A 69,661-nucleotide genomic window follows, 5' to 3' on the forward strand; every position below is an offset into this window, starting at 1 on the left:
ATAGTTTACTGATCCGGTTTTCCCTAATTTCAATAGTGAGGAGGATGTCCAATAAAAATACTATATTCTAGTATCTGACCAAAGGGAAGAATGAAAATAAATAGAGATAGAGGTCTCGGAAGTAGGGCCTATTAAAAGTACAGTGCCTTCTTGTTCTTGTTCTTCTGATCGATTGATTCAATTGGATTAAAGGGAAGAGAACACCAAAACTACTAGCGAAAAGCACTTTCACCTGGCTAGCACTTAGCAAGGTTAGTTTAGTTTGCTTGGAAGGGGAGCATTCCAAATGCATAACTCGAAATGACACTAAAGACTAAAGCTAGAACATCTATAGTGACAGACGAGGGCGAATCGTAACTAGAAGAAGGCCTCCGAACTGCTTCAAATCAAGAAATTGTGGGGAGCTTTTGGTCAAGTCTTGGAAGGGACTCCCATCCCAGAGTGTGAAAGCTCTCGGGAGAAGGGAATCGACAACACAACTGGAGCTGCCCTTTCTTTGGTTTAGTAAGAAGCTTCCTCAAGTATGTCGATTTGTAGTACGGTCAGTTCACTCGAATCCACTGACTTCATGCACGGGGACTCGACCATCAATCCTTTCTTGTGACGAGCTGTGACTGGGTGCTCTGAAACCTCCTTAAAAGGAGGGGCGGTGGGGTAAGGTAATTGAAGTAACTAGCCAGTATTAAGATTAGGCATAAGCATAATAAACTGATGCATCCGAAGACGGTGAATCTAGAATAGAGGCCGGGTGGGGAAGCAAAAGATGCAAGAGAGCCTTTTTCCGGGAAGGAAGGGACGGCCGAGAACGATGTCCTTTCTCGTGCCTAATGCCTAATGCCTAAGCGGGAGCGCCCCTCTGTCTGCTACTTTACACTACTCCTTGAACGTGTCCTCTCGGCTCTCCTCGAAACTATTCCGAAGTTTTGAATTCCATTTCTATGGATAGGTTCTAAGCATATGAGAGAAAGGCGGATGAAAGGCAGTGACCCTAAGTTCCGAATCTTGCCCTGAATAAGTAAGGTTTCGGGGAAGTTAGAAGCCTTTCGGGCTGAATAGGGGCGGTGAGAGGGTGTAGTGTAGTAAAGGAGGTGGGCTTAGAGCCAGCAAGCAAAGTAAGGCAAAGCTTTATCGCGAAGAGGGCAGATGAATGAATTGGTTCCAGGGTATGCCTTCCGAGGTATGCCGGGCAATAAGGGCAAGGAAGGCTGCGGGAAGAGTTTCAGGACTAGGCCAGAGGACTCCTGTCCATAAGGCTAGGAAGGCAGGAGCAAAAAGATTGAACTAGCCCACGCATCTGCTCCCCTCTCAATCCACCAATAACTCCCATCTCCCAGCATCTCATTCCCCCACCCCGTCGTCGAGAGCAGCCAGACCTTCTCAATAGAATCCATGTGCCATTGCCTGAATGTCAATCTGCCCCTCCTGTCCGAAAAGAAGCATATCCGAATAAAGGTACCAAGGTAACCCTTAGAGTCAAAGCATTTTTAGCTATTAAGGACTTACTAAAAAAGGCTCAAAAAAACAGGAATCAGTTGGAGGAAACTAAGGACCAGGTTCACATTATCAGTGAGCGCGGATAAGAACGTTTCCTGGAATTCCACATCCCATATTGACTCTACCATCCCTAACGTTGGCCACTAAGTCCAATCTGACCTATCTCAAATAAGATCTTTTAGGATCAATTGGTTAGGCATCCCTCTTCTTTGTTTGCATAAGGCCACTAGCCATCTAGTGTTCGCTATCCTTCATCTTTCGATTAGCGAGATGATCTTAAAAACTACAGGCCTGAAATTTGCCTTTCTTAAGACCCCGTTGAACATATTTTCAAAATGTTCCATCATTGGGTATAAGTAGAATCTTCATAGCCCAAAAAAAACACAGTCAAAGTCAAACGTTTGTCGGTGGCACAGGGTTGTGTTTGAAGAAATGGAGTTTCGTTGTTCGTCACATGAAACTCTGCACTTAGGGATCAGCCTCACAAATATGCTCTTCGAGCTTTGAAACCGTCTTCTTTGTGGACTCGGCTGTAGGCTATATATCCATGGCTTGTTGAGATCCCCTTCCTCCTTCCTTTCTCACTGGAAAAAGCAGTAGTTGTCAATCGACGACCAGTTATCAATCAATCTGATGAAGGTAACAATATCCTCCTTGAAATCCATATAATCATTCCCTGGAAAATCCACCAGATTCTCCCTCCTCTTATGGCTCAAAGGCTCAACCTGGCTAGTAAGTCGGCATAGGAGAGGAGCACTCATTCATCTTGTGGTGGGCTGGCTTACTACTCCCCGATATTAGCTCTCAGCAGTTAAGCAATTCCGAAATCAGTTTGTTGCCCTGCAAAGTCTTTGACCTTGGGTATATGAGTAGGAGACTTAGGACAGTAGCGTCGATAGGCAGTAGGGCAAGCTGCCGGATTGACAGACAGTTATTAGGACAGTGGGTAAGCTACTTAGGCTAGGGAATAGGTACACATAGGTCAGATACGCGGGCAAGTCTCAATAACCAAAGTAGGAGTTGATGAGTGACTTTCTTCTTCTCTATTCCTTCTTACTGGACTGGACGGATTCCTTTCTGTAAACTGAGTTAATGGAGTCAAGAAAGAAGCTAGTACAGTAGGCATTCTTATTCCGTAAAATAAGTCACTGGTAGGCAAGACTTTCTCTCGAGAGTCAGAGCTTCGAGACGACTTTCGCAGATGTTCAATCTTGCGAGGCGTATGAGCCAGATTTTTAGTACTCTCCCGACCTGTTAGAGGCCACCCTAATAAGCGGAGATTGCCGGGAAAACGTTGCTCAACAAGACAGTAACCAACTCGAAAAAGGAGACCCTGGCATAACAAGTGGTGATCTCTGTACTAGAATAGAAGCCCTGCTAATTGTGAAGAACCCACAGCCGGGAGCGTTAGCAACTGGATTTTACCACACTCCGTTATACCCTCCCTTGGGGGATGGCTTGGTGCTAATGTAGGACTTTCGGAGACCTTCCGCTTGCTGTTTTGGTCCAGCCTGAGTGGCCATAACTTCTACTGTGATTTAGTTTGGAGCGGTCTTGCTCTTGTTGTTCCGTTGTTGCGCGTCCTATTCTGATATTTAGGACCAAGAGGTACTGGATTCTCTTTCGGATAGGCCCTGAAAGGAGAAGAAAGGCTGAAATGCCAACGGACGTCTGTCTATTCTCTAATTCACCCGATCCCTATCCGCTTTCCAAAAAGGAAGAATGCATGAACCACGGCAGAGGAGAAAGGACGGATCACCTGCCGATCTTTTACAAAACTATGCCAGAAAGGATATAAAGATTGACCGGTACAAAAGCCATCTCCATCAATCTACGCTCATTAAGGAGAGGGTTCCTTAGAGAATAAAATGGGGAGCGAACGAAAAAGATGTGTGGCTGAGGTGTTGGGAGCCCCCAATAGAGAAGGACGATGCGGAAAGGGATGATGGGAAAGTGACAAGACTGGACTTCGACTCGTTTAAAAAGAGTTGTAGCCGTACGGAATTCCAATTGGAATGGACCCATCTCATGATACAAGTTACCCTGGATTTCTTTCTATTCCTATTTCGCTGGGCAATTCTAGTTTTTGTTATGATGATCTCATGGATAGTAGTATTGAGTTCTATAAACAGATTGATAGTAGGTTTTAAGATAGCTTAGCCCTTGCTATGATTCAATTTGTATTGGAGAAGAGGGGCGCCAACCCTATGGGGAATGTAGCTATGCTGTACTTCTTCCTACTAGCTACGGTGCAGCACCTGTTCCTAGCTACGATGCTGCTCCTGTCCGCCCCTTGATTTATCACCGCTTTGGTCTTTTATTGGTCATTGATTTATAGACGGGAGGATAAGTACCCTGGCTCGACCCCAGATATCGATTTAGCATTCCATTATCGGATCTCCGAAACGGGAAACAAGAAAAGTAATCGAAATCGTGTGCCAGCGGGACATACGAAATTCACACTTTTTGACTCTCAATCCACAGGTGGAGATACCAGGGGTGGGTTTTCATGGCCTATAGTCTCCCCTGCCGACGAAGCACGAACTACTTGTTGAAATCGCGGATCCAAATCTTGCATTTCTCCTTTACTCGTCAAAGGCCTCGTATTGTTATTCCCATGATTCATGTGGGCTATCTGCTCTTTATTGTAGGGTCCTACTCCCACCTATCCTTAAAAAACGATGTGAGTGGCTCATACTAATCAAATGTACAAGTAACTGACCCTTATCAAGCTTTCCACACATAGTGTTTTGATCTAAGATTGCAATTCTTCCATGTTTCCGCAGTAGCATACTGTTCCATGGAGCTAGGGTCCAAAATAGGAATCAACAAGTGTTTCCACGACTCTACCGCCCGGCCAATCCTGTTCCACTGAATCCCCTCCCTTTTTCATGGCCACATATCTTTATGGCTAAGGAGTGGGAAATCTTTCTCCTGTTACACAAATCAAATGTTTCATTTCATCCGGGAAAAGCCACCTCTTTCTCCACAAACAATGTCTTTGTCATTTGATCCAGTTTTTATCCGTTAGATAGGAACAGCTTTGCTAAATACTGAGAACTCTCGAATAGAATATGAGAAGGGAAAGATCCTTTACATAAGGAACTATTGATCATAGGCGTACACTCTGAAAAGAATTGAATGAAACTCTCTTGTTTCGTCAACTTTGATATCATTAGCTGTCTCTGTAGCTGGCTCTCATGTCTGGTGTTCCAAGTAAAAACTTTTCAACTAGCTGGGTCACCGCTGTTTTAAACCCTGACTTGGAATCAGAGCCATAAACGAGTGATTCGGTCGGACGGACGATTGAGTTCTTAAAGCTTGGATCGGCACTTCTTGTGTTGAAACAAACACGCTGTTGCTAGCGCCCTCAACGCTCTCTTCGATCCTTCGCAAACATAGCTCCTTCTACGGGAGATAACTTTCGATCACTTTCATCTCAATTCGTTTCATTGGCTGGTCGAGTGGATGATTAGACACAGGCGGAGTATTCAAGTTGTCCCTACTTCAAGTTGTCCCTACTAACTAACGGGTCTAATTATCGCTGGCTCACAGGCTCCTTCGAAGCAAACATTCGCTGCGCCCCTCGCATTCAAGCTCTTGCTTTGTCCTGCGGCCTGCCCTCTAAGCAAAAGCAAGATCTAGACAAGAGTGAAAAGCAGTCAGAATATTAATAATCTAAAAAGGCCTTCCTTGGTTGTGTAGCTAATCCCCCTCCTTGACAAGAACAGAATTTTTGCATCTTCAAACTGGTTATGGGTGATACCCTCATTCCCCATTAACTCACTAGAAAGCCCTTTGAATAAGCCTCAGGAACACCCATTCCTTTCGGATCAGGGGGTGGTTGTTTTAACTACTCGTTCGGGGAACATTAGACAAAGTTACTTATTTGAGAAAGTAAATGAACCTGAAATAGGACCTATGTGATAGTTTGCAGCATGAGCATGTAGATGCTGGAAAAGGACCTCTGTGATCGGTTGATCATTAGTCGTTTTTTTAAGGTAAGTAGGCGACGGTAGAAAGCATTTTTATTACTCCTGTTGAAGGAGGCAGTGGTCCAATTGGCTATTGAAGTCGGTGGATTCTGCCCAGAGTAATCTCTAAAATAGTGAAGCCAGTAGCAATGACTTCGTTTTCAAGCTACTGAAATGCACTTAAATGTTGAATTTGGATTAGCAAATTACACGAGCGATGCGGCGGCCATTAATATTTATCCCTTTAAATTCTTGTTTATATTCGTTGAACCAAGTTGGATCTGTGATACCAGGGTGGTGGCTTTAACAAATAAGCTCCAATTGATCCATTATTTGAGGTGGCCACCGGTGGTAGCCCTTAGGAAGTTCTTAACTGCGCTAATTCACCTCTTATTTCTCTTACAAACCCGCCTCCGTAGGGGCTTCAAGCGAGCGCGTTTCGATGTCAACGAAGGTACGCCCAATTAGGGATTGAATTCTCTTATAATTCAATCAAAAGAGCATAACGTCTTAGCTAAATGTCTGACATAGCGTCTGATCCCGGTGAATTGGGTTAGTTAACCGCACCCTTTGGTGAAGAAGGGGGTATTCCTAGGCACTAGTTATTTTCTTATGTGTGGACTTCGACCTTACAAAGTATGAGTCCGTGCCTTCCTAAGTTGGTCCTGAATTTCCAATGAAGTTTTGATTTTCTCGAGGGACGTAGCAAACTGTTTGGTTGGCTCCGAGCATTCTAAAAATAGAGTCCTGCCTGGACAATGTTGATAACGGGAAATCTCTAACCTCCGTGGTGGGTGTGAAGAAGGGTACAGCTAGAAAGCGAGAGAATATCTTTATGGATATGAGTCTGAGGCAGAAGTCTCTGAATGCGGGCCTGACGAACCTTTTGTACCAGGATCATCACGAGACTCTGTTTTTGTGGTAGATGACTCAATAGGCAGGGCCTAGAACCTCTAAAGAGGGTGTGACCGATCACCAGATCACGATCAAGAAGAGTCAAAGCTGTCTTACTAGCGCGAGCAATCATCCAACTATGGTGGTTTCTCAACCGGTGGGTACATTTCTGTTGCACATTGTGAGTTCATATTTTCTTTTCTAAGAAACAAAAGTTCGAGCAGATGCCGTTCTAGCAGGTACAAGAACTCCCGTTCGGTAGGCGTCTGCTTTAGCAATGTCTTTGATCCTCGATCAACAATTTGAGGAAGACGAGACAGAAGCCTTTGGATGAAACCAATGAATCTTCCGATCCGAAAGACTAAGGGGCTAGGCGCTCACCTACTATCTACACATTTCCTCTTTGGCGTTGGCTCCACCAGTTTTGACTGCGAGTCGCTTTAGTTATCTCAAATCTTTGGCAGGAAGGGGCCAAGCCAAATAGTGCTCTTTAGAAGCGTAATCCGTGCTTGAAACTCCTTCGCTAGGATCCAAAAACCTATGCTTCCGCTCTTCCTCACCAGGCAATGCTTACTCTTCTCGATCAAGATTTTGGAGACTTTGAAGCTCAAGGACACGACAGCGCTTGAAACAAATGCTTTGTTTTGGCACCTTCGTCTTCCTTTCTAACATTAGTAAATTCGAGCTAATGGGACCAGTTTTGAATTGCCTAGAGGGTGGAGAAGTCACATCATCTGAGGTTTGTTGTGGGTTCAATTATGACCCCGGTCTAGAAGACGGAGTGGTTGCACGTGTAAGTACATCATGTTACATATCTATTTTAAGCTAAGCTAAATGCCTAAACTAAACAATTTTCTATTAAGCGCGGCATCCTCTCTTCGGGGCGAGCCCTATCGATGATTTCATTCTGTACAATGTGAAACCTGAAATACCAACGGTAGTTTCCAAGTGCCATCTCTATTCGACTCCCATGCTTATTCTTGAACGCTTGAAGGGGAAGTCCGGGCTGGGTCAGCTAAAGGCGGAGCCGGGCGGGATATGGTATTAGCTCTCTATGTGCTATTAGCTTAAGCTTATCACTCCAGCTTATTACCCTAGGCAGAGGGGGGTAGGGGAGCATCACTAGAGAGTCTCCGTACCCGGTACAAGATCCTGGCTTATATAAATTCATTCAAGGTTATGGCTGAACTGGTCTCACCGCTTCCTTCCTCAATGCTAGCGGGACCCTTGCTTTCCATTGCCTTTCGAAGGGGACCGACCATATGCATACTTCTTTTTGTACAACTTTGCTCTGTTGGAGCCTTTGCAATAAGAAAGTGGATTAGGAGAGAGAGCTCGCAGACGATGTTCCCTTCCTTCTATATATCCATATATCTATCGCCCCCGGGCACTCCAGAGCCAGTGTGACATTCTATCCGAAATGCATGCATCTCACATTAGGTAGCCATCCATGACCCCGTGTGTGTTTCCCAATTGCTCATCCAAACCATCATTTCTTTCTTCCATCCCGGAACGGAGATCTGACCCAAGGAAGGAATTGCCTTCTTTCTCATGCCAACCAGATGGATGCGGCCCAGAGCTGAGTGAATTCCCTCTGGGTGAGCGCTATGGAGATAGGCCAGGATCAATGAAAATAACCGAGATCGATCGGTATCCATCGCTCAGAGAGCTGCTTTCTCCCCGATATCTGTATCTGCTTTCGGACGGCCAAACAAGCAAGAAGAAGGAAACTTCCATTTCGCATAGCTGCTAAAGTAGTAGTTTTTGTCAAATCATACTTCTGACCAATAGTATCAGTGGCTTTATGCGTCCGCAACCTAGTTTTGTATCTGCATAGTGAAGGAAAGAAAGAAGCATGTTAAGGTGACTTGAGGGAAAGACTGATCCTGATAGACAAGAATGGTATGGTTGGATTGCCAGTGAATAAGCAGCAAGGCTAAAGCAGGGATTGGATTTACTTCTTCTATTGTCAGTAGCATCATTTGCCTTCCACCCTCTCAAGAACTTCCTGAAGCCCTGAGACACTTGTTGCCAATAGTCTGGAATGGAACATTTGCAACAGTTCTTGTAGGCCATTTCTGTAACAGCATATCTCTAAACCCTTCTTGCGGATGGTTCAAAACGAAACTTAGTGGCAGCCCCTATCTTCCCCATTTTCTAGAAGTAAAGGACAATGATCTGACCCAGCTTGCAAGAGGGATAGTAAAACTTAGGAAATAAATCCTCATAAGTTGAAGAAACCAGAACTCTATCCAAAACTTCTCTCACTGGCCTGTCTTGTTTGTTAGTCCAGGCCACCAACCCTTCTCAGTTCCTGTAGTTCAGTTTCAGATATGAAAGCATTAAAAGCTTCCATCCTATTAATATGTATTCTGCCATTGTTTCATGAGCAAATCTGATCATGTCCCGCAAAGGTAGATCAACACTCTGCACAAAGTTAGTGAGCTCTGACAAAAACATAGCTCTTAAATTTGGTTGGACCATAAACATCCACCCAAGCACAATTATCACAAAGCCTCTATACTCAAACACCATGGAGAAATTGACCCTCCCCAATGAGGTCTGCATCCATGACATCCAGATTGACTCCAATAAGCATTCCACCTTTACTGCCACTGGCTGGCTTGCAAAACCACTTGAAAAGCTTTCTGCCACCAATTGCCATTAACTCTTTATCTGAGAACTGTTCTCTCTTAGTTTCTTGCACACAAACTATGTCCACCCACTCTATCACTTCAGAAGGTTGCCCCCTTCTACCTGGCCAGGCCCCTCACATTCAAGATTAGTGTCTTCATGGCGGTATCTGTTTTTTGTTATGCCTCCTCTTAGCTCTGCTCGTAGTGTTCTTGTCACCAACTGGTATACAAGTACTGTGATTATCTAACTCTTCAACAATCTGAGTAATATCCTCATTCTCTGAATCAGAGCTTAACTCGACACTGGAAGACTGCTCCTTCTCATGAGCAGCTAACTTCTTTTTCTGAGCAGCTTCATAAAGCAATGCTTGAGCAAGTTCTCTTGCTTTAATAGAATTTATAGACCTGTCAATTTCCTCCTGTGTACTGCCCAACACTAGACCACTATCTACAGCAGATTTTACTAGACTAGCAGAATCAATGGAATTGCAAATAGCATATCTGTTAGTAGAAGACATACCTGGTTCATCAAGATTCTTGCGTGAAGCCATCCTTTCTGCACGTTGCTGAATAGGCATGCCATCCTTCGGGATCCTATCCTAGCACTTGTCCTCGTTGCTTTAATTCTTGCGTTTGCACCTCATTGAACTTCTCTTGTTCTTTGGTCATTCCAGAAAAAACCTCCATACCTTAATAATAGGGGCTTGTGTATAAAGGAAAGCAGCAAACCGGTCAAAGGCGAAGCTGTTCTATCTCAACTCTCTGACTTGAAGGAAGATGTGGCGGATCTCAAGGCTGGCTCTATTCCAAGTACAAGTTCCGAGGTGAAATGCGTTGATGTGGCCAATCGATATACAGTATAGTTGAATGGTTCGACAAGTTCACATGCCGGAGCTACCTGTTCTCCGCGATTCAATTGGTTCTTCTGCCTTGCCTTCTTATCTATCGGTCCCAAGGTCAAAGAAATAGGTTCAGTGGTTCGACCTCCCAAAGGTTAAAGAAAGACATCGGTATTAAGACCACTCCCTCCGGATGATGATATGTCCCAACCATCTATAGCCCATGGTTCGTTACTCGGGAATTCGGAGAGGTCAGATGAGATAGATGGGTGTGTTCAAAATGGAATGATCCCCTTTTCTCATGTTTGCATTTTTGTTGTCCACAAACAAATAAAGAGTCCGAAAAGACGTACGCATAACAGACTCGGTACCTAGGTCAATGGGTTCAGTGGAGAATTGCGTTACTGTAATAGCGAAGGTATCTATGAAATGCAGTACCAAGGTCAATGAAATTGAAAGGCACCTCTGACAACAGAATCAAAAGGAATTTGCCTGACGAGACCATGAAGGCGCACTTCAACGGGTTTAACTTGAGTGCATGTTGCCTTAGGCGGTCGAATACGATTCTGAGATGTTGAAGATGTTCTTCATAGGATACCGCCTTTACAACGAGATCATCTACATAGCACTCGACAATCTTATGTATTATCTCATCGAAGATCTTAGTCATGGCGCGTTGATATGTAGCACCGGCGTTTTTGAGACCTTTGGGCATAACCTTGTAACAATATATGCCTATTGGAGTGCGAAAGGCTGTGCTTTATCAAGGCAAGCTTCTCTTTCTTTCGCCAATGAAGTTCATATAAGTGTATAGAAAGCCTTCTTTTCACAACCATGCACAAACCAAAGTGCTGCTGAAACGTGAAATCCATGCACCAACAAGTTCCAGTTCATAAGCAATGAAAAAGCAGAGTATATGGGAGGATAGTGGCTAAACTGTTCACTTGAGGAGAGTGGGAAGTGACTAGTCCGATAGGAGAAGAGCGGAAGTGCGATCTTTCGATCCAATCTACGTCGACTAAAATCCATGTCTCATGGCACGAGGGCCATTGCGAGTTGATGTTGTTGCTTTACCGTCACAGTCTGTCCTCAAGAGAGGCATCCATTCCTGGCCAGACAAAGTTCCTATTAGTTCTCTTATAGGAAGCTAGTATACCTGAATGGCCTCCGGTAGCTGTCCCATGCAGTTCTTGCGCTATCCTGGCTCTTGCATTTCCAGCGGTCCCCACATAAAGCCTCCCTTTTTTCCTTAATACCCCTTCCTCCTCTTCCCAACCATCTTGTCCTCCTCTCGCTTCACTAATGCTCTTCTTAACTTCTGCAGCTAATTTTTATCCTTCGTAGCTTTGTTTCACTTCTCCTATCCAATCCGGCAACAACTTGCTCACAAGGGTGCAACCACTGAATTTGTAACGACACAATGATTTGAAAAACAATCAAAAGATATGTAAAGAACACAGACAGTAAAGGTAGAAGATCATTTCCGGGTAGATAGGAGAGCTATTAAAATCCACAAACATGAATCAGAGTTTCGACTGGGTTCTCCAGATTTAACCAAAAGAAGACTTTTCTACAAATAAGAGAATTTCTCATTTTTTGGTTTATACCGAGCCAAAACATAGAATTTCCATTGAAGAAGGAAGTAAGGATGCTAGCCGGAGAATCAAGAAATAAATACTTCCCATTCCGATTCTTTTTTAGTTCCCAAGATAGAATTTCTTTGTTTTTGGCAAGAGCGGTGGGTGACAACGTGCAAGACTAGATAGGTTTGGCTTTGATCTGATCAATAGGAATAGGAGGAAGCGTTGGAGAGGTACCAAATGACTGAAGAGGGGAACCCATCTGACCACATGTAGAGCCAGCCCATAAGTAAATTCAAGAGAATTTCTTCATCTTCCAAAGTATGTGAGTGAGGTAAAAATTCCATGGATCGATCTCATCACTCACATCCAACAACTAGTGAAAGATGTAATGATGAAGCTATAGGAGAAGAAAAAGCGTTGGTTTTGATTGGTAATCTTGAGTTGTCATCTTTTGAAAGAGAGTAACTTGCTGGATGGAGAGCAGCTAGGAGAATAAAGTTCATCTTTACCCCATCTTTCATTCCAACTCTATTTTCTTGTGTGCGATCCTTCTTTCTGGTTTGGAATCCAAGAAGCTCAATGGGCTAGTTTCAAGTTCGATCAGACACGAAATCTGGTATAGCCACCAGCCTAGATAGAACGGGCGGGGGAAGAAAAACTAGGAGCGAGCCACATTCAAGAGGGTTGTCAAAGGCCCTCTCAATAGAGCTATTTTGTCATTGAATCGATGGAGGGAAGACTCCTTCGGTAGGTGCCCCCGACTCTTCCAGTTTCTGGGTGGGATCTTATGGCTTAATCTCTGATTGCGCAGGATTCATCTTTGTTTGGTAACCTCAGACCCTGAACCAGGAGTTGGAAGCGCCTTTGCCAGACTTTCCAATTGAACACGATGCGGGCGATGCAACTCGGCAAGGAGAAGGCTGAACCCTGGTGCTACACTACAGCAGAAGCTTTGGCAGTTTACCATGGCTTGATGTTCTAGTTGTCATGCTAAAGCCGTTGATAGCTACTTCGCTTGACGAGCTAAGTAGAAAGACTTTGTGGATGAATCCACAACTGATGGTGCTTTAGGTTGATCTGATCCCTAGAAGGAAGAGTTTTGGGCTTAAGGCATAATTGCTCTATTGCGGCTACCCTGGCTATGTCATCCGATGCTGTTCACAAAGCGGCTCTTACTATAGACCCGGCTATCTCCGAGTTGAAATCGAACCCAGCCCCGGGTTTCCGTCCATCAATCCAGAGCTCAAGACAACCGCGATACTTAAATCGCTCAAATAGCCACCTTAGACGGACACAGCCATTAGAAGAAGAAACTGAAACTCGATGGAGTACCCTAAACCAGAGATCCTCGACAAAGAAAGTCTCGATTCGAGGAACGAAATATCAATAGAGGAACGAAAACCGCAGGGTATGAAATTTGGGTAGGGTTGGCAGGGAAAGTCCAACTGAAACTTTCTTTGATTACCTTTTTTCTCCAACTGGCTCAGAGATTGCATTTGCCCTTAACCGGTAACCTCCTTTTAATCCTTCGTTTAGACCCTATCTATTGGTATTGGCATTGGCTCGAGAGCAAGGACCTTATTTGATCGCTTAGAACTTGATGGAGGGAAACTCACTCGCTCGAGATATGCTTAAGCTAGCTCAGGAAGAGTACTAATTTTATATGCCTTAAAGAGGGGATTCAAAGAGTAGCCTTTTACTAGGGCTTAAGTGACTCATTTCATATTGCTTACTATGGTCTGGACAGTGAGGAAGGTGAGTTGGAAGATATACCTAATGTCAAATGAGACTTTCTCCTCACCAAATTGAAGCGTGAGCTTAGCATCTTTCACATCGATGACAGCCCCTGCAGTAGCTAGAAAAGGTCTCCCCAAAAAAAAAATAGGAAAGCTCTTATCCTACATCTCCAAGACAACAAAATCAACTGGAAATGCGAAGTTACCAACTATCGCAGGGATATCACCCAAAATGTCTGCCGGATCCTGATCAGCAAGGTGGAGAGTGATGCTAGTCGGCCGTACATCACCCAATGGTAGTGGCTCGTAGACAGTGAAGGGAATCACAGTAGACCCAAGACCACATAAAGCATGGAAAGTTTGACTTCCTATCAAGCATGGAATACTGAAACTGGCAGGCTCATCTAAGTTGAGAGGTAGCTTATTTGAACGAGTGCACTACATTCCTTAGTAAGAGTAACCAGTTCTGGCTCGTTAATGTTTCGCTTCTTTGCGAGCTGGTCCTTAAAGAACTGTGTATACATCGGCACCTGTAAGACACCATCAAGGATGGGGGTGGTAATCTGCATATCTGTCATCATATCCAGAAACTTTGCAATCTGCTTGTCTTCAGTTGACTTCACAAACCGTTCTGGAAATGGCAGCTTCGGGTTGACAGGTGAAGCAGATTGATGATGGATCATTAGGAGCAATAGCTGCTGGTGTAGAAGAACTAGGCTGTGCAGCAGAAGTAGTGGACTGTTGAGGTCCCTGCGGAGAAGGTATTGGGCCGGCTAGGGTAGAAGGCAGGTGGTACATACAACGCTGGCATTGGGGAAGAGGATCGGTTGTAGTCTTACCACTCCGACTAGTAAAGGCTCCACGTGGGTGAACTTCAGGTTGAGGTGGAAGTCTCCCTTGTAGATGGTTGTGAGGCTACCATACGAGTGGTCAATGTTTGCATAGAAGAATCCTTACACCCAATATTGTCACTCCTTTTAGAATACCTGTCTACACCTACATCAGCAAGATGTAGTTTTATTAAGTCGGCTTCCATTCCTTATTCGGAAGGCGTTGGATACTTGATATACGCTATGCTATGTACTCGGCCCACCATTGCGCATGCTGTTTTAGGAAGCATATTTGGATCCTTATTCAGGGAAAGCTCATATCCATCAAAAACCAATCGAAGTCCAGCTTTATCCCGAGCATCCGTTGTTTGCCCCGATTGAAGATCCGACACGACACCCTCTCTTCCATCTCCGGCTTCCTAACCAGATCCGTTTACCCCTGCTTGAAAAAGTGTTTCCATTCGTAGTTCGGGGTTTCCTAGTCCCAGGTTTATTCGTAACCGGCTCCCTATCCAGGTCTTCCTCCTCAACAGCTATCTTTGTTTGACGGTGTTCGTTGCCAATGCAATAGTAATATATGCTTGCTTTCTTCCTGTTCGCATATCCATATCGAAAACTCTTCTTTCGTAGGCACATTTACTTCAATTCAACTACTTCATTGATGAATCAATTTGAGGAAATTCAAAAATACCTTGCTCGCCTTCGCAACTGCCTTCTTTTCTGTGCCTTCCTAGTTTGCCAACCCTATGTTTGATTGCGAGTTCCGGCGGGGTGAGTACCTGGACGGACAAGGGGTTCCTTTTCGATTTCCATTTTAGAGCTTCTCTCTAGTTCGAATATATAGAACTTCCTTCTTAGAAATGGAATACCTTCACCTTAGAAGGGTGTTCTTCCTACTAGTGAAACCAGATCTGCCTTTTTCGGCTAAGCCGATTCCAATGATCGGACGGACAATACTTGCTTAAACCTAGCACCCTGTTGCCTTGCTTTTCCTCCAGCCGTACCTGCCTCGCCGCTCGTGATACCCAGGAAGGGCATCCCTCACTTCCCAGATCGTCTCGCACTTCTTTTGTCACTGGCACACACGCTCTCGTGGGTCTATCACTGAGAAATCCCTTTTCGCCGGGCGGTGCGGTAAGTAAGACTAGTCGATGGACAACTGCTGACTGAATAGGGAGAAGATGCATTTTCCTAGGCTCTTTCTACTTTGCTCATTGGGTATAGCCGTCAGTGATCCACAGATACGGCGCTTTTGGATTCCTAAAGGGATAGGATAGTTCTTTCTGGGCTTAGAGGTCTCCCCTTTAACCTAGTACTCTTAGGAAGGCCGGGTTAACCTTCTACTAGAACTGTTCTATCTACGAAATTGGAAAGTAGGGTCAACTTGCCATAATATATAGCCCAACTTGATCCGTCTTAGAGTAGCCGCCTATGGAACCGCCCCCGAGTCAACAATGCACCCGATCGCGAGCCTTATATGAGTTTCATAGTCAGCCTGCTCTTTCAAGAACGTGCCTTCTAAACTCGTTGTTCCGCTTGCAGATTGGAGTTTCCTACTGACTATCCGGGTTCTTGATACCGCCGGCCGGGAATAAGTACCTATCCCTTACGGGAATCGAACCCGTGTCTTCGACATGAAAAGACGATGTCCTAACCTCTGGACGAAAGGGACCAAAAAGCTATTTTTCATATACTTAAGAGAAGAGAAGTGGTTCCTTTTCTTTCTATACGAAATACTTGATGCACTTATTGAATGGAAACTTGAATTGAGAGAAAAGGTGTGCTACGCTTCTTCATTCTCGTAACTCAATCAATATCAAGAACATAAAGAGTTTGTATAGAGATGGATTTCTCTTCAGTTCCAAGACTTTTTTTTGAATGGCTCGTGTTGCGCTAGTGACACGAGGGTAAAACGCTCGAGTTGGCTTGCTGACTCGAGGAGGGAAAGGCTCCATTTGCTTTAGTGAATGGAGGAAGAAACAACCATAGTAACTATCTATGAAATTGATTGATGGATATGAGAGTGGTGCAAGACCGGGACAGAGGAACCATAGGAATGTTATGTCAGGTTCCTTGCTCACTTCTCAAGCCCAATATCATTCCTCCAACTCGGACTTTCATGCTATAATTAAGAACCCCCCTAAACAATGACAGCGTACCGAGCGGGCCCTACGTCTATCGGGGAGCTCAAATCCTCACTAGAGTGAGGCACGTCTCGATCAATACATCTCGAATCTAAAGAGAGAATGTTATTGTTATGCTGTCCCCACTCTGGAGTATGATTGACCATATCATCCAGCGAGTGGTCTTAAGCGCTCAGTGCATCCATACTGAACTCGAATGTGCGCGCTTCGGAAGAGAAAGTAATGCGAACTACTAACTGTTATGCCGGCTTGGCCCGATCAAGACTTCTATCCCTCAGAAACTGTCTCGCGTCTTATCCGTGTGCGCGGTTGAGGAAATTGGACTTCGTATTCTTCCTGGGTCTGGCTCGTGGGCCGACGTCGTCTTGTGTTGTAATCGGGGCACGAGTATTCGAAGTAGAAGCGCTAACATTCCCCCTTCCTTGAGAAAGCGCTTGACCCCAAGCCGGTGCATAAGGAAAACGAGTCTTCAGGTCGATGAGGTCCTCCCAAGTATTGTCCAGTGCCATCGACTCGGACCAGCGAATCAAGCCTTGTTCCAGGACTTGATCTCCCTTTATTACTTATACCAACGACTCACCAAAACTTGCATAGGGACAGAGGGATTGTCAGTCTCAGATGGTAAACGAGAGGATACCTGAGACAGTGGGCGGGGGAACAACACGTCGAAGCTTAGAGACGTGAAAAATACAGGGTGCACTTGAGAAGTTGAAGGTAGCTCCCGGTGTTAATATGGAACAGCACCAACACGTGCTAGAATCTTGTAAGGCCCAAAGTATCGGAAGGAAGGGTTGTGGCATTCTTCCCCTAAAAGGTGCACATCCATCGATTCCCTCATCTAGTGTAGTGCTCTGTTCAGAGACCAAGGAAGCTATTAGTTTGAGTTCCTGATTTCCCTGTTGCCGACTAGATTGCTTACCGACTTTCATGATGGAAGAAGATACCGACTTGAGGGAAGGCAGTACAGAGCAGCAGCCTAGGGATAAGCAGGAATTCAGGTTAGCTTTTCTGTTTTCCGAATCTTACCCACCTGAGAGTCCTAGTCTCGAAAGGGCGCCTTGGCCATCCAGCCTTATCGCAGAATTGATCCAAAAGTTGTGAGCCGATAGAAGTGGAAAGATAGCAGGTTTCAGAAAGGAAATATTCCAATGGTTAGATTACCTCCATCTCGGTCAACGATGGGGATTTTTCCTTAATTGGTTTCTTCTTGGTTTCTTGATTTTCACATCCGTCTTAAAAAAACAGGGGCCGTGCACGGCGCGTCTTCTGGGAATTGTGACCGTTGGTAGCTTGCTTTTAATGAAAGCTGCTGTTGACTTTGGGTCACTCTACTCCCTTTTCGAAGAGCGTCCCCTATTAAGATTGACGGCTTTGTTATACGGAGCCATACAGATCTATATATGCTTGCTGCGGCCAAAAACCGTGAGGGAAGTAGTAATCACATTTCTATTTATTTTTCTATTCGGGGCTATTATGGCTTTCGATATCTTTGTTCACCCCGGGAACAATTTCCAAATCTTTCCACCGAGTTGGTTTATTTTCCTTTTTTCGAATTCCCTGGCTTCTTTTACCTTTTTGTATTTATTCCAAAAGTGGGGTTCGCTACGCGAAATCCACCCATTAATACCAATTTACTTCTCATTACTATCCACCGTTTTAAGTCATTTTCCTGAACTCGCTCCCATCTCAAGATGGATGGAAGGGTTTCAGTTGCTTTTTCTTTTTCTATCTCTTTTCTTATTCTTAGAGGAGAGGTTTGCCAATAGTAAGGCTAGCACCTCTCTGAAAAAGAAGGAGAATCAGGGGGTGACGTCAGTCGCAAAACCACCATGCACCACAGGTTCTTCGCCAAGTAAATGATGTCTTTTTCCGCGCGCTACTGTGAGGGTTGGGATGGCAAATACATCACTGAAAGGTGATGGGGTCGCCGGGATCCCGCTATGGGGGTCCTCCCGTCATGAGCGACCAGTAGGATAGGTCGATGTGAGACATTGGTTCGACTCCAATTCATGACGAGTTTCTAAGGACAGCATTCTCTCGAAGATCAAATGCAAAAAAGCAGGTAGGATAAAAGAAGTCATTTAATAGGTTGAGAGAGGCTATCTCTCCTTTCCTTCTATCTACGATATTTTTAAGGTTATCCCCCTTTATAGGTATGGTTAGCCTAATAGCTCATCAATCTAGGATAACTGGGTTTTTAGTAAATCGAATGGATGCGCCTGTTTATCTTAATAGAGCGAAGCGGTTACCAGGGTAGCGTCCTTCCTCACAGTGGGCAGGCTCGATTGCACCCCATAAGGGCCCCATCACCTTTTATTATAAAACAAGCACAGCACATCAACAGAAACTCTTTCTATATGATAATTTGAGAGTGAAAGTAAGAAGTGGAATGGAAACATGGATTTATAGTTTGATCGGGGTGAGGAATTGGACAGGATCGGGCATCAATCAGTGCCCTCCGTCCCAACGGGAAATGCACTCATGAATTGATGATTTATCCGCCACTGCTGTTGATGCCAGCCCTAGTAGGACGTTGATACTTTCTTATTTAACCCATCCATAAAAAAGGGATCTTTGAAAGAAAAAGTTCTTCCCACCTAGTGCTACTTTCTTACTTCCCCCTTTGCCCAATAACTGAGATCTTGCAAATAGTTACTTAATAGCAAGCACTGATCTAACTTATGCTTTCGAGTAACCTGACGAACGCGAACTACCTTCGTACATTCTGTCCAACTGGCAGGCACACCCCCATATTAATAAGTGATATAGATAGGAATGTGATTGAATAAGAACTCTTCTTAGTATCGCGTGCGGAACCCGAAACCAATTCCCACTTCCAACTTGAATGCACGGGGACGGGACGGCTCAATGCACAGGGACGGGACACGGGGCTAGCACTATTTTATGCGGCACTAACCCCCATTTGTGCGGCACTAAGCTCCCAATTTCACTTCTTGGATCTTGGCGCCAAAAAGCCATACATAGCTATCACTTCTCGTGCCAAAGCGCTCCCCGGAGGGAGACCCATCCACTAATTAATACCTTCTTCGGAGGTCGAAGATGCCATCCCGCTCCCGAAGAAAGGAGACAATCTATGTAACCTTAGCCCACCTTTTCGAGTACAGTAGACTCTATCGTACCATGAAATGAAGAAAACTAACATATAACAGCTGAGGGTCAAGCGGAAGAAAAAAGGGAGAAATGGTTTTTGAGTTGGGCATGATGAAAGCGGGCACAATGGCATTACTTAGAAGCTATTATGTCCTGTCTTGGCTTTAGCAATAAACTTGTGCGACTGATGACTCCCTCCATCCCTGACATCGCCAAGACTAATGGATAAGGTTTTGCCGCATCTTAATCGAACCGCATGCGGAGCTCAGCTCCTAAGAAAATAATAAGAAATATCTAGTTTTGTTTCATAAGTGGCGAGCCAAGGAATAAGAATACCGCCCCCTGATCTGTATAGCCATCCTTAACCAAAAGAAAGACAATCAACATTATCTATTTTATTCTTTCAAAAAGAAGCTGAACAACCTACTGCTTGAAAAGCGGATTTGGCTTATTGCTTCCCGTCCTCCTCCGTTTATCCACTTTTCATAGCTACTCAAGGCTTCTCTTCGATAGTAAAGTATTAAATTCCACAGATCGTAGGCTGACGCCCTTTCCTAAACAATTCTTTTTTACAATCTCTACCCCACCTCTGCTTTTTCTTTAAAATTCCTTCTAAAAACCAGCTCCGGGATTAAGGTTTATCCGGGCATTCATTGTAGAGTAGAAGTGGGCTGCGAGCGCGGCTTGGACCAAAAAGAAAGAAACTGAGCAGAAAGAGCGAGTAATTGAATATAGGAATCTGACTTGCTTTGCTGAGAGTTCATAAGCTATTGATACAGGGTTGGCTTCCGCTTTTGTGATCGGATCTCAATATCTATTTTTATATTCGTACTCCAAGGAAAAAGAATGCAGGCCAAAAGAGGAATGAGTGAGGAAAAGTACGATTTACCGGGAGTCGGATTTTCATAGAGGCCGCAGGTTTGTTACCGACAAGTAGTAGTTCGTTCCTCTTTCTCCGTGTAAAGACGGAGCTCCTATTCTCATATATAATGTATGTGTTCCGAGTAAAGGTAACACGTATGCCCGTTTTGAACTGGAAAAGGTAGGATTCCCCGTGTTTTTGTCCTAAAATTGACACCTCCTCTCTATTATGAAATCCCTCTATCCTGGCGCATCGGTGTATGCTGTAAAAAGGGAGCTATATGCCACGTGAACCTCCCCATCGCTATCCCATTCCAATTCAGCTCTTTCCTTTCCCTTCCTGACCTTGAAACTGGCTAACGCCTTTTATGAACTCTTATCCAAAATCTCTCAATCAAAGTATGTTCCTTTTCAAACCTTCTTCTAGCTCTAGCTTTTCCAAATCCCTATCGTCCGGTCACAGCTCGTGCATCTTCATGGATATCTACTACCATGAAAAGTAGATCGTTTGAGGGAGGGTTCGCTGTGATTGTTTTCAAGTGATCTGCCACTGGTTTTCCTGAGAAGGTAGTCCAATGGCTTCTTCTTTTTCTACACCACCTGGGAACTGTCTTCTTTTTCTACACTACCTGGGAACTGAAGGGCTACTCGGGAGGCTTAAGGCAAGGTCAACCCAATCCTTACCACTTTGTCTTGATCATACTTCCGCTTTCTACCTTCTTGTTTGCAAACTCGTAGCTTCTTCAACACTCAGCCTAAAACAACCATCTTGAACAAGAATCTCTTCTTCAAAGCTGAATCTGAAATCAATGAGTCCTGATCTACACCCTTAGACGTCGATGCACTTACTCCTTACTCTATTTGGACTTTATGGCTAATGACTTACTTGAAAGATTCGTGCAGGTACATATACAACTGACTATACTACTAATAATAATAGTGACTCTGGTTCAACTTCTTACTTTTCTTGATCGTACTTGTACTAAATTAGAGTTGATTGAATAAGGAAGGCTGACACGCTTCTCGGTTGTGGAGTCAGTTCTCGGTGGTGGTGCAAATACCTTCCGCGCTTTTAACCCAACTCAAGCTGAAGAAACTTATTCAATGGTCACTGCTAACCGCTTTTGGTCCCAAATCTTTGGTGTTGCTTTTTTTTAATAAACGTTGGCTACATTTCTTTATGCTATTTGTACCCGTCACCGGTTTATGGATGAGTGCTATTGGCGTAGTTGGCCTGGCTCTGAACCTACGTGCCTATGACTTCGTTTCCCAGGAAATCCGTGCAGCGAAAGATCCTGCATTTTATACTTTCTACACAAAAAAGATTCTTTTAAACGAGGGTATTCGTGCGTGGATGGCAGCTCAGGATCAGCCTCATGAAAATATTATATTCCCTTAGTAGGTTCTACCACGTGGAAACGCTCTTTAATGGAACTTTCGTTTTAGCTGGTCGTGACCAAGAAACCACCGGCTTTACTTGGTGGGCTGGGAATGCCAGACTTATCAATTTGTCCGGTAAACTACTTGGAGCTCACGTAGCCCATGCCGGATTAATCGTATTCTGGGCCGGAGCAATGAACCTATTTGAAGTGGCCCATTTCGTACCAGAAAAGCCCATGTATGAACAAGGGTTTATTTTACTTCCACACTTAGCTACTCTAGGTTGGGGAGTAGGGCCAGGGGGGGAAGTTCTAGATACTTTTCCGTACTTTGTATCTGGCGTACTTCACCTAATTTCCTCCGCTGTCTTCTCCCTAAGTTTTGCTAAAACCGGCAACGTAAAGTTTGTCATTTGTTCTTTTTTTTTTCATTTTCTTAGGTAGTTTCCTCAAAGTTCTGTTCAGTCCATCATAGAAGCCTGTTCGATACCATTGGGAGTGGAATCTCTTCCTTGGGTGGCATTACTTTAGCCCATAGGTTTTCATATATACACATTAACGACACACTAAGGGATGACGGGACGAATGGTGGAATTAGCAGTTTCAAACGGCAATAAAAGAGTACCAGAAACAAAAGAAGGAGACCAGGGAAGTGGTAGACATAGGTAGGTTACATTTAGACAGGAAAGTGAAGTGCAGTAGTAGTTTACGGGCAAGGAACATCGGAGAGCTAGAACAGTAGGCGGCCAAGCAGAAGGAAAGTCTCATCTGTCTGAGTAAACGAGAGAAGGAAGAGTATCAAACTAGCTGAACAACTATACTAGGCCTAGTAATCCTATTTCACGAACGTATATTCATGCATGGGCTTGCTTTTGATTAAGTAAAAGAATAGAAGGAGAAAAGCTATGAGGGCAAATAACGAGTGAAAAGAGAATCCTTTTTATCGGTGTCGAAAGTCTGCTGATAGCTATGAAAAGTGCCTTCCTTCTATGAGCCAACCATCTTAACTCCTCTTCTTTACTCATACTTCTCACTTTTCCCCTCCCGGGCAAAGAGAAAGGGCAAGTAGATAGCCAGTCAAGGCTTCACACTTATAGCAAAAGTGGAGTGTACACACCATCAGCATGAAGGAAAAGAGCTAACCTTGGGTACAGAGTGCTACTAGTTTTATCTCTCACTTTACTATTTGGGAAGAGAAGACTCTTTTATGGGCAGGAACGACCATTGTACCCAACCACTTGACTGTTTGAGATGGATGGTTTTATCGGATGGGCATTATTATCTTGGTTTAACCACCTTTCCTAGTACCTTCGGACACTACAATAGGTAGAGAAATTTCCGTCTTTCTTAACCTTTATTATCAATTTCAAGTCGTCGATTGTTAAGCATTAACTTCCTGCACCTAACCTCACACCAACTCCTTACAGATCGGGTCTTTAGGGCTCACAACAACTGGGAGGATTATTGATCGCGGTTAGTTTTCTTGTATCAAATGACTTGCCCAAGCTACCTTTCCGACTTGATGAACTAATCATCACAAGCAAGGGAAAGAAAACAAGGCATATTTTACCCTAGTTCTAGAGTTCAAGTAGCATAAACCGGTGCTAGCCCTATTACTGGCATTACTTAGTAGCCTAGCTAGCGCCCTTCTGTGCTATTAAGCATATCTTTACCCTTGCAAACCTACTGTACTAAATGCCTTTCAAGATGTATATTTCTAAACTGACTTAACCTATTAAGCCCTTCCCCCTAAACTTAAAAATCCCTATCCAGAAACCTATCCAGATGCCTTTCTTTTGAAACCTAAGACACCGGTGCTTATACCTATACTTGCAAACAAACCCATCCCTTGCTTCTTTACCTATTACGTATAAACCTCTTCCTACCAGGTGCGTCTAATTTATCCTGGGTGTCCCCACCAGAAAGTCCACCGTTACCAGAGCCTCGGTACCTATACCGGAATCTTAACCATTACCATCACCGGTATCACCTCCATCTTTACCAGACTCAGTATAACCATTACCATTATCATCATTGTTTCCACCATCATCAGCATTGTCCTCAGAAACGGGAATATACTTTTTTAAGTCAGAATCCTTACAACCTAAAGAATTCATACTCTCACATAAACATAAAGTTAAGAGCACCGGGAATTAGCTGAGCAGCTTTCAAGGTGCCTACTAGCAGTTTGTTTATGCATTCTCTATTTCAGTTGCCAGTTTTCCACGTTTCATCTATCTAAATTATTCGGGCATGCTCCAAAAACCAAACCAGGGAACACATTCAAAAGTAAGAACATGAACATAAAAAAATAAAAATAACTCAAATATTAATTTGACAAACAACCAATAAGAGCAATTGCGCATCCAGACATCACGTTTTTCAATTCGAGTTTTGGCAGGGCAGGCAATCTGCGAATTTATGGATCCTTAAGCAGTAGAAGAAGGAAAGTCTGCCTTTTCTTCCACCTATACTACTTTCTTCTTTTGCGGATTGGAGGTTACCACAGGTTGCTTAGGAGGATCTATTTCAATGAAACCAATAAAAATAAGAACTAAAGATCTAATCTTTAAGAACTCAACGATCTTCTATCGAAAAAGAACCCGATGGAATTATTAGTATTTGGGATCTCCTACTCATCCCACCTCATCCGGTCTATTAGGTTCGGGAAGCTCGATCAACCCTGAAGAAATATGTGAAGAACAACATCTTCATTTCGAAAAAGGAATATTCTTTTTCTTCTCTTTTTATCTTTCCAAAGAAAACTTCTTTTCTTGCTTGACATGACACCAGGAACAGGAGGTGGTTCCACAACTCCATTCAATACCTAAGAAAATCTCTAATACTGAGATCAGCCTTTCAGTAGAGGAGCAACCAATGAGTGCGGACGCATACACCCTTGATTAGGACTAGCAATTAGGAGATCGTCCTCGAACAAAGAGCTCAACTGCTTTTGATTTCTTTGGATCAAAGCACTTCTTTGGCGGAGCACTAAAATCAGTACGGACACTGGGATCGACCATCCACTATTCTTTAAGGCACCTGAACCAATTATGAGAATGAACTAATAGCCAAATGTTTATCATATATAGATGGATTCCTTCCACCAATGCCAACATTGAATTCTAGACGACGTGCTTCATACTTCAGACATACTTTACGAAAAAGGGGAAACTCGGTTGAAATTCTTTCCAGTCGAAGTTTAGTTTTAGAGCCCAAAAACCCTCGATGAATCAATAAATCCATCCTGAGAAAGGGCCATTTCCCTCCGTCTTCCTTTGGGCAACGAAGAGTGCATTCTCCATCCAGTATTTGTTTGATGGTTCTCTATGCTTTCTTTCGGCTGGAAAGCTAAGCTATTCTCAGTGCTCTTACTTCAAGGATAAAACAAACTATCTATTAAAAAAATCCTTATCACTACAAGCTCCAATACCACGGGGTAGCGACAGAAATGTGAATTAGTACCCGTATCTGCTGATACCTGAATTGCTTCCACTTTAGAATCAGCTAGGCGAGAGCCCTGTTGTCCTACTGAAATGGATTCTAATAAATTCACAAGCACACGGATAATGAAGGGAAGCAGATAGAACCTATTCAATCAAAAAACGTATTCTAACGCCTGTATTTAGATAAGAAAAGCGAGGTTTCAATGGCTTGGAAGGGAATCTATCATCTGTCGGTCTAACGGGGGTTATAAGATGGATAATCTCACCAATGCTCTCTGACACAGCATACCTGCTATCCAAAGACCCCACCTATAATGTCAAGATAGCTCTGTCAACCAACGTTGTTTTATAGATCCAACCTTACCAGATGGTGTTTCTCTTATCTTCTCCTGAATGGGTTACTTAACCCTAGCTATACAGGTGGGGCACAAGAGACGGTACCAAGAGCTGGAGAAGCACCTGGCCCTGTACCTGTGCTGATTGAGTTCGAGAGCACCGGTATTTATTGCATTAGGACAGGTCTTGCATTGCTAGAGCTTTTAGGAAGACGAGTAGCTCTCGAGTACGTTTCTGTTTCAGCCACTCCAAATGAGCGCGTTTCACCATGCTCCACCAACTGTTCCAAACTGGCATCCTTTCCTAAACTCAATGAACTAATTGAGAATTCTTCCCTGCCTGGGTGTGCCCTTAATGAATTGATCCGTTGGCGGCTATAGCGAGATCTGGGTCAGAGTCTATCTCCCCATCCCTCCGGCGAGGTAGCAATGAGCTATCAAACGCCAATAGAGGACAGATCCTGTTGTCCGTTTGTTTCAGCACCACAATCTTTGTTCGTTCCTACAGCATCTAAATCAGCACTGGGAGCGGTTCCAGATGCACTTTCAGGTGAAGTCACATCAGACGTTTTCGAGGATGTTCTTGCACATTGCAGGGGTATCGAAACCCGTGAAACCGGGGCTACTGCCATTACAATCTGATCGAAGGGATGGCATTAGGTAGACAACAACCTCTCTTGAGCGCCGCCTTGATGGCTTTGTGAATGAAATTCGAGTAGATGTTGTTTCATCCCGCGTATGTCTAGAATCTTGTTAGGATTCGTCTATTCCAGGTCAGGAAAGAGCTTCTGTAAACTATCGTGATAAGCATAGCCTTCGCCTCGCAGAGTGCTATATCAATGGTTCACCAGGCTCAATTCATTAATGGCTTAGGGCCGGTCTTCAGTAAGTCAATCACCATCGGGTGGAGGGGAAAGCCCTACGTCAAGGTCAATGGATTCACCTACCCCAGTCTCAGAACTTTCTAGACTTTCTTACCTGTGTTCTTCTCAACTAAGAGAAGGGCGTGCATCTACAGCAGTGGTATTATCTTCCTTTTTCTTTTTGCATCTTTGAATCCTGGTGTGTTGGTTAGTACCGAAGCCTCTTGGCTAGTACAGAGTTGTGGTTTGATATAGCTACTAGAGAACCTGGAGGCACTCTCTGAAAATAAGTATTCTTCATATGACATGTGAATAGACAACTCCTGGTATGCTCATTTCATTCCTCTTGGACCTAGATCTTCACTTTCAAAAGTGCAGAATTGATGTATCAAAGGCATTTCAAAGGAACAGAGGGTCCATCTTTGAAGTGAGAGACAATTGGTTTCAACTGTGTCGTAGGGGTTGTATTCTTAGACCTGCCAGGCGGGAGGAACCACCGTCCTGGGTATTGAGCATGTGAATCATGTTATTTTGTAGGAATAGAGATTCTCAGCCATCATATCTTGTTCACCCTTGGCCATGTCTCCTTCCGAGAATGAGTTGGTTTGGGGAGATCATTAGGTTACTGAGATCGAAGTAGTGAGGCTGCTTGAGTGCCATCGAAACCCATTTGAAATTGCAATGACATATTGAAGTAGTAGTTCGTTCAGCACCCGATTAGGTATCTGGAAATAGTTCCTTAGCTCTTTTCTAGTTCGTTAATGACCTCAGCGGTTGAAATGGAATTGGATCCCGGCTTGTTAGTTAATAGAATCTAAATGAGATTGAATGGAAATGTTGGTAAACCGAGGGGTGCATCATACTTTTCAATAGATGTTGGGGTTCCTAAACCATAAGGATACTCTTTTCATAGAACAAGGCCTGCCAATCGATCTCCTAGGCTATAATCCAAGGGATAGCTTAACATGCATCTCCTAGATGGAAGTGTGCGACAATAACTTTGAGCTCCTGTAGTCTTTGATCCTTGATCTGAAGAGGTAGGCAGCTATGATAAAGAAGCCAAGGGATGAAGTGATTGTGGTTGGCGTGCCACATGGAAACTAGATAGGTGGAAGCTATTTTAGACGACCTTGCGGGTCATCCTAACATTGAAATGAAGCTATTCGAGCAGACAGTGAATAAAGCTATGAATGGGGGTAGCTTTACGAGGCATAATGCCGGTGTGCACTTTTCTTTTCTCAAACTGTGGTTGATCCTCTCTAAATCAGAGGTCAACATTTCTTTGCAATGAACGTTTATTAGGTCTGGAAAACCTTGTTAGGTGCACTCGTAGGTGAGCTCAAAGCGAGGATTCATGCGTTCTTTCTTCTCAAGAAGACGGAATGATTGCTCGGTATGATATAGATTCTTAGCCAGGGGTTTGGTAGCTTATGCCCCCTAGTTTGCAACGTAGAGCAGAAATGGTTGAAACGGCTCCCATTGTGTGTGGGAATTCTTTCAAATGTGCATGGCCTGGCGACTGACAGGATGCCCCTGCGAGTGCTATTCCATGTGCTGGAAAACCTCTTTGGCACATCTTTCGCGATCTAGTTAACAGCACTTTAGTGACTCATGTCTTCCATGGCTTAAACCTGCTTATTATACTAGAAACAATGGAATACCTCAAGTTGGATATAGGTGAGGTGGGACTTAAGAATGCCTTGTCTGGAACATCTCTTCAAAGCAAGAATTAGCGTATAGAAAGGAAGCAGCATTTCCTTTCAGCTGCTTTTAAAAAGTCCCCGGGGATATAGCCCACTTCTCATTTCTCAACACCAGCTTATCTTCTCTTTTCTTAAGTATAAGAGGGATAGGTACTTATTCCTGGCCGGCGGTATCATTGCTGCTCCCCGCCTAATGCGGATCATTGTGCAATGCTTATGTGAAATCTCAATCCAAAACGGATTCGTTTCGTTGGTAGAACCCACGCCGACGTCAAGATCAGTCTCCTTTCCTTTCAAAAGTGAGCGAGCAGAGCTGAAAAAGATGGAGTTACCTGGAGATGAGATTTCTTTCTACGGATATGAAGGATAGAAATATGCTATTTGCTGCTATTCCATCTATTTGTGCATCAAGTCCGAAGAAGATCTCAATCTATAATGAAGAAATGATAGTAGCTCGTTGTTTTATAGGCTTTCTCATATTCAGTCGGAAGAGTTTAGGTAAGACTTTCAAAGAAACTCTCGACGGGAGAATCGAGTCTATTCAGGAAGCATTGCAGCAATTCTTCAATCCTAACGAAGTAATTCCGGAGGAATCCAATGAACAACAACGATTACTTAGGATCAGCTTGCGAATTTGCAGCACCGTAGTAGAATCATTACCAACGGCACGCTGTGCGCCTAAGTGCGAAAAGACAGTGCAAGCTTTGTTATGCCGAAACCTAAATGTAAAGTCAGCAACACTTCTAAATGCCACTTCTTCCCGCCGCATCCGTCTTCAGGACGATATAGTCACAGGTTTTCACTTTTCAGTGAGTGAAAGATTTGTATCCGGGTCTACGTTCAAAGCTTCTACCATAGACCTAATTCGAGAAGGCTTGATAGTCCTAAGAAAGGTGAGGGTGTCCGAATGATCATTTTACATCACGATATCTTTTTCTTCTGGTTATGCGTTTTCCTCTGAACTTTTCTTTTTATTTATTTTATGGAATCGTCCGGGCAGAAACGGGCAAGAATCTCTTCTGTCGTAGAGGCCTCGTCGAGTGCTTCCGCTACGCCAGGAGATGATGATCAACGAAAAAAAGGGGTGGGACGGAGAGACGCCGATGGAAAAGAGGAGTTGAGGTCAGAGCCATCCACAAGCCACACCCCGCCGAACCCTTTTCCTGAAGCACCATCTATTGATTTCTTAAGGAAACGCATTAAAACGGTTCTTAGGTCCTGTCGAAATAAGTGCCCGGCGGATCGCCTATTACGCTCTACTTACTCGGATCTTCACCTTGAAACGGCGAGCGCGGAGAAACGGATCAAAATCGCCCAGGTCCTCGCGGATATGTCCAAGCGAGGCCAATATTTTAGGAGTAACAAAAGGGAGCAGCCCCATACCGACTTGATTATTCAAATCTGCGATTGGGAGCGGGATCACCTACGAAAAAGAAATTCACTGGTGTAGGTTTCTTTGCAGAAACCGAGGCCCCTACTTTCCTTCTAAGGGTAAGTCGGGGGAAAGAAGAGCGGGAACGAGGGCTTCTTTCACTGTTTCCCTAAGTTCAAAAGTGAATGTGGAAACGCTGTCTATGGTCTGGTTATAGCATCCCCTTTCTCAATTCCTTTCTGGTCAATAAGGATGGTTATAGCCAGCTTAGAAGGGAATTCTAAATGTAAGAAGTTGCTGGATGGTTTGCTCCAATGAAGAGGTACACCTAGGTAGGAGGGAGGGAGCACTTCGTTAGATTAGGAGAACTAGACCATGAGCGGGAGACTGGAGCGTTTGTACCATCGACGAGGGCCAATGAGACTAGACTATTCTACGAGTTTTCTGAGGAGCAACAACGGAAGGTGAACCTGGATACTACTAAAGAGGAAGACACAGACTAACAAGAAACAGCCTTGACTTATTCCTATCTACACCCACACAATCTCGATTTGACAATTTAATAAATGGAAGAATTGACTGTTTTATAGAATGAGACCGTTCATCTTACTACAGCAGAGAGGCTACCAGGACACGACCTTTCGCACAATTGAAATGGTACTACTGTGTCCCTAAGGGCCCCGTCTTCCTTTTCAGAGAGAACTGAATCTGAACATCTTTCTATATGATAATTCGAGAGTAAAAAGGGAACCGAAAACATTGATTTTTTGTGAGAGCAATGATGAGTCGAGCCGCATCACATCAACTATAGAACTTAACATACACGTTTTCTTGTTGCGTTGCATTCCATTGTTTCAACCCTTCCCGGATAAATGCAAGTATCCGCTGATACCGGATCGGATCACGAAGAAACGGGAACAGCTTTCGCACTAGCAGAATGGGTACCACCATCAGGATTGAGAGGCCAGTTCGTTCACGATGTCCATGGTCCTGAAGATTACCGGGATCTTACGTATGTGAATTCATGCGAGGATACTATCAAGCTTCACCGACTCTGGCGGGGAGACGACCTCGCCATAGCAAGGCACTAAAGCTTATGTTGAAAATTATTAATGGATCAGTAGACTTTGGCGCAGCCATCCCAATCCACTTCAGCAGCGCCAGCGGCATCTCCAGAAGAACGAGGACCCTCTGCCTACAGGTAGAGATACCTGGGGTGGATTTTAAAGTGAAGAGCTGTCTGTTCTCAAGCTTATCCGCATTTCCCATCTGAACTTATTAAATAGGGGAAGCACAAAGGCTATCGAGTAAGAAAGGACAACTCCGCCCTATTTAATAATTGGAGCAAGCCATTTTCGAGTAGGAAAGGCAACGGCTTTTGAGTATAAAAAGGGGAGAAAGAAAGGATCCCAAACGAATGGATTTAGCTTGCCGAAATCATTCAATCGGTACAAAACAAATCCCAGGAATATTCTCCCAATGTTATCTTATTAAAAAGAAAGGAAATGTTTGTTCGGTAGATCGCCTTGCTTTTCTTTCACATTGGGGTTTAGTGGCAGCAAGAGGCAAGCAACTCTCTTCCGGCAGAAGCTAGCTTTGTTTACACGCTTACCTTTCTCTCCATGAATGTAATGAGCCCTATTTAGTAAGTGGGGCAAGTCAGGCAGTAGATAGCTAATATGAACGGATCTTGCAATGGATTATGCCAGAGTGAACTATTTCATCTTTTTATTGTAATTCAAAAAGCATTGGAAATATGCATCATCGATGTGAAAAGCCATTGCTGGGTGACTCGCACAAGTCCTTTCTTTTTGAATGAGGAAAAGAGGCGCATAATCGATTCCGGATTGCCCGGTGCCGACTTCCTTTCTTAAGCCAATGCACGCGGGACAGCTGCTAGAGCTCGAGGGCTTTCCCTTTCCTACTCCGACGATGCATCAACAGCGGGTACTTGCCTGTTTACATTCTGTGCTCCTTGAGTCGCAACTCATCCCTGCCGTCCTCATGCGCCGCACTCGCCGTCTTCAGCGCCTACTCATTTATTGATAACAGAGGGGACCCCAGGCACATTGAATGGAATTTCATTGATGGAAGCTCAGGATTTGCTTCCAAATCTGCCACTTTAGGAGTTTTCTTTTCCGTAAGCCAATATCGGCCTAGAAGATCGCACAATCAGTGGGGTAACAAAGATCGAACCCTGGGCTGCCGTTCCAGTACAAGTTTTTACCGTTAGAATAGGAAAAGCCGGGTCAAGAGGGAAAAGGAACCGTGGCACTTCACGTAAAGAGAAGCTTTGTCTGAGCTGAGAAACGCTCTGGCTAAACACCTTCCTCCGAGCAAACGCAGACCTATTCATTCGCGTGGCTTAAGAAACAGGAAAAGCACGACCAATTGGGGTGGGGTAGGCACGGCAGCTTCTCTAAAGCACGGCAGCACTGAAGCACATTTATCGCGGGTTCACATATAATATTTGTAGGGTCACCAGACCTAACGAGTGGAGTCATGGTTCCGCTTGACCTGAAAGAATGGTTGAGAGCCCCTAGCCGAATGAAACAGATCGCGCATTCTTTTCCAACTGAAGGTGCACTTTTCGCTGTTAAAGTATCAATTCACCACTGGCCATATGAAAAACTTAACTATCTTGAGCTTGAGCTCGACAAAGACTATTTCTAGGAGATAGACGCTGTTTTGCCTCACTTTGATCCAGTTGGTTCCTGAACAGGAAGGGGGATAGGTAGGTGGAGGATGCAACGAAAGGTCTCACTGGCTGGCGCCAGGAGGAGATATTGAAGGAAGAAGTGGTGATTAGAGAAGAATGGCAATGGCGTAGATCATTCTTAATTCCATCTTTTCACCCTTCCGCACCCCCTATTTAGTAAGTGGAGATAAATACGAATTTATATCCGGTAAGCGCTAAGAAAGTAAGAGCGACCTAAACCCTATCATTTATTTTTTAGAGTAAGAAACACCGGTTTTGAAAGAATCAATGGTTTCGCAATCCATTTCCGCTTAGGTCAAGTTTCCTCAACATTATGGGTGAGGTGGAAGACCAGCAGCATCAAGCTCGGTGACAATCAGGTAACAAACAGCTCGCAGTCATGTCTCTAAGCAGGGATCACCTTCTAGTATTATGAATATGGTACCTACCCCTATTTAATGCTGTCTACAGAGAGATCGGAGAAAGCTAGCACTAGAGCTGGTAGAAGAAAAGACTGGACTGCCGGGACTTGATTTCTCTCTCCATGTTTATCTATGTCAATTCGATAGCGCTTAGTACTGGATTAGAGGAAAAGGGGCTGCTGAGGCTGGTGGATAAGATCAAGCCTTGCCTTTTCCCTTTTTAAAGTGGGCATCCTCTTTTCTTTGGAAAGTAACTAGACAAGACCTGGCGAAAAAGAAGGGTTGGTTCGGTGAAGTTCGCTATTATAATTGTTCAGGCGAGAAAGTCTTTCGAAATCAAGTTATAGGAGTAGCTTACCAGCGCCCTCTTCTTCACTGCCTGTGTCAGACCCGCGTAAATGATCTGATGAGGGTGTGTTGAAAAACACTGTTAATAAGATAGTCCTATTCGTCTAATTCTTTCTTATTTTGGTTTTCGTATCACTGCTTCCGTTTTCTTTCAAGTCCTAGGCTTCGCCCTTTGTTTGGCTTCGATTCCGGAAGTACCCATTGTTTCAACAAACCCACCTTGTTTGTTTTTAGCAAGGGATGCTGAGTCAAGTTAGGTGTCCTACGCTAGGCGCAATCCTCGTTTCAGTACTACACTAGTGGTATGACCTTCGAAAGGCGGAGAAAGTGGGGTTCAGGGCTTTAGGGCATACAATGGGTTATGGGGTCCATGGTACACGGATGCGCTAACCAGCGAGAAAACGCCTAGCGCTTAACTCGTCCGGTGCGGGTCTATTTCTCCCTTCGGGTCCTGTACACCTGTAAAAAGGAAAGGAGATAAGTTGTTTCTCTTTAGAAAGCTAAGTAAGGCTAAAGCTCTGTTTCCATTCCTGTTTATAAAAAAGAATGCTAGCACGACTTTCAAATAACCAGAAAGGAGTGTAGGATTGATTCCTCACATGATACGCATTTCCATCTAATCTAGTTGGGATTTAGGTTCCTGCTAGGCGAGATATTTATTTAAAGACAGCTGGAGGTACGAATTACCCGATTGTGAACGCTTCTTACTCGCAGGAATAATCCCATTGTGTCCACGTATCCACACGATTGGTTTCTGAACCAGAAGTTCATTCATTTTTGATCGAGAAACATGGCGCAGGTGTCAGATTGGAGTGATTATTGAGACGTGGTATGAGCGAACAGAATGATTGGGGTTTGGGGTAGTAACACCAAAAGAAGCGTTAGTTGTTGTCTCGGATTGAGAAGCAGTGGCATCTTTAGCGGTCAATGCCCACGAAGGAAGGTCTTTTCTCACTCATTATTTAGATTAGTTAGCCGTGTGCACCTCTTCTTTTTTCCTTTCAGAATAGAAGATGGGGTTGTACCTGTCATCTCTTGATACCAGTATTCTAGCTTATGGTTCCTTTGTCGGTTTCCCCTGACCATACATATCTACTTCGGCGTGTAAAGAAGCTGCTCCGCTGATTACCCACCAACAGATGCTTTTGGCGCTCCTACCTTTTCCCTGGGATGAGTCTCCAAAGCGGGTCACTAATAGCTTCGGTGTGCAGGAAACTATGGCCACACCCTTTCCTACTCTAAAGCCGCTGCCCTTACTAAATAGTGAAGCCGTGCATACGTTTCCTCACTCAATCCGTCTGGTAGCAGAAGCCCTTTACCTAGGGTAGGGCTTCACGAGGTTTAAGTTTAAGATTATTGATAGAATCAACGAATCTCACTTCTAATGGGCTTTACTACACTACCAGAGGAGTACAAGTTTGAAACGGGCAGCAGCTGCACACTACCTATGCAATAAATCAAGACGAAAGCAGGGCGCTTAGGACACTGGATTGGAAACTTAGACTGCCTTCCCTCTTTACTCGCTTGTTCCACTTGGTATTCACAATCAAAGGTCTCCCCAACCATTATAACAAGAACCAACCGTTGGATAGGGCCACCGCTCGATGGGTTGGATCCTGCTCACCACGCGGAAAACAACCATACAATTTAGTAATTCCGGGGCTTACTATTCAAGGGCAAATCAAGTAGAATTGTGTATATAGATGAAAAAGGAGAATGGCGAAGAAAGTCAATTTGTCCAAAGCACGGTGCCGACCTCCTTCTTTTATACTATACGAACGAGAATTCTCATTTCTTGTGAATGGGCCCAATTTCCCTTTTGTTACTGGTCGGGACGACCTAAATCCTATATCGGTTTCTCAAGTGCCAAATAGAATAGTTCTTTTCCAAGTTTGGGTAGGATTCCCGACACCAATCACATCTGTAAGTAGCAAAGATTTAAACAAATAATGAGAGGCCTTTATCTAATTAAGTTGAATAATACACAGATTGTAATAAAGGAGCGTGCTAACTGTCACAGATAGCGTGGAGATAAACAGCACGTACCGACCAAGTGTCGCGGTAGGTTGGCTGGTGCAGGCAGGTTTGATAACTCAGTAAGAGAGTATGACCACTTTGGGAAATCCCCTAGCTTTCGTCCCTCACTGTCTACAGCGTAGCCGTCATGGAACCCCAGTGTCTTCGTCAAGCATTCCACTCTAGTTTTCGCTACCAGTGTTTCAACAACACACAATACCGCCGGCCCCCATGCCACACATGTCAAATTATAGAATAGATCTCGAGTAGAGACAAGAAGACAGCACGCTAAAGCGATCGAAATGGTTGTACATGACTAGTCGTCTCCTGCGGCTCGCGATAACATGAATATCTCTCATTCTCTTCCATTCTTAGGCCTTCCTAAAATAAGACAAATATAAAGCAATCGAGCCAAAGAGAAAATCATGAAGCATCTAAGGTTTCCTTATCTTTTTACAATCTAGCTCCTCCGGATACGATCATGCTTAATGTTACTGGCGCATGTTAATGTCTTAATCTCATAATAGACGAAAGAACGATAGGGAGTTGGTATCAAATCCATACCGATGATGAATGCATTCCATTCCATCGGTTAAGTTGGTATCCTCAGGAAAAAACAAAGCAGCGGAGTACCCATTTTTACATGAGAAAGAAAATGAGCTGATTTGAAGCTCTGCTCTTGTTATGTTGAACAAACGCCCTGCGGGGCACGCCCTCCGGGGGTTTACGCCAGGAATTCCGTAGAAGAGAGTCTTGGTAAGAAATAAATAAAAAAGGTACAGTCTACCGCAAGTAAAAAACCCATAGCTTCTATCGCTGACGGGGCCTTTCAGGCTATCTAAAATACCACCATCGTAAAGGAGGATTCGAAGAAGACGGCATGACCGGGAGAGAGACGCAAGGATGGGACTGGAACGATTGAGAAGCACTCATTTATCACGGATGAATAAAAATATGCGTATAGTAAAGACATACGCCCCATATCTGCGGATGATAGGCTCTAATTGCATGTGACCAGTACGGGAACCGAGTTCATGTCTTTCCGGGAGTAGAGCTTGCGTTAAACTTGCTTCAATGGCGATGAAAATAGCTCAGTTGGTAGACGATGTCATGTGACAGCTTGTTTTCTCGTTGAAGCATTCTTAGACTGATAGCTAGGGAAGTCCCATTTTGCAAGGGCTCGCGGAGTAGCCACAGATAGAAATTATCAAGTACCAACCAAATAGTTCTTCCAAGGCTAAAGGCAGGCTGACCCGCTAATTATGTCGTAGGTAGGGATCTCGTTTGAATAAAATCGTATAACAATGAAGCGAGAAAACGTATGCGCCCGCAAACGGCTTTCGAGGCGATCCTGACCAGCAAACGAACTCAAATTCAAGCGACCCTCAAAGCGAGGGGAAGACCCCCATTCTTTTTGTCGAAATCTTACTGTACTTAAAAAGAACAATGTTGTTACTTCTTCAAATCTCTATTGTGTAGGTGTTCAGTCCCAGGTAGGAATAAGTAAAGGCTGTTTCTTGTTAGTCTGTCTCTTTCTCTTTAATAGCAGGTTCTTGGGTAAAAAACCCAGTCACTTTAGAAAGTCCCCCTTTTTTTAGGGAGCAGAGCTGAAAAAGATGGGAAATTCCAATGATTCTTCGTTCATTATTTCCAAGTGTCATTCTTTTGTTCATTGCTATACCATCGTTTGGTCTTGCGTTGCCAGTACTAATAATGGCATTAGTTGTCTTATTCGGAGTTCAAGGAATAGCCTTTCATCTTGGGAATGAGAATGTCGCGGATCTCAATGTTCTCGTCATGACCAATGCTCCTAACGAGGGTGACTTTCCCATAGACCAACCTCCCGTTGGCGGACTACCAGACCTCCAGCAGGAAATGGCGCACGCCGCCCATCCCGAAGCCATGATTTCGGAGTTGACTTCCAAGGTTGAAAGAATATTTAACGAAGTAGGCACTCCTCTTCCTTTAGAGGAGGGTGAGTCTGCGCGATCGTTCACTGAAAGTCTTATATTGTGGAATAGTGAGGGAGGAGATACTCTTCAACAAATCTTCTCTGATTATACGGAAGCCGGAGATGGAAGCGAATTCGTCGCAACAGCCACCAATCTGGCGAAGCGGTTTCGCCGCGCCGAGCTCGGTGAACCAGATTCTCCCGACCCCGATGCGCCTGCGGAAGAGCAGGAGGCTCATTCCACGGGATCCCCTGAAAGCACAAAAGCAAATGATGGGGCGAACGAGGCAGGCCCGTCTTCTTCGAGGAAGCGTAAAAGGTGGGATGATGATTCAGGGTCCGAAGATGACGATTCGGGGGGACCCGGGGAATCTCCAGATCCAGTGGAAATCGTTTACGAAGGGGATGCACAAGGGTACAACTGGGAGGGGGATTAGGTTGGCCGCCAACTTCGCCTGCCTTTCTATCTGAGTTCTTCCCTCTTGATGCTTTCGAACGACTCCTAAATTTCACAAAATCCTTTTTTTTCTTTCTTATTTGAAATCCAAATCGAAATGCCTCAACTTGATAAATTAACTTATTTCTCACAATTCTTCTGGTTATGTCTTCTCCTCTTTACTTTTTATATTCTCTTATTTAATAATAATAATGGAATACTTGGAATTAGTAGAATTCTCAAACTACGGAACCAACTGCTTTCGCACCGGGGGGGCGAGATCCGGAGCAAGGACCCTAAGAATCTGGAAGATATCTCGAGAAAAGGTTTTAGCACCGGTCTCTCATATATGTACTCCAGTTTATCCGAAGTATCCCAATGGTGTAAGACCGTCGACTATTTGGGAAAAAGGAGGAAAATCACTCTGATCTCTGATTTCGGAGAAATAAGTGGCTCACGAGGAATGGAGAGACAGATTCTCTATTTGATCTCGAAGTCCTCATATAACACTTCTTCCAGTCGGATCACTTGTTGGAAAAACATAATGCTCACACATGTTCCACACGGGCAAGGAAGCATAATATCATGAAAGCCGTCTGATAATCTTTCTATAGGTTCCCCGAAGAGAATGGTCTCATCACAAAAACACTTTCTATATGTTCTGTTATTTCGAGATTCGAAGAAGCAAGCAAGTTTTTCATATAGTTGTTTTTGTGTAGTGATCTCTGTTCATGGAGATCACGAGGCCACTGATACCCGAAGTGGTTAGGTGGGATAGAAGAGAGGGAAAGCGGGCTTCTATCACATAGTTTCTCTTTCAGGGTACATAGGACGGCCCTCTCGTCATTACCTTTTGTGCTTACCCGTAGCTAGCTGTGCCTGAAGTCATGGATGATGCTATTCCCACTGAGAGATGTGCTGCAAAATGGAAGCTGTGTTAGTCCTCGGCTAAAATCATCTTCCTTTATTAAAGACCATATATATCCATATGTAGATAGAAGAGGGGATATAGTCGTTCAAAGCTAAGGTGAGTCTGTTCCAGCTAATTCCTCAGATTCCACTTTCCTGTCTGTCCATGTAAAAAGGAGTCCAGCCCACAAGGAGAGGGAATCCACAATAATATCTGTTTTAGATGCTTTCTACTATGTTTCAAGTGATCAAAGAATAGTATCTTTAGACAGAACTGAAATAGCAGATGCAGATTCGAATGTTAAGGTTATTAAAGCTTAAAAGAAAAAGCAGTCATAGGTTAGGTGACTAAGAAAAGAATGTGGAAAGGGTCACGGATAGGATTGGTATATTAGTTTCAGCTATAACAGAGATTTCTCAGCATGTTTCTATCTGGTTGGTATCCGCTGGTACCATTCATTGTGAGTGCTTTTAGGGGTTGCTCAACTCTCGGCTATTTTCACCATCTAAATGATTGCATCTTCCCGTTCTCACAATTTCTCAAAGGTTATTGTATTGATACTATGGAATTTAGAGTGAAAAAACAATAGGGTTCAATTCGATTCATTTTGGAAACTCTAGCGGGGCCATCCCAAATTCCTCTCAGCTGTCATAATTGAATAAAAGGGATCGTATAGCTTTCCAATCCAGCAACATACATCTATCACCTAGGCATAACTGCCAACATCAGTATGCAGAAAGAATCTGTTTAGAACGGTTTAGAGTCGGAACCAAGGCAAGATATCCAGGATTCCGTGTCCCTCCAACTCCATCCATTGGGCGGCGTCTTTTCATCCGGAGAAGCTGTCGAAGCGATAGCCATGTCTGATCCCCGTATCTGTGAAAGAGCAAGGTCTTCCTAGTGGAGTCTAGAAAAAGAGCCGGGTATTCTGAGTGGAGTCTGGAATGAGACCTGCTGCCTCTGGCTTGACCATTAGCTGCTCTATCTGTTATTGGCATGGCATTCCTGAACCCATAGAAAAAGAAGGATTAGGAGACGTCCATCGAAATAGACTAGGAGGCCTCTCACTAGCGCTATATAAGCTGCCGGATTCCCTTTCACTTAAAGCCATTCCAACAATCTATTCGTCGTAAGCCCTTCTAGCAGGAGCAGGGGCTGGAGCAGGAGACAGATCAAGCAGGAATGGTGAGTCACTCACAAAAGGTATTCACACCGAGCCTGACCCACCAACCTATGCACAATCTGATACCCCTCCTCTCGAAACGGAAGAACCAAGGGAAGCTTAGACCAAGCCATTGATCTATTCGAATTGGAGAGCCTGGAATGGTGTTACCAATAGCCTAGCCCCATCTTCATCCGCATCTTCATCTTAGGAATGCCTTTACCCATCCACCTAGGAACACAGAAAGCTACCATTTCTTGTTGCATCATTCTGGAATCCGTGGGTCAAGCTCACTTTCCGGGAATGCTATCGCTATCCTTTGAAACTAGTTCTCTCATTCTTCTGTTTCATACAGCCTAAGATTGGAAATCGAAATCCCCAAACAGACAGACGAGCTTCCCAGACCCCGATATGGAGATGGCGACTCAAGTCTTGCATGCCGGAAGGAGTGATTCTAGTCTAGGAGATCTATCAAACCCAAGTCTTTCTTTTACGAGCCTCGATCAATAATCAGTGTTGCACGCACCCATACCAAAACAAGAAACGGTACACTTTCCCTATCCCCATTCCCGTACCCTTTCCATCTACTGGCCAAGGTTTCCATTCTTTCTACTGGCCATGGCCAAGGAAAGGAATAGCCAACACCCATAAATTCTATGCAAACACTTCTCATCACCTTTTCCGCACCCAACCTGGTCTCGTGAGTCCAGGCCTAAGGATGGATACCTCTGCCTCGAGCTGACTTGACTATGTTCGATTCTATTGGATTCCATTCTCATCTCTGCGAGGAAGGATCCATAAAGCCAGCTAGGCCTCTTCTTATCGAAGGATCTATTACAGCCTATTCAAGCGAGAAACCTTTTGAGTAATGACTAGGTTATAGATCTGTATGGGATCCGCTAGGCACAGCCCGCGGTAGATCCCTTAGCGCAAAAGTAGGCAACCCTATGGCACCAAGTGGGTCAATCAAGTGATCAAGTATGATTCATCTCTAAGCGAGCGTAGAATATACAAAGCTTTCCATCTCCACCAACGGCAGATTTCTATCTTGCCATTTCAATTTGGCTCTATGAGAAGCTTGTATCCCTCGCTGTGACTACTATTCTTGTGTACAAACCTATGGTGGATAAACCTCTATGGTGCATGCATATCTGTTTCGCCTAACTTGTCTTAGTCATTCCCACATTGAATCGAATAAAATAGGACCAAAAGACGGAGGTTTCTGAACTTTTTTATGCTGTATGCCTAAGTTTCCAAACCCGTCTTGAAGGTTACTTTACCAGAGAAGTAGGTCCTATTGACCAAGAAGCGGAAAAAGCATAGTCGGTACTTCTTAATGCGGTACGTAAGCTGGTTATCCTGACTAACAATCATGCCTTGCTTGGATTTAGGGATTAGGAATTCTTATTGGGAAAGAGATTGGATTGGCATTCAAGTAGGAGTAGATCCTATTGGTCCAAAGTAGGCATTCTTGTATCAATTAAAGTAGCTATCTTCATGAAATAAGCGCTAAGATTCTAGTTCAAAGATAGGAGCATTAAGCTCTAAATCCAGTCAGTCCAGCTGGAAGTTTCACTAACTACTTAGGGAACTAGGGACCAGACCAGAGTTATGATTGGTGTATTCCATTCCTACCGTAATTGAGACTTGCCCTCGCTCGCGGGTGATTCCTTATAGCTTGATCCATGTGATGGCTGTTCTCTGCAATGAACCACAACATGTCCATGGACTTCACAGAGAATTGAGTGAATGCACTAAAAACCAAGAAATGACATAGCGAGAACTGAGCAGCTCGAAAAGCTCGGACTTCGTATACAGAAAGTAGAACTAAAAGCAGATGAGTAGAGATTGAATCGAGCATAGAAATAAGAGAGTTTTTCTTTGCTTAGCACTGTTCGGTTCGTCTTTCTTTACAAGTCAATCTATGCATAATTCTATTTCTTGCAGCGCTGAATCCGCTTTTGAAATACAGATCAGGGGGCGGTATTCTTATTCCTTGGCTCGCCACTTATGAAACAAAACTAGATATTTCTTATTATTTTCTTAGGAGCTGAGCTCCGCATGCGGTTCGATTAAGATGCGACAAAACCTTATCCATTAGTCTTGGCGATGCCAGGGATGGAGGGAGTCATCAGTCGCACAAGCTTATTGCTAAAGCCAAGACAGGACATAATAGCTTCTAAGTAATGCCATTGTACCCGCTTTCATCATGCCCAACTCAAAAACCATTTCTCCCATACTTCTTCTTTTCTTGTTCCTTCGTATGAATAACAGGAATCCCGGTTCGGATGGTTGACCAACATTATGATTGTGTATGAACTAGGGCTTTGGCTCAACACCTGCTGTCTTTCTTGCCCATCCTTTTGTGGTATCGAAGCTGTTCATTGAGATCCATAGGTTCACGTTACAACCCACCAATAGTCGATTCCAGAGCGGAAGGCGAAAAAGATAGGACGGGGACCCTTCGGAAGAAGGTATATGCCCGTAGTATCTAGAAAATATTCATGGTTGCAAGAGCGAGGTTAGTCATCCTCACCATCACCATCAAATACCGGTACTCGCTTTTTCTACAAGCTTGATTTACGAACTCGACCTTTCGCAGGAAGGAAGTTCCGTATACCATCAACGGAGTCAAACCGCTAGAGGGTCACATATATCTAAATACTAGTTCCGATCATACCAGTACTTACTTCCGTGGAGATACGAGAAAGGGGGAGAAGATGCGATTATGTATCATAAATACTAAGGCCAGACAGACTAAAAGGGGCTTTTGGATACGAAGAAGGTTTTCACGTCTTGCTTTGGGTGGTATGCTTCCTCACTGTTGCTATTCTGCCCTTTCCCGGTAGTCAACCACCAACGAACGCAAGGAGATCTGGACCTGCATGTAATGTTTTTTTTTGCCAATACTCTAAAGCAGCTTCCTTACATCAACATGGGATTGCAAAAGGGAGGGAAAAAGGCGACTCCTCCTTAGTAGGAATAGTAGCTGAGGCTGCTTCAACTCATAACGAAGCTATTCCAGCACATAAGTCCGGGATGATCTGAGGTCGCTGGTCTCACATGGAAGAGATACGAGCCTCCGCTGGATAAACACCAGAACTGGTATCGGCTTCTTTTGTTCGTAACGAACAAGCAACGGATTGGGGATTGCCAATAGAAAAAGATACAACCAACCAGCAGCTTTTGGAAACCAGGATCACCCCCATTGTAAAGAGAACACGGCACCCCTTTCCGTAGGGGCTCGCAAAGGTATTATACTGGATGTGCGCAGAGAGCTAATGAAACTCCATTCCTTTTTCTCTATACTCAAGGATCTGCTATAGCTTGCTTTTCCAAGAGTATTGTATTGACCTGATTCCCCAGGAAAGAGTTGATGGCATCTCAACGCAAGAAGGTAGAGAAGAATCCCTAGCGAAGATGTGCCGAGAGCGAGAAAGCCTGTCTTCCCCGAGATTATTTATTCCTCTTATTTCTTATATGAATAACTGAAATCAATCCTCACTTGTATTAACTTCATGAGTGAAGAGATAGAGAAACCCTCAATACCGGCACTGCTCCTATCAAAATCAAATAATTGGATTTGTTTCCCCACTTCCTCCACGGGATTCGTACATCGGATGAGGATTCCTACAACGGTACAACGGATCAATCCATTCAAATCAATGAAACCATTAGGTACGCCCCGGGATCTACTCTATTTTTAGATTTGCTAATGCCGAGATCCGATGCGAAAGCAAAGCGAAGGTTGTTATTCAATAGTTGTTGCCGGTAAAGGAACAGCGGAACGGGTATCTTTAGCAAAGCAATTTTGATTGGTTGAATCGTATTGAGTTCCGGTCTCTTATAGGGTCTTTCTTTGTCCTACTTATAGTATCTTTCCTCCAGCCTATCGAAACTCGTGTTTTTATTAACCAACAACACATGCACTTTGTTAGAACTAAAGAAAAGGTTATTCAATCCACTAGTGCAACTGAAGTGAAGGAATTACCTATTCTGAACCTCCACAAGAAAGAGCTCATAACCACTGCTTGTGAACAGTTCTCCTCAACTGAAGGCGCACTACTGTTACTATCAGTCTAGTCTCTCGAGGGCACTCTTTCGATCTCGAACAAACTGACTTCTCCGGAAGAGAGATATTCAGAAAACCCGATTTCCAGTCCTGTCTTAAGAACCCGACTCCAAAGAAAGAAAAAAGAAAAGTGGACTAAAAGAGAACAACAAAAGAGAGATCACTTTCGACGATTGAACAGCACTTTTATATCCAGATTGGAACTGGACTTGAACCTTCATATCCAGATTTCACTCCACTTTCACTTTCATATCAGGAACGTCGACTTGCACTTTCAATAGTGAATTATTCACTTTCCGGAATTGGCTCATATTCACATAGGCCAAGAAAGACGAATAAGACCTTGAACTCCCTATTTCACGTATAATCGAGAGACTCATAATATCAGTGCCTTGGGTAAATGCCTACCAAAGGGAGAAGATTACCGAACTTTTTTCTGTCTTCTTCGCTTCCTAAAATATTTAGGGAACAGGCTGGCTTTCATGTTCATAAGTTCTCTTTGTCACATACATCCATCGCTTTCGTCTTTCTTGGCTTACTCAGGTGATCTAATTAATGGGCAAGCCCCACTCAAAGCAATTCAGTCCCGGAGCTCTTTCTTCTAAATGCGGATTCAATAGCACCGGTGACGAAAGCAAAGGATATTCAATCCACTTGTCGTCTTGTGGGCCTGCTTCTTTCCGTTCTTTCTCTTCTTTTGCAGAGGTGTGTGTTGCGCCACGCATACAAATCGTTTTTTTAGCCAAAGGGTGACTTTACCACTCGCTTCTGGTTCCAATGGATATGGGTTAGATGGATGGAGTCTTCCTTATTGAAGTGGGCAAGGCAAGCAGCTCCTCTCGAATAGGCTGATCGGTGATACGTGATTTTGGAATAAAAGCTAGACGACTCAGCCCTCTTCTCATCTCAAAGCTCGACCTCTGCCACTACTACTGCTTCCCTAGCCAAGCCATACTTCTCATTCTTTGCTTGAATCCATAAAAAAACAAATTCCGTCGAGTTTCCTTGCATGGGTTGATTGACCTTGAAGTCCATATATAGATTCCCGTAGTTCATCTCAACTTGACCAACCATTGAGAATGGAACAAATAGGGGAGATGGAATTCTTCTATATTGTCTTTCAACCCTTGCTCTTGCCTTGGCTTCGCCTTCCACCTTCAGCTAAGCACCTAACCCGTGGGACGGGACCTTCGGTCTAGCCTTTGTTCGGGTATGGGACCGACCTGGGATTCTTCCATCCGAGTGAGTACCGCCCTTCTGATTTGGTTTGAGTACGGGACCGACCTTCTCTTTTGTTTGTAATTGGGCTTGCCCGAAACAAAGGAACTTTGGTGTGAGAACCCACCCGAGTTGGTAACCCAACGTTTTCACCTACGATTTCTCCCTCGTCTTCTTTGCCTAGCCTTTAGCTTCTTTCTTGTCTGATCTTAGATTTCACTGTTAGGAAATAGGGCATTACCTGTCACTCCGCCTTTCTAAGAAGGCCTTTCGCTTAGTTGTCCTTTCTACTAGAACTTCCCTTTAGCAGTTCTGGAACATCTATAGTATGCTTGAATGTCGGCAATTTTTCTATATTCTCTTCCTCCTCGTCCATTAGTTCAGTTCCTTTCCTTAGTGAAATCTGCCCCCCTCCATCTTTCGAGAACAACAAGAGGGCATTCTCAAGCAGGCGTATTCTTCTTCACTTCCTAAGAAGGCATTTTCTTGCTAACAAGCCATTCTGGCAAACAAAAGAGCTACTTCTATCAAAGAGGAGCAAAGGCTAAGCGGAACTCCTCCCTTCGTGTCTTCTTCCTTTCCAAGCTTGTTGCGGGGAATCTGGGCTCTTTTTCAGCCCCTAAGGACTGCTACTTTGATGAATGAGGCCTGACGGTCTTAATTCCTAATGCTACTCCTACTGCTATTGCTATTGTTACTGCTTTTGGGAATTGGCATCTTTCTTCATAGGGGCCTAGCCAAGGAAAGCTTTCCCATTAAATGAATGTGCTTGCGTACTCTTCGATTCCTGCGGGAAGTGTGGGACTAATTGAATTTCATTCTTGTCTGCTAAGAGAATTATTCTTCCTTACAGCTTGCATTCGATGCATCCACCGTACTAAGAGCTCCTTCTTGAAGAACCGATTCTGTAACAACCCCAAAGGCGAATCTATCTAAATAAACCTAAAACTCCCATTATGATTTGAGATTGCCTTGCCGTTGCGCCCCTTGCCTTTCTTACTGGATTTCCAGTTGATGGGGAAGGCTTGGCAAAGAAGCTTGTGTCGGAAGAGAAGTGGAAAACTAAGCTGTTCGGGCTTAACTTAAACCTGATTGCCCTAGTAGGAGTCAGAATAAGGTTGAGGCTTGAAGACAAGCAACTGACATCTCGGATCTTGCCATTGCCAGGAGCATGGATGCCCAGAATGCCCTCAGTCTATGTCTGTCTATATAGGCTTTAAGGAAAAAGGCAAGTAAGCCGTAAGCCAAAAATCAAGGCTTTTAAGGACCTTCGACAGCTTATAAATAAGCTAATAACAGATCTTTTGCGTCTTTCGAGATGCGAAGAGAAGTAAGAAGGTTTACTATTGGGATAACGAAGATATGACCATATTTCAGATCGATTTTCAACAGACGAGATCGGATAGTAGAATAGAGAGAAGGATTTGCTGCTTTCTTAAAATGATAGAGAGTCAGGAGAGGGTCTATGTTAATAGAGCTCTTTAGATAGGGAGAGGAAAGACGTAACTAGACCGCGGAAAGAATAGAATCTTTTACCGCTACATCCGCTGGAGAAGAAAACTCAGCAAAGGAGATTCCTATCCTTTCTCTAGTTGAAGACTAATCTGGATATTCCCGAAGATGCTTGACTTCGAGTTCTTGGAGTGACAGCTTTCTTTGTAAACAAGGGTCCCTTACTCTATTACTTTTCCACTTCATTGATCTGAAAGAAGTGACAGAAGAAAGCTACGGGCATATACCCCTGCCCCGGGGGAACAGGTGCCACCTCAACAGCTATATTCTAAATCGTTAAGCCTCGCAACCCTTTCCTTTGTATCGGACCTTTCCCGCTTTCCTTACTTTCCTTCCTCACTCAAACTTCAAAAAGTCCTTCCATGAATCTAGGGAAGGAAAACCACCTCTGACTTCACCAAGTCTCCCTTTCTTTGGTCGAAGGCTTCAGGTCAAGATCCTTTTTCCTATCTATTGAAGATGCAAAGAGAGATGCTTCTTCCTCTTCAAGTTGGAAGTGCAAGAAGAAATGCGGTAAATAGGAGTTCCATCTACCACGCACTCGCCCCACACTCCAGCTAACTTCAGCATCCATACTCAGCTAGGAGGAAGGTGCCGGGGACACTATGAACACACATGTACTTGGTTGACTTCACGTCCCGTCTCACAACCGGGTAAGATCAAATAAACAAACAGCTTGCTTGCCCAATCCCTATTGAGAGGATTTCTTGAGCTTGAACTTCCTTTTGTAGCTCCGCTCACAAGGACTTCTTTTCATCCGCAATGAAGCTTATACCACCACTTGGTCAGTAAGGCCTGATTCAAAAAAAGATCAATCACCCCCTTCCCTACTTCAATGGAAAAGGGGGAATCGCCCTTTCACAGCCGCCCCTCCACAAAATTTATACCTATCCTTTCGCCTAAGATGATCACGAACGAAGACAGAGAATTGCGTAGATAGGAGGAGGAAACGAACCAACCCGAAAAAACAAACAAAAGGGAATGAGAGAAATGATCGGAACGATTGAAGAAAGAAAGAGAATGGCGGCCCCTTTCCTTTCGCCCAGGGGGCATCGTCGTCGGGGACAGGCTTCGAGGGTTCTTCCATATCTAGATATAGAGATAGATGATGATAGAGATCTAGATCTTTCTATAGATAGATCCTTTGAGAAATTTCTATTGATCCGCTTTCAAGATCTATGAACAAGAGAGATCCAAAAAATCTCCATGTAAAAAAAAAAGAGATGAATAGATAGGGCTGAGCCGATAGCAGGACTGGGTACGATGATGGGGCGAGAGAGGGAAAAAACCCTTCGGGATGGATCGGGAAAAGTGACCTCCGGCTCAGCCCACGACTTCCTTCCCTTCGCATAGCTCAGGTGACTCCCTTCCCCCTTTTTTCCCAGAATGAATTAGCCCGACACGACGAATCCTGCCCTCCTGTCTTTCTTTCTCATTGAATGAACCACTGCCTGGGACGCCCCTATGCCTATGAATTCAATGATTTAAGGGCCCCGGGAGGAAACTTCGGAAAGAAAGCCTACTGGTTGGTCTGGTTGTCCCCCGGCGGTGCCCGGGCGGGCCTCGGTTCAATCTTGCCGATTCTACCTAGACATGGCTCAAAATGAAGGGGTAAGGCCAAGTGTTCTTAAAACAAAACTCGAAGTGCACACTTCGGAGCACGGTCTTCCGTTAGGTCCTTTACGGACGACGAAAGCCCCTTGGCTATACTCTACTCTTCGCCTCCGGCTGTTCTGTTCTTTTCTTTTGGCTCGGCGGAGCTGAGCTGGGTTCCATTACACTCTGTAGGAAATGCATAGACAGTCCACGCAGCAAACCGAGGCCCTGCGTGCGCCGTACGTACCGCCTACGAATAATAGGTAGCCCCACCCCAGGCAGAGTTTGTGAGCCGTGTAATAGGCGACCATTTCGCGCGGTTCGGGGGGCACTTGAATAAGCCGCCGGCACCCGGCTGCGTCTTTACCCCTATCCAATTTTTGGGCCAATTCCCCCTTCGTACTACCAAAAAATGAGATTCTTGCCGAATCCGAGTTTGCTGCCCCAACCATTACAAAACTAATACCTATTCTGTTTAGTACTTCAGGTGCTTCTCTAGCGTATAATGTAAATCTCGTAGCGGATCAATTCCAACGAGCCTTTCAAACTAGTACTTTTTGTAATCGACTCTATAGCTTCTTCAATAAACGCTGGTTCTTCGATCAAGTTTTGAATGACTTTCTAGTCAGATCGTTCCTGCGTTTCGGATATTCAGTCTCATTCGAAGCTTTAGACAAGGGTGCTATTGAGATATTGGGCCCTTATGGTATCTCGTACACATTCCGACGATTGGCCGAGCGAATAAGTCAACTTCAAAGTGGATCTGTTGTGCGAAGAGTGCGTTATGAACCGTGGCCGCCTACCTGCTTTGGTTGGTGGGGGCGGCTCCTCCGTTGTGGGTAAACGGGAAACCCGACTCTACGAACCCGAGGAAAGGCTGCACAGCTTCTGTAGGGGCGTTAAGACCGGAGCTTTTTGTAGTGCTAGCAGGAATGCAAGTGAATGAATCCAATCCCATCCCCTTTAAAATCGGCGAGGTAATACCTTATTGAAGTAGGGCACGCTACGGCAACACAGGACTGACGGGGTGGGGGCTTGCTGTCTACTTGGCGAGCCTTCACTGCCCCCTTCTGTAACTTCCCTTCTTTCGTTAATGGCTAAAATGTTCTTGTGGAGGTTCAGAATAGGTAATTCCTTCACTTCAGTTGCACTAGTGGATTGAATAACCTTTTCTTTAGTTCTAACAAAGTGCATGTGTTGTTGGTTAATAAAAACACGAGTTTCGATAGGCTGGAGGAAAGATACTATAAGTAGGACAAAGAAAGACCCTATAAGAGACCGGAACTCAATACGATTCAACCAATCAAAATTGCTTTGCTAAAGATACCCGTTCCGCTGTTCCTTTACCGGCAACAACTATTGAATAACAACCTTCGCTTTGCTTTCGCATCGGATCTCGGCATTAGCAAATCTAAAAATAGAGTAGATCCCGGGGCGTACCTAATGGTTTCATTGATTTGAATGGATTGATCCGTTGTACCGTTGTAGGAATCCTCATCCGATGTACGAATCCCGTGGAGGAAGTGGGGAAACAAATCCAATTATTTGATTTTGATAGGAGCAGTGCCGGTATTGAGGGTTTCTCTATCTCTTCACTCATGAAGTTAATACAAGTGAGGATTGATTTCAGTTATTCATATAAGAAATAAGAGGAATAAATAATCTCGGGGAAGACAGGCTTTCTCGCTCTCGGCACATCTTCGCTAGGGATTCTTCTCTACCTTCTTGCGTTGAGATGCCATCAACTCTTTCCTGGGGAATCAGGTCAATACAATACTCTTGGAAAAGCAAGCTATAGCAGATCCTTGAGTATAGAGAAAAAGGAATGGAGTTTCATTAGCTCTCTGCGCACATCCAGTATAATACCTTTGCGAGCCCCTACGGAAAGGGGTGCCGTGTTCTCTTTACAATGGGGGTGATCCTGGTTTCCAAAAGCTGCTGGTTGGTTGTATCTTTTTCTATTGGCAATCCCCAATCCGTTGCTTGTTCGTTACGAACAAAAGAAGCCGATACCAGTTCTGGTGTTTATCCAGCGGAGGCTCGTATCTCTTCCATGTGAGACCAGCGACCTCAGATCATCCCGGACTTATGTGCTGGAATAGCTTCGTTATGAGTTGAAGCAGCCTCAGCTACTATTCCTACTAAGGAGGAGTCGCCTTTTTCCCTCCCTTTTGCAATCCCATGTTGATGTAAGGAAGCTGCTTTAGAGTATTGGCAAAAAAAAACATTACATGCAGGTCCAGATCTCCTTGCGTTCGTTGGTGGTTGACTACCGGGAAAGGGCAGAATAGCAACAGTGAGGAAGCATACCACCCAAAGCAAGACGTGAAAACCTTCTTCGTATCCAAAAGCCCCTTTTAGTCTGTCTGGCCTTAGTATTTATGATACATAATCGCATCTTCTCCCCCTTTCTCGTATCTCCACGGAAGTAAGTACTGGTATGATCGGAACTAGTATTTAGATATATGTGACCCTCTAGCGGTTTGACTCCGTTGATGGTATACGGAACTTCCTTCCTGCGAAAGGTCGAGTTCGTAAATCAAGCTTGTAGAAAAAGCGAGTACCGGTATTTGATGGTGATGGTGAGGATGACTAACCTCGCTCTTGCAACCATGAATATTTTCTAGATACTACGGGCATATACCTTCTTCCGAAGGGTCCCCGTCCTATCTTTTTCGCCTTCCGCTCTGGAATCGACTATTGGTGGGTTGTAACGTGAACCTATGGATCTCAATGAACAGCTTCGATACCACAAAAGGATGGGCAAGAAAGACAGCAGGTGTTGAGCCAAAGCCCTAGTTCATACACAATCATAATGTTGGTCAACCATCCGAACCGGGATTCCTGTTATTCATACGAAGGAACAAGAAAAGAAGAAGTATGGGAGAAATGGTTTTTGAGTTGGGCATGATGAAAGCGGGTACAATGGCATTACTTAGAAGCTATTATGTCATGTCTTGGCTTTAGCAATAAGCTTGTGCGACTGATGACTCCCTCCATCCCTGGCATCGCCAAGACTAATGGATAAGGTTTTGTCGCATCTTAATCGAACAGCATGCGGAGCTCAGCTCCTAAGAAAATAATAAGAAATATCTAGTTTTGTTTCATAAGTGGCGAGCCAAGGAATAAGAATACCGCCCCCTGATCTGTATTTCAAAAGCGGATTCAGCGCTGCAAGAAATAGAATTATGCATAGATTGACTTGTAAAGAAAGACGAACCGAACAGTGCTAAGCAAAGAAAAACTCTCTTATTTCTATGCTCGATTCAATCTCTACTCATCTGCTTTTAGTTCTACTTTCTGTATACGAAGTCCGAGCTTTTCGAGCTGCTCAGTTCTCGCTATGTCATTTCTTGGTTTTTAGTGCATTCACTCAATTCTCTGTGAAGTCCATGGACATGTTGTGGTTCATTGCAGAGAACAGCCATCACATGGATCAAGCTATAAGGAATCACCCGCGAGCGAGGGCAAGTCTCAATTACGGTAGGAATGGAATACACCAATCATAACTCTGGTCTGGTCCCTAGTTCCCTAAGTAGTTAGTGAAACTTCCAGCTGGACTGACTGGATTTAGAGCTTAATGCTCCTATCTTTGAACTAGAATCTTAGCGCTTATTTCATGAAGATAGCTACTTTAATTGATACAAGAATGCCTACTTTGGACCAATAGGATCTACTCCTACTTGAATGCCAATCCAATCTCTTTCCCAATAAGAATTCCTAATCCCTAAATCCAAGCAAGGCATGATTGTTAGTCAGGATAACCAGCTTACGTACCGCATTAAGAAGTACCGACTATGCTTTTTCCGCTTCTTGGTCAATAGGACCTACTTCTCTGGTAAAGTAACCTTCAAGACGGGTTTGGAAACTTAGGCATACAGCATAAAAAAGTTCAGAAACCTCCGTCTTTTGGTCCTATTTTATTCGATTCAATGTGGGAATGACTAAGACAAGTTAGGCGAAACAGATATGCATGCACCATAGAGGTTTATCCACCATAGGTTTGTACACAAGAATAGTAGTCACAGCGAGGGATACAAGCTTCTCATAGAGCCAAATTGAAATGGCAAGATAGAAATCTGCCGTTGGTGGAGATGGAAAGCTTTGTATATTCTACGCTCGCTTAGAGATGAATCATACTTGATCACTTGATTGACCCACTTGGTGCCATAGGGTTGCCTACTTTTGCGCTAAGGGATCTACCGCGGGCTGTGCCTAGCGGATCCCATACAGATCTATAACCTAGTCATTACTCAAAAGGTTTCTCGCTTGAATAGGCTGTAATAGATCCTTCGATAAGAAGAGGCCTAGCTGGCTTTATGGATCCTTCCTCGCAGAGATGAGAATGGAATCCAATAGAATCGAACATAGTCAAGTCAGCTCGAGGCAGAGGTATCCATCCTTAGGCCTGGACTCACGAGACCAGGTTGGGTGCGGAAAAGGTGATGAGAAGTGTTTGCATAGAATTTATGGGTGTTGGCTATTCCTTTCCTTGGCCATGGCCAGTAGAAAGAATGGAAACCTTGGCCAGTAGATGGAAAGGGTACGGGAATGGGGATAGGGAAAGTGTACCGTTTCTTGTTTTGGTATGGGTGCGTGCAACACTGATTATTGATCGAGGCTCGTAAAAGAAAGACTTGGGTTTGATAGATCTCCTAGACTAGAATCACTCCTTCCGGCATGCAAGACTTGAGTCGCCATCTCCATATCGGGGTCTGGGAAGCTCGTCTGTCTGTTTGGGGATTTCGATTTCCAATCTTAGGCTGTATGAAACAGAAGAATGAGAGAACTAGTTTCAAAGGATAGCGATAGCATTCCCGGAAAGTGAGCTTGACCCACGGATTCCAGAATGATGCAACAAGAAATGGTAGCTTTCTGTGTTCCTAGGTGGATGGGTAAAGGCATTCCTAAGATGAAGATGCGGATGAAGATGGGGCTGGGCTATTGGTAACACCATTCCAGGCTCTCCAATTCGAATAGATCAATGGCTTGGTCTAAGCTTCCCTTGGTTCTTCCGTTTCGAGAGGAGGGGTATCAGATTGTGCATAGGTTGGTGGGTCAGGCTCGGTGTGAATACCTTTTGTGAGTGACTCACCATTCCTGCTTGATCTGTCTCCTGCTCCAGCCCCTGCTCCTGCTAGAAGGGCTTACGACGAATAGATTGTTGGAATGGCTTTAAGTGAAAGGGAATCCGGCAGCTTATATAGCGCTAGTGAGAGGCCTCCTAGTCTATTTCGATGGACGTCTCCTAATCCTTCTTTTTCTATGGGTTCAGGAATGCCATGCCAATAACAGATAGAGCAGCTAATGGTCAAGCCAGAGGCAGCAGGTCTCATTCCAGACTCCACTCAGAATACCCGGCTCTTTTTCTAGACTCCACTAGGAAGACCTTGCTCTTTCACAGATACGGGGATCAGACATGGCTATCGCTTCGACAGCTTCTCCGGATGAAAAGACGCCGCCCAATGGATGGAGTTGGAGGGACACGGAATCCTGGATATCTTGCCTTGGTTCCGACTCTAAACCGTTCTAAACAGATTCTTTCTGCATACTGATGTTGGCAGTTATGCCTAGGTGATAGATGTATGTTGCTGGATTGGAAAGCTATACGATCCCTTTTATTCAATTATGACAGCTGAGAGGAATTTGGGATGGCCCCGCTAGAGTTTCCAAAATGAATCGAATTGAACCCTATTGTTTTTTCACTCTAAATTCCATAGTATCAATACAATAACCTTTGAGAAATTGTGAGAACGGGAAGATGCAATCATTTAGATGGTGAAAATAGCCGAGAGTTGAGCAACCCCTAAAAGCACTCACAATGAATGGTACCAGCGGATACCAACCAGATAGAAACATGCTGAGAAATCTCTGTTATAGCTGAAACTAATATACCAATCCTATCCGTGACCCTTTCCACATTCTTTTCTTAGTCACCTAACCTATGACTGCTTTTTCTTTTAAGCTTTAATAACCTTAACATTCGAATCTGCATCTGCTATTTCAGTTCTGTCTAAAGATACTATTCTTTGATCACTTGAAACATAGTAGAAAGCATCTAAAACAGATATTATTGTGGATTCCCTCTCCTTGTGGGCTGGACTCCTTTTTACATGGACAGACAGGAAAGTGGAATCTGAGGAATTAGCTGGAACAGACTCACCTTAGCTTTGAACGACTATATCCCCTCTTCTATCTACATATGGATATATATGGTCTTTAATAAAGGAAGATGATTTTAGCCGAGGACTAACACAGCTTCCATTTTGCAGCACATCTCTCAGTGGGAATAGCATCATCCATGACTTCAGGCACAGCTAGCTACGGGTAAGCACAAAAGGTAATGACGAGAGGGCCGTCCTATGTACCCTGAAAGAGAAACTATGTGATAGAAGCCCGCTTTCCCTCTCTTCTATCCCACCTAACCACTTCGGGTATCAGTGGCCTCGTGATCTCCATGAACAGAGATCACTACACAAAAACAACTATATGAAAAACTTGCTTGCTTCTTCGAATCTCGAAATAACAGAACATATAGAAAGTGTTTTTGTGATGAGACCATTCTCTTCGGGGAACCTATAGAAAGATTATCAGACGGCTTTCATGATATTATGCTTCCTTGCCCGTGTGGAACATGTGTGAGCATTATGTTTTTCCAACAAGTGATCCGACTGGAAGAAGTGTTATATGAGGACTTCGAGATCAAATAGAGAATCTGTCTCTCCATTCCTCGTGAGCCACTTATTTCTCCGAAATCAGAGATCAGAGTGATTTTCCTCCTTTTTCCCAAATAGTCGACGGTCTTACACCATTGGGATACTTCGGATAAACTGGAGTACATATATGAGAGACCGGTGCTAAAACCTTTTCTCGAGATATCTTCCAGATTCTTAGGGTCCTTGCTCCGGATCTCGCCCCCCCGGTGCGAAAGCAGTTGGTTCCGTAGTTTGAGAATTCTACTAATTCCAAGTATTCCATTATTATTATTAAATAAGAGAATATAAAAAGTAAAGAGGAGAAGACATAACCAGAAGAATTGTGAGAAATAAGTTAATTTATCAAGTTGAGGCATTTCGATTTGGATTTCAAATAAGAAAGAAAAAAAAGGATTTTGTGAAATTTAGGAGTCGTTCGAAAGCATCAAGAGGGAAGAACTCAGATAGAAAGGCAGGCGAAGTTGGCGGCCAACCTAATCCCCCTCCCAGTTGTACCCTTGTGCATCCCCTTCGTAAACGATTTCCACTGGATCTGGAGATTCCCCGGGTCCCCCCGAATCGTCATCTTCGGACCCTGAATCATCATCCCACCTTTTACGCTTCCTCGAAGAAGACGGGCCTGCCTCGTTCGCCCCATCATTTGCTTTTGTGCTTTCAGGGGATCCCGTGGAATGAGCCTCCTGCTCTTCCGCAGGCGCATCGGGGTCGGGAGAATCTGGTTCACCGAGCTCGGCGCGGCGAAACCGCTTCGCCAGATTGGTGGCTGTTGCGACGAATTCGCTTCCATCTCCGGCTTCCGTATAATCAGAGAAGATTTGTTGAAGAGTATCTCCTCCCTCACTATTCCACAATATAAGACTTTCAGTGAACGATCGCGCAGACTCACCCTCCTCTAAAGGAAGAGGAGTGCCTACTTCGTTAAATATTCTTTCAACCTTGGAAGTCAACTCCGAAATCATGGCTTCGGGATGGGCGGCGTGCGACATTTCCTGCTGGAGGTCTGGTAGTCCGCCAACGGGAGGTTGGTCTATGGGAAAGTCACCCTCGTTAGGAGCATTGGTCATGACGAGAACATTGAGATCCGCGACATTCTCATTCCCAAGATGAAAGGCTATTCCTTGAACTCCGAATAAGACAACTAATGCCATTATTAGTACTGGCAACGCAAGACCAAACGATGGTATAGCAATGAACAAAAGAATGACACTTGGAAATAATGAACGAAGAATCATTGGAATTTCCCATCTTTTTCAGCTCTGCTCCCTAAAAAAAGGGGGACTTTCTAAAGTGACTGGGTTTTTTACCCAAGAACCTGCTATTAAAGAGAAAGAGACAGACTAACAAGAAACAGCCTTTACTTATTCCTACCTGGGACTGAACACCTACACAATAGAGATTTGAAGAAGTAACAACATTGTTCTTTTTAAGTACAGTAAGATTTCGACAAAAAGAATGGGGGTCTTCCCCTCGCTTTGAGGGTCGCTTGAATTTGAGTTCGTTTGCTGGTCAGGATCGCCTCGAAAGCCGTTTGCGGGCGCATACGTTTTCTCGCTTCATTGTTATACGATTTTATTCAAACGAGATCCCTACCTACGACATAATTAGCGGGTCAGCCTGCCTTTAGCCTTGGAAGAACTATTTGGTTGGTACTTGATAATTTCTATCTGTGGCTACTCCGCGAGCCCTTGCAAAATGGGACTTCCCTAGCTATCAGTCTAAGAATGCTTCAACGAGAAAACAAGCTGTCACATGACATCGTCTACCAACTGAGCTATTTTCATCGCCATTGAAGCAAGTTTAACGCAAGCTCTACTCCCGGAAAGACATGAACTCGGTTCCCGTACTGGTCACATGCAATTAGAGCCTATCATCCGCAGATATGGGGCGTATGTCTTTACTATACGCATATTTTTATTCATCCGTGATAAATGAGTGCTTCTCAATCGTTCCAGTCCCATCCTTGCGTCTCTCTCCCGGTCATGCCGTCTTCTTCGAATCCTCCTTTACGATGGTGGTATTTTAGATAGCCTGAAAGGCCCCGTCAGCGATAGAAGCTATGGGTTTTTTACTTGCGGTAGACTGTACCTTTTTTATTTATTTCTTACCAAGACTCTCTTCTACGGAATTCCTGGCGTAAACCCCCGGAGGGCGTGCCCCGCAGGGCGTTTGTTCAACATAACAAGAGCAGAGCTTCAAATCAGCTCATTTTCTTTCTCATGTAAAAATGGGTACTCCGCTGCTTTGTTTTTTCCTGAGGATACCAACTTAACCGATGGAATGGAATGCATTCATCATCGGTATGGATTTGATACCAACTCCCTATCGTTCTTTCGTCTATTATGAGATTAAGACATTAACATGCGCCAGTAACATTAAGCATGATCGTATCCGGAGGAGCTAGATTGTAAAAAGATAAGGAAACCTTAGATGCTTCATGATTTTCTCTTTGGCTCGATTGCTTTATATTTGTCTTATTTTAGGAAGGCCTAAGAATGGAAGAGAATGAGAGATATTCATGTTATCGCGAGCCGCAGGAGACGACTAGTCATGTACAACCATTTCGATCGCTTTAGCGTGCTGTCTTCTTGTCTCTACTCGAGATCTATTCTATAATTTGACATGTGTGGCATGGGGGCCGGCGGTATTGTGTGTTGTTGAAACACTGGTAGCGAAAACTAGAGTGGAATGCTTGACGAAGACACTGGGGTTCCATGACGGCTACGCTGTAGACAGTGAGGGACGAAAGCTAGGGGATTTCCCAAAGTGGTCATACTCTCTTACTGAGTTATCAAACCTGCCTGCACCAGCCAACCTACCGCGACACTTGGTCGGTACGTGCTGTTTATCTCCACGCTATCTGTGACAGTTAGCATGCTCCTTTATTACAATCTGTGTATTATTCAACTTAATTAGATAAAGGCCTCTCATTATTTGTTTAAATCTTTGCTACTTACAGATGTGATTGGTGTCGGGAATCCTACCCAAACTTGGAAAAGAACTATTCTATTTGGCACTTGAGAAACCGATATAGGATTTAGGTCGTCCCGACCAGTAACAAAAGGGAAATTGGGCCCATTCACAAGAAATGAGAATTCTCGTTCGTATAGTATAAAAGAAGGAGGTCGGCACCGTGCTTTGGACAAATTGACTTTCTTCGCCATTCTCCTTTTTCATCTATATACACAATTCTACTTGATTTGCCCTTGAATAGTAAGCCCCGGAATTACTAAATTGTATGGTTGTTTTCCGCGTGGTGAGCAGGATCCAACCCATCGAGCGGTGGCCCTATCCAACGGTTGGTTCTTGTTATAATGGTTGGGGAGACCTTTGATTGTGAATACCAAGTGGAACAAGCGAGTAAAGAGGGAAGGCAGTCTAAGTTTCCAATCCAGTGTCCTAAGCGCCCTGCTTTCGTCTTGATTTATTGCATAGGTAGTGTGCAGCTGCTGCCCGTTTCAAACTTGTACTCCTCTGGTAGTGTAGTAAAGCCCATTAGAAGTGAGATTCGTTGATTCTATCAATAATCTTAAACTTAAACCTCGTGAAGCCCTACCCTAGGTAAAGGGCTTCTGCTACCAGACGGATTGAGTGAGGAAACGTATGCACGGCTTCACTATTTAGTAAGGGCAGCGGCTTTAGAGTAGGAAAGGGTGTGGCCATAGTTTCCTGCACACCGAAGCTATTAGTGACCCGCTTTGGAGACTCATCCCAGGGAAAAGGTAGGAGCGCCAAAAGCATCTGTTGGTGGGTAATCAGCGGAGCAGCTTCTTTACACGCCGAAGTAGATATGTATGGTCAGGGGAAACCGACAAAGGAACCATAAGCTAGAATACTGGTATCAAGAGATGACAGGTACAACCCCATCTTCTATTCTGAAAGGAAAAAAGAAGAGGTGCACACGGCTAACTAATCTAAATAATGAGTGAGAAAAGACCTTCCTTCGTGGGCATTGACCGCTAAAGATGCCACTGCTTCTCAATCCGAGACAACAACTAACGCTTCTTTTGGTGTTACTACCCCAAACCCCAATCATTCTGTTCGCTCATACCACGTCTCAATAATCACTCCAATCTGACACCTGCGCCATGTTTCTCGATCAAAAATGAATGAACTTCTGGTTCAGAAACCAATCGTGTGGATACGTGGACACAATGGGATTATTCCTGCGAGTAAGAAGCGTTCACAATCGGGTAATTCGTACCTCCAGCTGTCTTTAAATAAATATCTCGCCTAGCAGGAACCTAAATCCCAACTAGATTAGATGGAAATGCGTATCATGTGAGGAATCAATCCTACACTCCTTTCTGGTTATTTGAAAGTCGTGCTAGCATTCTTTTTTATAAACAGGAATGGAAACAGAGCTTTAGCCTTACTTAGCTTTCTAAAGAGAAACAACTTATCTCCTTTCCTTTTTACAGGTGTACAGGACCCGAAGGGAGAAATAGACCCGCACCGGACGAGTTAAGCGCTAGGCGTTTTCTCGCTGGTTAGCGCATCCGTGTACCATGGACCCCATAACCCATTGTATGCCCTAAAGCCCTGAACCCCACTTTCTCCGCCTTTCGAAGGTCATACCACTAGTGTAGTACTGAAACGAGGATTGCGCCTAGCGTAGGACACCTAACTTGACTCAGCATCCCTTGCTAAAAACAAACAAGGTGGGTTTGTTGAAACAATGGGTACTTCCGGAATCGAAGCCAAACAAAGGGCGAAGCCTAGGACTTGAAAGAAAACGGAAGCAGTGATACGAAAACCAAAATAAGAAAGAATTAGACGAATAGGACTATCTTATTAACAGTGTTTTTCAACACACCCTCATCAGATCATTTACGCGGGTCTGACACAGGCAGTGAAGAAGAGGGCGCTGGTAAGCTACTCCTATAACTTGATTTCGAAAGACTTTCTCGCCTGAACAATTATAATAGCGAACTTCACCGAACCAACCCTTCTTTTTCGCCAGGTCTTGTCTAGTTACTTTCCAAAGAAAAGAGGATGCCCACTTTAAAAAGGGAAAAGGCAAGGCTTGATCTTATCCACCAGCCTCAGCAGCCCCTTTTCCTCTAATCCAGTACTAAGCGCTATCGAATTGACATAGATAAACATGGAGAGAGAAATCAAGTCCCGGCAGTCCAGTCTTTTCTTCTACCAGCTCTAGTGCTAGCTTTCTCCGATCTCTCTGTAGACAGCATTAAATAGGGGTAGGTACCATATTCATAATACTAGAAGGTGATCCCTGCTTAGAGACATGACTGCGAGCTGTTTGTTACCTGATTGTCACCGAGCTTGATGCTGCTGGTCTTCCACCTCACCCATAATGTTGAGGAAACTTGACCTAAGCGGAAATGGATTGCGAAACCATTGATTCTTTCAAAACCGGTGTTTCTTACTCTAAAAAATAAATGATAGGGTTTAGGTCGCTCTTACTTTCTTAGCGCTTACCGGATATAAATTCGTATTTATCTCCACTTACTAAATAGGGGGTGCGGAAGGGTGAAAAGATGGAATTAAGAATGATCTACGCCATTGCCATTCTTCTCTAATCACCACTTCTTCCTTCAATATCTCCTCCTGGCGCCAGCCAGTGAGACCTTTCGTTGCATCCTCCACCTACCTATCCCCCTTCCTGTTCAGGAACCAACTGGATCAAAGTGAGGCAAAACAGCGTCTATCTCCTAGAAATAGTCTTTGTCGAGCTCAAGCTCAAGATAGTTAAGTTTTTCATATGGCCAGTGGTGAATTGATACTTTAACAGCGAAAAGTGCACCTTCAGTTGGAAAAGAATGCGCGATCTGTTTCATTCGGCTAGGGGCTCTCAACCATTCTTTCAGGTCAAGCGGAACCATGACTCCACTCGTTAGGTCTGGTGACCCTACAAATATTATATGTGAACCCGCGATAAATGTGCTTCAGTGCTGCCGTGCTTTAGAGAAGCTGCCGTGCCTACCCCACCCCAATTGGTCGTGCTTTTCCTGTTTCTTAAGCCACGCGAATGAATAGGTCTGCGTTTGCTCGGAGGAAGGTGTTTAGCCAGAGCGTTTCTCAGCTCAGACAAAGCTTCTCTTTACGTGAAGTGCCACGGTTCCTTTTCCCTCTTGACCCGGCTTTTCCTATTCTAACGGTAAAAACTTGTACTGGAACGGCAGCCCAGGGTTCGATCTTTGTTACCCCACTGATTGTGCGATCTTCTAGGCCGATATTGGCTTACGGAAAAGAAAACTCCTAAAGTGGCAGATTTGGAAGCAAATCCTGAGCTTCCATCAATGAAATTCCATTCAATGTGCCTGGGGTCCCCTCTGTTATCAATAAATGAGTAGGCGCTGAAGACGGCGAGTGCGGCGCATGAGGACGGCAGGGATGAGTTGCGACTCAAGGAGCACAGAATGTAAACAGGCAAGTACCCGCTGTTGATGCATCGTCGGAGTAGGAAAGGGAAAGCCCTCGAGCTCTAGCAGCTGTCCCGCGTGCATTGGCTTAAGAAAGGAAGTCGGCACCGGGCAATCCGGAATCGATTATGCGCCTCTTTTCCTCATTCAAAAAGAAAGGACTTGTGCGAGTCACCCAGCAATGGCTTTTCACATCGATGATGCATATTTCCAATGCTTTTTGAATTACAATAAAAAGATGAAATAGTTCACTCTGGCATAATCCATTGCAAGATCCGTTCATATTAGCTATCTACTGCCTGACTTGCCCCACTTACTAAATAGGGCTCATTACATTCATGGAGAGAAAGGTAAGCGTGTAAACAAAGCTAGCTTCTGCCGGAAGAGAGTTGCTTGCCTCTTGCTGCCACTAAACCCCAATGTGAAAGAAAAGCAAGGCGATCTACCGAACAAACATTTCCTTTCTTTTTAATAAGATAACATTGGGAGAATATTCCTGGGATTTGTTTTGTACCGATTGAATGATTTCGGCAAGCTAAATCCATTCGTTTGGGATCCTTTCTTTCTCCCCTTTTTATACTCAAAAGCCGTTGCCTTTCCTACTCGAAAATGGCTTGCTCCAATTATTAAATAGGGCGGAGTTGTCCTTTCTTACTCGATAGCCTTTGTGCTTCCCCTATTTAATAAGTTCAGATGGGAAATGCGGATAAGCTTGAGAACAGACAGCTCTTCACTTTAAAATCCACCCCAGGTATCTCTACCTGTAGGCAGAGGGTCCTCGTTCTTCTGGAGATGCCGCTGGCGCTGCTGAAGTGGATTGGGATGGCTGCGCCAAAGTCTACTGATCCATTAATAATTTTCAACATAAGCTTTAGTGCCTTGCTATGGCGAGGTCGTCTCCCCGCCAGAGTCGGTGAAGCTTGATAGTATCCTCGCATGAATTCACATACGTAAGATCCCGGTAATCTTCAGGACCATGGACATCGTGAACGAACTGGCCTCTCAATCCTGATGGTGGTACCCATTCTGCTAGTGCGAAAGCTATTCCCGTTTCTTCGTGATCCGATCCGGTATCAGCGGATACTTGCATTTATCCGGGAAGGGTTGAAACAATGGAATGCAACGCAACAAGAAAACGTGTATGTTAAGTTCTATAGTTGATGTGATGCGGCTCGACTCATCATTGCTCTCACAAAAAATCAATGTTTTCGGTTCCCTTTTTACTCTCGAATTATCATATAGAAAGATGTTCAGATTCAGTTCTCTCTGAAAAGGAAGACGGGGCCCTTAGGGACACAGTAGTACCATTTCAATTGTGCGAAAGGTCGTGTCCTGGTAGCCTCTCTGCTGTAGTAAGATGAACGGTCTCATTGTATAAAACAGTCAATTCTTCCATTTATTAAATTGTCAAATCGAGATTGTGTGGGTGTAGATAGGAATAAGTCAAGGCTGTTTCTTGTTAGTCTGTGTCTTCCTCTTTAGTAGTATCCAGGTTCACCTTCCGTTGTTGCTCCTCAGAAAACTCGTAGAATAGTCTAGTCTCATTGGCCCTCGTCGATGGTACAAACGCTCCAGTCTCCCGCTCATGGTCTAGTTCTCCTAATCTAACGAAGTGCTCCCTCCCTCCTACCTAGGTGTACCTCTTCATTGGAGCAAACCATCCAGCAACTTCTTACATTTAGAATTCCCTTCTAAGCTGGCTATAACCATCCTTATTGACCAGAAAGGAATTGAGAAAGGGGATGCTATAACCAGACCATAGACAGCGTTTCCACATTCACTTTTGAACTTAGGGAAACAGTGAAAGAAGCCCTCGTTCCCGCTCTTCTTTCCCCCGACTTACCCTTAGAAGGAAAGTAGGGGCCTCGGTTTCTGCAAAGAAACCTACACCAGTGAATTTCTTTTTCGTAGGTGATCCCGCTCCCAATCGCAGATTTGAATAATCAAGTCGGTATGGGGCTGCTCCCTTTTGTTACTCCTAAAATATTGGCCTCGCTTGGACATATCCGCGAGGACCTGGGCGATTTTGATCCGTTTCTCCGCGCTCGCCGTTTCAAGGTGAAGATCCGAGTAAGTAGAGCGTAATAGGCGATCCGCCGGGCACTTATTTCGACAGGACCTAAGAACCGTTTTAATGCGTTTCCTTAAGAAATCAATAGATGGTGCTTCAGGAAAAGGATCCGGTGCGATGAGTCTCATCCGTGTAATATTTTGGAATTCCTCTTCCAACTCGTCCCGGAATGGGCGTTATGGCAAAGAACAAGAAGAAAAAGACAGAAGGAATTTGTCCAATAGTAACAAATGGTGCCTCCACAGGTTGACATCCGATCCAACCTAGTAGTAAGCAATCCGCCAAAAGCAACCAAAATATTCCTTGGTGAATCGGTCGAAAACTTGAACTACGCACATACATTTCTTTAAAAAAAGGTAAAGCCAAGAGAGATATAAAAACTGGTGCTATTGCGGCTACACCTCCCGCTTTGTCAGGTATACTGCGAAGAATGGCATGGATCGGTAGGAAATACCATTCCGGCACAATATGAGGCGGGGTGGGCATCGGATTAGCAGGTATATAATTGTCGGGATGCCCCAAAACATTAGGAGCAAAAAAAATCCAAATGGAAAAAAAGATAGCAGAAGCTACCCGACCTACAAGATCCTTTACATAAAAATAAGGGTAAGAAGCAATTTTATCCATCTCAGAATGTACACCCAATGGATTATTTGATCCATATTGATGCAATGCGGCCAGATGAAGAAGACTGGCGCCTACTAAAATAAGGGGGAGTAAATGATGGAGACTAAAAAAACGATTTAAGGTGGCATTGTCCACGAAGAAACCACCCCAAAGCCAAGTCACTATGGTATCTCCTACTACTGGTATGGCGCTAGCTAAGCTTGTAATTACTGTTGCTCCCCAAAAGCTCATCTGACCCCAAGGTGGTACGTATCCTATAAAAGCTGTCACAATCATTAATAGGAATATGACAACTCCGAGACACCGAACAAATTCCCTAGGACTGCTATAACTCGCATGATATAGACCACGAAAAATATGAAGGTGAACCACAATGAGAAACATACTTGCCCCATTAGCATGCATATAACGGAGCAACCAGCCCCCTTCAACATCTCTCATAATGTGTTCTACGCTGTTGAAAGCTAGATCCACATGAGGTGTGTGATGCATAGCTAAAAAAACGCCAGTCACTATCTGAATGACTAAACAAATACCTGCTAACGAACCGAACCCCCACCAATAACTAAGATTGCTCGGGGTTGGATAATCTATCAAATGCTGGTTAAGTGTGGAGTATATAGGTTGTTTAAGAAGAGAGAATCGTTGGTTCCTTATAGTCATTTCTCTTTTCTATCGTTACAACTCCTCTTCCCCCTTATTTACCCCCTTGCCTTGATGGAAATTGGCTTCGCTGCGCCCTGAATAATCAAAAAGCTGCATGAGAAGATTCATCCCATTTTGGCGAGAGGGAGGCAGCGAATCACCTGGGCTACGGATTTGTCGGTTAGTTGATTCTCGAAATAAGGTCATTCGGAAAAAAAAAACTGCCGCTTTCTCTGCCGGTTTCTTAAGGCTTCAAACGAACGACTAGTCATTAAGAAACCCATGAAATCCAAGTCTATTTTTGACCTTTCATGAAGAAGTTTTGCCTGCGCGCAAACTACCTAGCCCTTTTCAAAAGAACGTCGATTTCCATCTCAACAAAGAAAGAACTCAAAATAAATGAAAGCAATATTGTTGTCCTATTACTCTTTTTTCCTTGTGGAGCTTTGGAAAGGAGAGAATTTGAATAAAGTAACTCTCGGAAACTCTTATTGGACGAGAGAGAGTCAATATGATATTGGCGTGGGTTCTACCAACTAAACGAATCAGTTTTGGATTGGATAAACAGCGTATAATGATAGACGCTTCTTCGGCACACATGGAGACATACCTCCCGTAGCTGACCCCTGAATTCAAGGATACTGCCGGCTTTGTTACTAACTGATAGAAACCCCTTAATACAACGTTCGTTTTTCATAAATGTCATAAGGTAGGTAGACCCGGTCTTGCGCTCGTCCGGTTAAGTGGCACATTGTGCTAAGTGCTCGAACCGTTGGCTGATCTCAGCTGTATCGCCTCATACAAATTAGTTAAGCGAGAAAACAAACGGCTACATAGGAGCTCTATGGTGGACCACCAGCAGGAAGATCGAATGGCTTAGCGCATCCTGCGCCTACTGGACCTGACTTCGTAGGATACTCTGATAGACTAGTCGAATGGCAATGGCCTAGTGGTTGTATCTGCTTGCCGATTCCTATTAAGAATACGAGAGTGACAAATGAGATGGAGATCTTGGCTATCATCAAACCATCCTCCCTCCGCTTATCTCTTTCCTTTCTATATGATAAGTCTACTCGCGCCTCAAGGGCCGGTCATTTACGCTCTCCACTGCATGAACAGCATTCCCAACTAGATCTGTACGGCTTCCGTTGTCTCCTTTTCGATTCCCGACTCTAGCTCACAGGTATCCATAAGAGCGACCAGCCCTGAATGCTTAAACCTATCAATCCTCTCCTAAATTTCTTTCTTTTTGTCGTTGGGCAAGGAGCAATCCATTCAGCACTTTCCGATGGGGACCAAAAGCCACTGGGCTACCAAGAAGTCGGATTCAGTTCAGTCCCGTTTTCAAGATCCGGTTCAGTGTTTGGGGATGGCTTGGTCCAAGCCCACATCCATAGTAGATGGACTTGAGCAGGCAAGTATGCCACCTACTGATATGATTGATTATGACAATTATGATATGGACTGGACGGTTGTGCAACCGATTGTACTGACTCGCTTACCCCCGAGAACACCTAAGACATGGGGGTTATTTACGCGAGTAAGCCTAGCAAGGACCAAGATCTCGATCTAGCCTAGTTGGGGCTTTAGAGTCACATGACACAGTACCAAGAACGGGAGAACCAGTAACAATTGATACGGATTTCCAACCAACGGATCTTCTTACCTTTGGACCGGAACCTTTAGCTGTTTCCTACTCGGTCTACAGCTTGGTTTGAAATGAGGGAGCCATACCGTGTGGTTGAAGCAGAGTACCGTTTTGCAGTGGATAGGGCACTATCTCTATTCGTAGCAGCATTGCGTATTGCTCTCACTAGGAAAGGGGGACATAACCCCTACTATAGAGCAGGAATGGAAGGGAATGAGCTCGGCTGCTTCTCCCCCACACTTCTTTATTTCTCCGTGCCCCTATTTAGTTAGTACTTTCGAGTTAAGAGCGAGAAAACGAACTATTTCATTTAATAAAAAAAGTGCAACGGCTGTAGAGTGAAAAGGCCATGAGGATGGCTACGGCTTTGAAGCTCCTTTATCTACCATAGATAGAATGGAAGAGTTTTTTCTCACTGCACTGATCCACCAAGGCTAGGGATATCCAATGGGATGGAGCTATTTCCCTTGGCACCTTAGAGTCCTCAGACGATGAACAGAGCACTAGATGCCCTAATCTACTCCTATGCTAAGTGTCTTTGTTTGGTTTGATTTCTTGTGAAAGCGGCTAGCCCCATCACTAAAGCATGCCTGTTCCATATGAAAGGTGATGTAGGTAGGGCTGGTAGGGGAAGTAAGAAATAGGTGAGACTCGTTAATGAAACTAGCCTTCAGCCTTAGATTTCTAAGTTCTGTTTCCACCATTACTAGTGTTTCCTTGCTTTTCATAATAGAAAAAGATCAACTAAACTAAACCAGAGATTGTCGTAGAGATTGGCAGGACTGGGTATTATTCTGGGCGATGAAATGGATGGAATTTCTTGAAACATAACTCACTTCACTTATAATCGAATTTGGAAAAGGGAGACTAGCTGCTGCAATAAATCAAGAAGAAAGCAGGCGCAAAAGAGAAGCTCAATGAGAGAGATTCTAGACCGGTCATGGTCGGGGCTGATCGATCGCTCCTTAAAAGGGAGTTAACTGCTTCGAACCATACATGAAACTTATCTCATAGAGTGAGCTAGCCCCAGATAGCGAAGGATAGCTATTGACTTATTGGGAAACCCGCCTCCAATACATGCTTATCCCAGACCCCCTATTCCTTCATTTTAGGTTTTCATGGCCGATTCAATAACATAGTTCGCACACCTCTTTTCAATTCTCTAGAGATAGTTGTCATTTATCTCTTCTTCCGGGTCCCTCCTATTTGGTTGGAAGTTTCCTGCTCCAGTTGGGAAAGCAAGGGCCCTAGTTTCGTTATTGAGTCTCGTTATGGTCGAATATGAATGAATCCTGGAATGGAATAAAAACATGAGTAAAATGCATCGTAGTCCCTCAATCGAACAGTCAACTAGTTCATATCTAACCTTATGTATTCTTTTCCCGCACCTTAGCTTCAAATAATTGAATGAATGAGTGCTATTTCAGAGTTCAAGTTTAGGTATTAGCTCGCTACAGTTTAGTCAGTAGTTCTGTCCCTTTGTTCGGTGAACTAGTTCTGGATATAAGCATTAGAATGAGAGTGGCTACGTATTCGGATTACTTGACTCGCTTTCCTGTTTCCGAATCCCTTCTTGCATACAATCCTAATTCACAATCCGATTCTTGCTCGATTCTATAATGAAAAACAGACCTTGTGCCATGGATTTGATGAAGCTTGAAAGGACTCCCCTTGTTCGAAGCCAAAGATAAGAAGCATACGGGTGACAACCCCAATCCTTATATATCAATCCAATTACCGGAGGAACGAAGAACTAAGTTTGCCTGACGCCCGAAAACAACTTGTTTGTTTTGGTGGAAGAGGAAGAAATAGAGAAAGATCGCCGCTTTTCATACGCTAATTCGTGATTCAAAGTAGAGCGAGTGAGGGAGCTATACCCGGGACTCAATCAACATATGCCAAGTGTTCCGTAATCTATGGGCAGCACTCCGTAGGAATGTTATAGTCTAGGCATGTCGTAGTAGTCATTAGACAGAAAGAGGAGAAACTTAACATGTCTTATTCCGAATTCCTGCGGTTGTCATTATGTTCCAGCAAGGAAATAGTCATTCTTTCATTCCGAGCATTCGACTAACGGCACAGATTTCTAGTGCTATAACAGAAACTGCCCTTAACGCGCAAATGAAAGCCCTCACAACACTCTTTACCTGCAACTGCTCCCGCTTATGGTAGTAGATAAACAGGTGGTGGACATGTATCTGCAGCCTCTGCTGCTGGTAGATTGACTGTTTTATATGGACTGAAAAAAAAACGGAGGGTAGTGCTTGAGAATGCTACTCTATTCCTGGAATTAGCCATCCCCTTCTTTGACTATTCGACCTGCTCCTCGAAGCAAGGAAGGGAATGAAGATGGCATTGAATGCCCTTTCCGCAAGAAGGATAGGAGTTGGCTTACCGCATCTACCTTCTCATCGCGGGATAAGGGCTGGGGCGTTAACTTAAGTACTAAAGCTGCTGGAGCGGCTGCCTTCGTTGATTCCCCACGAAGGAATCGGAATATCGCTACTTCCCCTTACTGCCCTAAGCGGGGGAGATGGATTAAAAACCTTGTGTGAAGGAAAGGCTGTCAAAGTCGTTGACCATTAATCCGGTTGAAGGACAAATGGACAGTGAATCAACGGAATCGAGTTGTTCTAAGGATTCGGATTCGGCAGTCGAGACATCTATATCTATGGAATTTCAAAAGAGAGAAAAGGATCCGAATCCGACCCGAGGACGAGCTCAAACCTTAGGGTTTGAAAAGAAGAAGTAAAGCTCTCGTTTACTTCAATCAAAAAAGGTAGGTCATAACACAGATTGAATTAGACCTTACTCAATCACTCATCGCTGGAAAAAGTAGAGCGATTTCCTCGCAAAAAAAGCACGAGCGAGATATTCTTCCTTAACAGGGATCTCAATTGCGGGAAGAAGTACAAAGGGCAAAGGCAGAAGTGGAAGGGTCAAACTCCTCTATCGGGGAAAGACAGGAAGGATCAAAGTGTAAAATCACTTGTTTGAAACATCTATAAAATAGAAATGGCTATTAGAAGTTGTATTTTCGGTGGTCAAAGGGAAGGAATCAGAAAAGAGGGAAGCGCTCTCAAGGTAGAATCAGTTCCAGGCAAGTATGTCCATTGAAAGGAAAGAGTCCCTAAACAGACAGGTTTTCAGCAAATAAGACGGGTCCTGGTCTTCGGCAACAAAAGAAGCCGAAGCGAGAGCTCGATCAAAGAACCTTTATAGATCCTCATCATCCTCAGGTTCTGGATACACAGCGAGAAGGGAATCTTCCTGTTCGAATGGAAGATTTTCGAAAGAGAGGGGAGAAATCAATCACATGCGTGAGCGGATCGAGCTATTATATAATAAGTAACGGCTGAAAAAGCTATTCTTGGTAGATCCACTTGTCAAGGCGCGGAAAGCCGTGTTCCTTCTCAGCTCATGCTTTCCTGATTGATTTGAAAGACCCTACACACCACCGTATCCTTGGCTTTCTTCCCACTTTCAAAGAACTTGCTATCATTCTTTCGATTCTATCTCCTCGCTTTAGGTCTTATGCTTCTTATTAAAGGGGTTATGCCACTCCGAGTCCATCAGTGTTGAAGGAATGGACAGAGACAGGCAAAGACAAAGTACTGATTTTACTACCGATAGAGAGCAGAGCTAGAGACAAGATGCCTAGGACCTGGAGGAGATCCATAAGAACCAAGTCGTGGAGAAGATAGCATCAAACTGGAGATAATAAACCTAACTCTCCGTGCTTTAATCGAGAATGGATACAGGGTCGTCGAGCGAAACCTTTATTAGGGGGTAGACCTACCTTGTTTTGTTGACTTATTGCTTTCCAGCAAAGCGTGCCGGCCCTATCTCTAAAGCACCAAACTTCCACATTTTAGGAGATGCCCTATCTTCCCTTAAAGAGCCAGCTTATTGAATAGAGCTGTCACTCCTTACCTTACCTAAGACCCCTTCGGGATATCTTTTGAAAACCTTTTCTCTGAAAAGAAAAGATGTTTGCGATCCCTTGCCCGCTCGATTAAAGAAAGTGGGA

General features: G+C 44.2%; 2 protein-coding genes across 2 annotated transcripts; one reads left to right on the top strand and one right to left on the bottom strand.

Annotated features, from left to right (window-relative positions):
* Window positions 1-34,345: 34,345 nt before the first annotated feature.
* Window positions 34,346-37,218, top strand: LOC147989527 (uncharacterized). The gene has a single exon (XM_087545687.1). It carries the CDS (start codon window positions 36,314-36,316, stop codon window positions 37,070-37,072), a length of 759 nt encoding a protein of 252 aa, XP_087401813.1. The 5' UTR covers window positions 34,346-36,313; the 3' UTR covers window positions 37,073-37,218.
* A 17,366-nt stretch (window positions 37,219-54,584) lies between these two features.
* LOC147989528 (uncharacterized) lies at window positions 54,585-57,452 on the bottom strand. The gene has a single exon (XM_087545688.1). It carries the CDS (start codon window positions 55,487-55,489, stop codon window positions 54,731-54,733), a length of 759 nt encoding a protein of 252 aa, XP_087401814.1. The 5' UTR covers window positions 55,490-57,452; the 3' UTR covers window positions 54,585-54,730.
* Window positions 57,453-69,661: the final 12,209 nt, after the last annotated feature.

The sequence above is a fragment of the Triticum urartu genome, chromosome 1A (genome assembly GCF_056163025.1).
Source record: "Triticum urartu cultivar PI428250 chromosome 1A, HENAU_Tu73, whole genome shotgun sequence".
Lineage (NCBI taxonomy): Eukaryota > Viridiplantae > Streptophyta > Magnoliopsida > Poales > Poaceae > Triticum > Triticum urartu.

What these genes read in the sequence shown, in the direction of transcription:
- LOC147989527 (XM_087545687.1), top strand. Translation starts at nt 36,314, where the DNA reads ATGATTCTTCGTTCATTATTTCCAAGTGTCATTCTTTTGTTCATTGCT.
- LOC147989528 (XM_087545688.1), bottom strand. Translation starts at nt 55,489, where the DNA reads ATGATTCTTCGTTCATTATTTCCAAGTGTCATTCTTTTGTTCATTGCT.